Here is a 72,089-nt window from a genome sequence, read left to right on the forward strand (position 1 = left end):
CACTGTGTAAAACAGATAGCTAGCGGGAACCTGCTGTGTGGCATAGGGAGCTCTGCTTGGTGTAGTGTGATGACCTAGGTGGGTGGAATGGTGGGTGAGGTGTGGGAGGAGGTTCAGAAGGGAGGGGATGTATGATAGCTGATTCACTTCATTGTACAGCAGAAACTCACATACTGTTGTAAAGCAGCTGTGTGCATGAGTGCTCAGTCATGTCTGACTCTCTGTGACCTCATAGACTGTAGCCCATCAGGCTCCTCTGTCCATAGGATTCTCCAGGAAGGAATACTGGAGTGGGTTGCCATGCCCTCCTCCAGGGGATCTTCCTGACCCAGGGACTGAGCCCTTGTCTCCTGAATCCCCTAGATCGCAAGCACATCCTTTACCCACTGAGCCACCTAACTATATCCCAATAAAATAAAAGACCCTCTCTCCAAGTAAGGTCATGTTCTGAGGTCCTGGGAGTTAGGACTCCAGTATATCTTTTATTGAAGGGCACAGTTCAACCCATAGCAGACACAGTTGCTGTGCTTTATTCATGCAGTTGGTATTTCTAATGTGACTATCAGACATACACAGCACAATCCTAATGCAACTAAAGAGATGCAATAATATGTGTGTGTGTGTGTGTGTGTGTGTTTGCATGTGTATAGAGAGAGAGATGCAATTGTATATATATATATATATATATATATATATATATATACACACAGAGAGAGACATATACACATATATTTACATATATATATAAAATAAAAGATGATATTTTGTCTTCTCAGAGTTGCGAGAGACAGCCCATAGAAGGCATTTACTATTATTAGGGCTTCCCTGATGGCTCAGGGAGTAAAGAATCTGCCTGTACTGCCAGAGACCAGGGTTTGATCCCTGGGTCAGGAAAAGCCCCTGGAGAAGGGAATGGCAACCCATTCTTACTATTATTAGGAAGATGTGGATAGTTCAGTCACTCAGTCGTGTCTGACTCTTTGTGAGCCCATGGACTGCAGCACATCAGGTTTCCCTGTCCATTACCAGCTCCCAGAGCTTATTCAAACTAATGTCCATCAAGTCAGTGATCGCATCCAACCATCTCATCCTCTGTTATCCTCTTCTCCTCCCACCTTCAATCTTTCTAAGCATCAGAGTCTTTTCCAGTGAGTCACTTCTTCACATCAGGTGGCCAAAGTATTGGAGTTTCAACTTCAGCATTAGTCCTTCCAATGAATATTCATAACTGATTTCATTTAGGATACACTGTTTGGATCTTCTTGCAGTCCAAGGGACTCTTAAGAGTCTTCTCCAAAACCATAGTTCAAAAGCATCAATTCTTCGGTGCTCACCTTTCGTAGTCCAACTCTAACATCCATACATGACTACTGGAAAAACCATAACTTTGACTAGGCAGAACTTTGTTGGCAAAGTAATGTCTCTGCTTTTTAATATGCTCTCTAAGTTCGTCATAGCTTTTCTTCCAAGGAGCAAGCATCTTTTAATTTCATGGCTGCAGTCACCATCTGCAGTGATTTTTGAGCCTCCCAAAATAAAGTCTGTCACTGTTTCAATTGTTTCCACATCTATTTGCCATGAAGTGATGGGACCAGATGTCATGATCTTCGTTTTCTGAATGTTGAGTTTTAAGCCAACTTTTTCACTCTTTCATGAGGCTCTTTCACTCATCAAGAGGCTCTTTAGTTCTTCTTCATTTTCTGCCATAAGGGTGGTGTCATCTGCATATCTGAGGTTATTGATATTTCTCCCGGCAATCTTGATTCCAGCTTGTGCTTCACCCAGCCCAGCATTTCACATGATGTACTCTGAATATAAGTTAAATAAGTGGGGTGACAATACACAGCCTTGACGTGCTCTTTCCCAATTTGGAACCAGACTGTTGTTCCATGACCAGTTCTAACCATTGCTTCTTACCTTGCATACAGAAATGCAAAAAGGCAAAATGGTTGTCTGAGGAGGCCTTAGAAATAGCTGAGAAAAGAAGAGAAGCTAAAGGCAAAGGAGAAAAGGAAAGCCATACCCATCTGAATGCAGTTCCAAAGAATAGCAAGGAGAGATAAGAAAGGCTTTCTCAGTGATCAATGAAAAGAAATAGAGGAAAACATAGAATGGCAAAGACTAGAGATCTCTTCAAGAAAACCAGAGATACCAAGGAAACATTTCATGCAAAGTTGAGCACAATAAAGGACAGAAATGGTATGGACCTAATAGAAGCAGAAGATATTAAGAAGAAGCAGCAAGAATACACAGAAGAACTATACAAAAAAGATCTTCATGACCCAAATAACCATGATGGTGTGAACACTCACCTAGAGCCAGACATCCTGGAGTGTGAAATCAAGTGGGCTTTAGGAAACATCACTACAAACCAAGCTAGTGGAGGTGATGGAATTCCAGTTGAGCTATTTCAAATCCTAAAAGATAATGCTGCGAAAGTGCTGCACTCAATATGCCAGCAAATTTGGAGAACTCAGCACTGGCCACAGAACTGGAAAAGGTCAGTTTTCATTCCAATCTCAAAGAAAGGCAATGCCAAAGAATGCTCAAACTACCGCACAATTGCACTCATCTCACATGCTAGCAAAGTAATGCTCAAAATTAGAAGGGTGTGGATGATCAAATTCCCCATGAATGATACTATAAGAGTGCAAGGGTGAAATTTGGAGGAGAGACAGAGTCTGTAACTGATACCCCACTGAGATCTATCTCACAGCTACCATTAGCCTTGAGCAGAACGCTCTGGTGCCTGTGCGTCTCCACCACACTTGGCTGCTTGACCCTCGGGCTCTACCATGGACCTTGCTTGAGTCGCTGAACTCAAACTCAGCTCTAGGACAACTTGCAGAGCCTTCGCACAAACTGCAGTGACTTGGTCTTCAGTCTGACCTATACACTGCCTCCTGCACCATAGATAAGTCTCTACACCTAACCACACATCCCCAGATGTGATCCATGATCCTATTCCCAGCCATTCATGAAGTCTTAGAAATGGGAGTGCTCAGGCAAGAGTATGCAGATGAGATGAAGTTCTGAGTGGGTCCTAAAGATTATAGAAGATCCCCTAAGAAACAGAGGATGGAAAAGAGGGTACCCACTGGAGAGGGCAGTTAGTGAGCACTCAGAAGTAGGGCTTTCCATATGCAGGAGGCATGGGAAAGTGTGTTTAGCTGGCTGACAGGAAGGCTTTGTTTGGGGTCAGAGTGAGGGGTAAGTTTAGAAGGACCCACCCAACTCCTGGAGGGTGAAATTTGATCTTACCTTCCTTTGACTTCTCTGCCTCAGTGTTCTCCCTCCTCCCCATGCTCCCCATATACACCCCACAATAGCGACTAGAGACAACTTTGTGTATGATCAGTCTTAGTAACAAGAGCCATCACTGATGCTCAAGCCAAATGAGGATGCCATTTGACAGTAACCACTCTGCCCCACTCACCACGTCCCTATGGGTGACTGGAGAGGGGCTTCCAGAAACCTGGAAAAGCATCATCTGTTCTTCTGTTAGATATTGTGATGCCTGTGTAGCAGAATGCCAAAATGAGACTCCCCGCCTCATTTGCACCTGACATACCCATCTGATATAGAAGAGAATGAAAGTGAGCTGGACACCCAGATGCTGCTTTATCTCTAGTGCCATGACTTGTCATCCATGTAGGCATCTACTGTCAGTCTCTAGGGGACACCTTGCACCTTATTGCCTCTAAACACAAAACAAAAAGAGCAGAGCAGAGTGATTATGAGCTCAGACCCCACACCAGATGGCCAAATCCAGGCCCACTTCTTGCCAGTGGTGGGATTCTTAGTAACCATCTATGTCTTTGTTTCTGCATCTGTAAAATGGAGACTGATTATATATATACCTGGTGAATTAGCAGATGGAAATCTCTATAACAGCGTGGAAGCACGTAAGAAGCACTATGTAAATATTAGCTCTCATTAACATCAGTTGCAGGAGCGTGCAAACTATATACAACTTAGTGCAGGTCTGAAAATCCCTGCTGTCTGTGAAAGAAGAAAATCTAGGATTTGTCATGGGGACAGCCAAGATAAGAACCCCAACATTAAGAACTTTCAGATTCCAGGGGTAAATCAGTGAGCAGTCAACTTCTCCAGTCATCAAATCTCCTTTTCTTCTTTCGGCCTCTGAGTTCACTCAAATCTCTTCTTAAAAAAAATTTAAAGTCATCAGGGTGCATAGCAGATAGGAAGGTAGCTGTTTTACTGTCAACACCCGAGCATCACCTTTATCCTTAGATATGTGTGTGTGCTTAGCTGCTCAGTCGTGTCCAACTCCTTGTGACCCCATGGACTGTGGCCCACCATGGGGATTCTCCAGGCAAGAATACTGGAATGGTTTGCCATGCTGTCCTCCAGGGGATCTTCCCAACCCAGGGATTGAACCCAGGTCTCCTGCATTGCAAGCAGATTATCTGCCATCCGAGCCACCAGGGAAACCCCATCCTTAGATATCACACACATCTACTGATAGAAAATATTTGCATACCTGTGCATGTATTCTGTTTATTATACAAATAGAAGTATACAACTGCACATACATATGCGTGTACCCTATGTTGGGTGTGTTTCTTAATACTGCTGTCATTTGTCCAGACTGTGTCTCTTGCCCTCCTAAATGATGCTTTAAAAAAGGACCAACAAACTATAATTAATTCTGTAGAGAGCTTAACATAGTCTAGAATTACCAATCACCTAGATCTTAAATCAAGCTCTAGAAAAAAGGGTGTTGAGATAATGTATGCCACATTCAAAACATGTAAATAGAAGCTCACCAATAAAACTTTATTTTAAAAATCCAGAAGATGAAATGGGGGTACTTTAGGAACTGTTTTCTTAGGGACAAAGGAAGTCAGAGCCTGACGTGGCAGCACAGTGGGCTGAGTTTGAGGGAAAGGGCATAGCTTTAACCTCCTCTCCAATCTGTTTGGCCCTTGGCATCCCATTTCTTTTCAACACCACTGCCGACCTGAGAAAAAGATCTTGGCTTAAGTTGCATGTGAAAATGAATTTGTAGGTCTCAACCCGGCTCTTGTGACTGAGTGTAGCACTGCATAATTTGACAGGTTTGGGCCTGATTGACAGTGAGAAGCAGCCTGCAGGATCTCACAGGTCAGGAGAGAAAAGGGGCTGGCCCCAGAGCCCTGGAGCATGCTGGGTAGCAGCCTGCACTTGACCAAGTTCTTCCTACAGATGAAACAGCACAAGTCCAATAAGCTTGTCTGAGAGGCTGTGGGTCATCCATAGAAATGAAGGAGAGAGAACACTCCAGCAGGTCAAAGTGAAATCTTTCAACCTGAGCAAACTCAAGCCTAGGAGGGATCCCCCAGGGAAGAAAAGCCCATGGAAATATGGACCTTCACCTGCTGCCTGTTCACAGGCAGGAACCCCTGAGCTTTCTGACAACCCCAAAGATTCCTTCAGCACCAGCCCATCTTCATTCTAATTTGAGCTGCCTGTGCAGCCCCATCCATACTTTTTCTAATCCTGTCATTCACCTTCAAAGGCCTAGTGATTTTTAGGGTAGATGGAATTTTGGGGCAGGCGTCCTAGACTCTGAGGTTTCCAAAGTCTTTATCATTTGACGGATACCACATGCCCAATTGGCAGATGCCATTTGGTACCTGTCCCCTCAATTTGGTCATCCATCATCACCTCCACCATGACTGTGTGCTCTGAGAGAAGCATACCTTTAGCTCAAGAGTAAACTTTGACTACTCTGAGCCACTCTTGTTATTACTATTCTCCTGGCCAGCTATTTGGGGGGAGGATGTGGCACCCAGTCCTGAGCAGTGGGACATGAGAGGCAGTCTTCTGGGAATAACTGACTAGGAAGGAGTTCCCAGACAGACACACAGGAGGAGAATCTCTCACCATTCTGTTGGATGTTGTCATGTCTATGTAACATGGATGTTAAGACAACCCCTCCCTCATCTGTACCTGAGACAGATTGGTATAAAGACCACATATACCCTGAAGGTGATCTGAAGACCCTTCGTGTGGCACTTCCAAAGGACCTTATAAAAAAATAGGTCTACTGGGGTAAGAGTATGAAGGAAAGGAGTGTTTCCGCCCTCCGGAGGAAATGGGGAGCAGTTCAACTGCTTCACTTATGCTGGAGTGGCTGGGCTTCCCCCACCACCCCTGCATTCGGGAGAACACATGGAGTCAGCTTTGCCTCTTGATTTTAGAGGGCATGAGAAGGACTGGCTGGCACTCGCAGAGTTTGTCAGGGTGAAAGATGGACTAGCCATGGGTCATGCAGAGGAGAGGCAACACTTCATGATCACGGGGTCACACAGAGGGGCAGAGGGACCAGAGGTGAGCCTTAGTCCACTGGGGCTGAGGAGGGATTCATGACTGACTGTCCATAAGAGAGATGCAGTCACCAAAGAAAACGACATAAGAATGATGGGAATTTCCTATGAGCCCACAGAAGTATCACAGGCGAGTGAGATTTAAATAGCCCTAAGAAATAAATGCAAGTAATAGATATACAACTAGATAGATAAATAGATATGATACCTTTCCTGAGCCTCTACTACTCCCTTGGAGCCTATTCTCCTGATTAGCAAGTAGGGAAGGAGGTAAACACACCTCTTTCCCAGTAGTGAACCAAGAGGGGGTGTGGGAACAGCCCACAGGAACAGGCAATTAAGGGGTTCATTGTCTTTGAAGAATTTTACAACAATAATAACACTGACTTAAAGTTGGTGTGTTCTCCATTATCACCAAGCATCAGCAACTCTCACCAGTGCTATGGGGCAGACCACTGCCACCACATCGCCCTCCTTGCTACCCCACCTTCCTTACTCACAAGACTCCTGTCACGTGAAACAATAGTTTCCCTCATCATATAAGCCATTTGGAGTCTTTTTCCTGTTATTTAAAGGAAAAGACACTGAGCTAGACATGAGACAAAGCAAGGTAGCCGTCCAGGAGTTCAGAATTTCATTAAGCGAGGTGTGGGGTGGACAGGAGTGTTTAGTCAAGCCCTGGTACCAACCAAGTGTATGGACAGGAAACACATTTGGAACTGTTAATCCTACAAAGCAGAGAGTTGTTGGAGGACAAGAAAAGTCTTTTCCCATTTATATGCACATTGTAGTTATTTTACCTGAATGTCTCAGTGTAGAAAATAAAACACAATTTCTGAACTCAGAATGGACTTGAGACCACATTAAATAATTCAGAAACAAGACAAATGGGTGGCACGTCTTTGTGCTGCACACACTGCTTTTTACTTCCTTCTCCTTGTCCCTCTCCCAACATCTCACCAATTCTGTTCACTGTCAAGTAAGCTGGTGACCATTCAACAAACCCCTATGGAGAATCTAGTGGACTCCTGGCACTGCACTAAACACTAGGTCAGATATCTAGATAAAAGAGTTTTCCAGAAGCTCCTGCGGAGGAGGAAATGGAGCTTCAAAACTGCTAAGTGGGACTCAGAGCAAGTTTGGTCCAGCTCACAATCTTTCCACTTGGCTACTCAGCTTCTAAGAAGCACAGAATTGAGCTCTTAGCCAAAAACCTATGCAATCTGGGAAAAAATGGGAAAAAAAGACAAATATACAAGTGATAGGTATTTCTTAGTCCTTCTAGAAGTTAAAGAAACTAGATACTACAAGAGAAGATAAGCATAGCTGTTAACAGAAACACTTATGTTTTGTCCCTGGGCAAACACTTCTGGAGGCATTTGTATGTTAAGGCCTACTTCCGTATTAGAGCTTAATTTTAGTAAATCGTATCAATATATAAAGGCCATTGATTCTCTTATGGGTCCCATTTACAATAAACTCTGAAAACAGACATCTCCTTTAGGATCTAATGGTTTTTTCTTCCAATGTTGTTTTTATTTTGATAGGAACAAATTCTTGCAAAAAAGTTTGTAAACAGTGGAGAAGATGAGATGTTTTCAGGCAGGTATCTCTCCTGGTGTCTCCCAGTTTATTCCTAAGTGTACCCCATGCATTCCTTTATCATAGGACAGCAAATGCTTAAATAATATAGTAAACCATTTTGTATTTTTCTGGAGAGAGTAGATGAGTGAAATGGGAGTGGTATAACTTTACATTTATTTTATACCTAATTTTAGGCTGATTTCAGAATGTAAATCACCCAGGATTTTTAGCTGTCCTCCTTTCCTTGACTGAGAGCATTTGTATTAAGAGAAAAACATGGTTGGGTTTGAAATTATCATTTCATTGACTAGCATTAGTTTAGAAATAAAGATTTGGTAGGAAGATAGAAGAAGCCATTTTCTATTATCTAAGCTATTTTCATTTTTCTGTTTTCCATCATATATTTATATGTTCAAGAGTTGTCTGTACTTAAAACAATCTTTACCCATTCTATTTAAAAGACAGATCTGTGTTGACCTGCACTACCCTACACAAAATAAAAAAATCTCAGAATTTGGAAGGATCATAGGAAGATTTCCCAGATTCTAAATAAATGCCTTGGTATCTTTTCCAAATACCTCCAATCTTTGCTTCAAAACTTTCAGTAAATAAGGTAGCCTTTTGGAGGTAAGAACAAAATTGCCTTAATAATGAGAACTAACAAAATTTTGGGTGGTGTTTGCTTTTGTACTCTAGGGATTGGACCCACTCTGCCCACTTTGTCTAAAAGTGATGGACTTTTAGATAGATAGGTCTTCTTATAAATCTTTTTCCCAAGATAAACATGTTCACTTCCCCCTCTGCCATGATTCTGTCTTGGCCCACAAAACGAGAATTTTTGCTTTCTAGAAGTATTAAGAATTGTTTTGCTTGTTCCCTGTCCCCTCTATCTTCTTCTCAAAGAGCTGAGTAGAGCCTTATCTGGTATGGGAGATTGATACAAGTCCTGAACTTGGGAGGCTGAGCCCCTGGTGACCATCTTTTCTGCAAACATGCTAGAGAGACGGTATTCACCCCTGTTCCTCCTTCCATGTCATAAGAAGACCTGAATCAGAGCCCATGCTGCCTTACAGAGGCATGGCTGAAGGACCTTCTCCATTCTTGCTCTCTGTCAACTAAGATATGATATCTGTATAAAGTGCAGGTACAGGCAGATCCAGATGCTCCTTGATGTGAGCTCGTTCACTGTTTGCTCCATCAGTTCAGTCCTTGCAAGCAGAGCTCTCAAAATCCATTGCTGCAGTTCCAACCCATCTCCATGAATAGTTTTTTGCCAGCAATAAAAACGACAGTTCAAGCTCCTCTGTTTGTATTTTTCAACTTCCGAATTAGAAAGGAGAAAGGATGCAATTCACTTACAGAAGGACAAAATCCAGCATATTACTTTATACTGCATCAATTATCATTTTTAGTCTTTTGAACATTCTCCAGTTTGTCAGTCTTATCAGTCCTGAATATTCATTGGAAGTACTGATGTTGAAGCTGAAACTCCAATACTTTGGGCACCTGATGCAAAGAGCTGACTCATTTAAAAAGACCCTGATGCTGGGAAAGATTGAAGCTGGGAGGAGAAGGGGATGACAGATGATGAGATGGTTGGATGGCATCACTGACTCAATGGGCATGAGTTTGAGTAAGCTCCATGAGTTGGTGATGGACAGGGAGGCCTGGCGTGCTGTAGTCCATGGGGTCGCAAAGAGTCGGACACGACTGAATGACTGAACTGAACTGAACTATCAAAATCAGATTTCCCAGAACTGAACAGAGTATAATCAAGTGTGTATCCCCAGCATAGAAAGTTCCCTGTGTCCTAGACACTGAAGCTTGCTGAATACTTGGGCCATAGACACCTTAACTACAGATCCTGAGTACTTTATACAGACATCATATTTTACCTGATCAGAGTCAGAAAACCGAGAAAATTGCTCCGCCAGAAACCCAAGGAGTTACCCCAAACTTCCCCTCTACCCCATATGGCACTTTCAAATAGGCCCCTTTTCAATCAGGAAGGCCAGGCATCAGCAGGGACTTTGATTCTCCACTATAGAGACCTCCAGATAGGAAGGCTGTGAATAAGATCATCTGTTACTAAAAACTGCACAAGGGAAAGAGCAGACCCTGACACTGCCTCACCTCCATTCTTTCCAGTTCCAGATGACTGGAGGAAGGAGTTTCACTTAGTTTTCAGACTGCAGGGAAATGGCACTTTGGGGATGTTTTCTGGGCTCACTGTACCCAGGGCAGTCATCTGTATCCAGGAAGCTGATCTTTTCAGTTACTCACTTGATGAAAACATATTTTGTGGAATACCTCCTCCACCAAGTAGATCCCTTTAATGAAACAAACAAACAAACAAAAATGTGTATGAGGTCAAAGGGAAGGAATGGCTCCCTGTGATCAAGGAAAACTCTGTGACTTCTAAAATCCCCAGGCTTGAGCACCCTCACAGGCGGGGCGGTGGGTGGGGAGTCTCTCACCTGACTTTGAGATTCCTGCCTCCATCATCTCTACCCCAGGAAAGTTGTTCGTATCTGGCCTCCCTGCTGCTGCCACAGTCAGCTGCAGAGAGGGGCCCCTTTACATAGTTGCCCTGGTTTGATTCCCCCTAAAGCAGATCTGGGACCAAAGACTTGGATGCCGTTCATTCATTTGGGAGGTGATCCCGGGGAGAGTATATGAGGGCTGGGGGAGATGAGAAGAGCCAATAAAGAGAGTGTTAATGTGTGAGTTGCTTTTGAGGATACCTTGGACTCAAGCCTAGAGAATACCCTCTAGAGAGTTGGGAAACACACCTCTGAATTCACCCACCAGTCTGAAGAGCCTGGGATATTTCTCCACTGTCTCCCTTCCTCCGTGGATAGAGGGCTAACCCCTCAAGGAGGTACATCCACTGGCCATCCAGGTTGTACCTAGTTGAATGGAGCAAGCTCTCTTAACGTTAGAGAAAGGCTTTAGCAGCGAGAAAGGATGACACAGGAGGCTGTCAGCATGCTAGACACTGTCTACTCCAGGATCTGGTCTCGCAGATTCAGGTGGAGCATCCAAGCCATCTGCTCTAACACCTCAACAGCTCAAGTGTAAGGGGAACAACCCTTTTAACTTTTCATTAGCCCAGATGAAAGGGACTACTATTTAAAAACCTAACCCTTCCAAATGTTCTGTGCTGTGTGCTCAGTCGCTCAGTCGTGCCCAACTCTGTGCAACTGTAGTCCACCAGGCTTCTCTGTCCTTGGGTATTCTCCAGGGAAGAATACTGAAGTGGATTGTCATGCCTTCTTCTAAGGGACTTGCCCAACCCAGGGATCGAACCCAGGTCTCCCACATTGCAGGCAGATTCTTTACTGTCTGAGCCACCAGGAAAGCCCAAGAATACTGGAGTGGGTAGTCTATCCCTTCTCCAGGGGATTGTTCCGACCCAGGAATTGAATCAGGGTCTCCTGCAATGCAGGAGGATTCTTTACCAGTTGAGCTACCAGGAAATATTTAATGAGAAAAAAAGGAAAGAAAAGCAGATAATATAAGGAAACACGCCAGACAAGTCTTGAAATGCTTTTGCTGATCCCCAGCAACTGCACACTGTCTCCATGGATGGCACATTTTTACAGAGCCTTGCCAAACTGCCTACTGCCCTCTAAACACCAGCATCTGTCCCCTACTGTGGATGCACCTTACCTCCTGCCACCTGGGAATGTTCTATCAGGTTCTTGGCAGCTTTATTTTCAAGGTCAAAAGGATCACAGCAGCCTTCTTCCTTTGGTAGTTTTCTAGTCAGAGAGTTATGTTGTGCATAGTTTTCCCTGCAACAGTTTATAAAAGTATAAGTCATTAACATCATGATCTCCAGTGCTGAACCCCCTGAGTTTGAATGCTGGCTCTTGACATGTTGTGTGACCTTGGGTGAGTTTGCTTAATTGCAAACCTCAGTTTCTTCATCTATAAAGCAGAGATAATGAGAGTCCAGCCCATAGGCTTCTGAGAATTTAATGACTTAATATAGAGACAATGACTAGCACATAAAAGCACTGTACAAATGTTGGTTATTATTGTTATTATTATTAGACTAGAGTTTACATACAGGGAATTAGCATAATGAAGTGACCTTCCACAACAGACCCACTCTGTAAAGCAACAACTATTCAGTAGCCACATCTGCAACAAAGATCAGTACACTGTGTACATAGCAAGAAGATCTTTCTAAGGGCAAGAGCATTACCTAGGCTGGAGTGAGTTGCTAGGATTCCCTCTTCCTTCTTTAACATGTATGAATTTGGCCAAGTCTAGCAGAATCTTTTTTTTAAAAACTTTTTATTTTGTATCAGGGTATAGCCAATTAACAGTGTTGTGATAGCATCAGGTGAATAGCAAAGGTACTCAGCCATCTGTGTACATGGATCCATTCTTCCCCAATAGAAGAATCTTTTCTGGCCTTTTCTAACACCCATAAGTTGGAAAGTAGATACTTGCCAGGTACAGGACTATACTGGCCATAGACAGAAATACCCATCTTTGAACATAGCTATCTCCTCTGTGGCTTCAGGTAGCCCAAACTAGAACCTTTCTTTGAAGCTTCTCAAGGAGAGTGCTGTGAGGTCATTATTAAACACTTTCCTGGTTAGACCATGTCTTTTTCCATTCTGTCCGTTTTACAGAAGTTTGTGAGTGTCTGCCTTAGAAAAAATATAAATGCACTCAACTTCAATGTTTTGGCTACTTGCAAGTCTGAATGAAATGGTTTCTGGATGGTATAAGAGCTTCATCTTTTTCTGTGTCCCTTACATAGATAACTGAATAGTTAATTTATACTCGGCTAAGAATCCATCCCTTATCGTCTTTTCTCTCTGGACTTCTGTTTCTGGGAAATTACCGTAAAGGCCTAAGGAGTTGCTTCAAGTTGACAGTGAGGTCCCAAACCTTGGGTCATTCTGTGCAGATGCCACCAAAGGGAGCCAACTGTGAGAATAGGACACCTCAAATTTGCATCAGCCTAAGTCCAGCCTTCTCTGTCCTGCCTCCTCTTAATTACAAAGCACAAATCACTCCACCTCCTCTGGTACAGAACAACTTGACCTCTACCACCCCCTGGTGGATCATCAGAGTATGCTAGGTGAGTCCCTCCCTTTTGAAATCGCCACATGGGCCCAACAGACTTACAGAATCAAAGACTGCCTCTCACAAGCCTTCCACATTCTCATTCAATGTACTGATTATTTAGAGCTGAAAAATAATTTGCCCCCAAATGGTGCTAGCACCTTTTGCCTTTGTATTCCAACTTATTCTATTATACAGACGTGGTGTTCTTTATTGTAATTGCCTGGTTACTTGTCTGTTTCCCCAAATAGACTGTAAACAGTAGAAACCCGATTGCGCTAAATGGTTTTCTTGAGGCCACATAATCAGAAGAGAATCCCAGTATCGAGATCAGGTTTCTCTATGCATGGCCCGCTGTGCTGTTCATTTGCAGCTCTGTTTTGTGTTCTGAAATAGTTTTTTCTCAGAAGGAGCATTGAGAGAGTGGTGTACCAGGGCTCTGAAGACAGAAATTCTGCTCAGGTGAGCTCAGTCACTCACCTAGTCAAGGTCCCTGAACAAGAATGGTGGTGTCTTCAGATGATGGCTGAGGTCCCTGTCCAAATCTAAATGTCCTACTTGAAAGGACTCTCATGAATTAACAGTTCAGAGAGAGAGAGAGTTATCCATCCATTCCACAAATATACATTTATTTAACAAATATTTAATTCAGCATCTACTGCATGCCTGGCTGGATGCCAGGTATGCAGGTAAACAAAAAATGCAGCTCCCTTGCCCACTGACAATTTATGTCTTGATTTTAGTGGGTTCACTGGCCAACATCTCTTACTAATGAGCATGGATAAACAGAGTGATGGATCTGTCATCAGCATAATATCTTTGGAAGAATTCCCTCATGGTTGTGCATGTGTGTGTGTGTCTATGTGTGTTGGGGTAGGTGGGAGAGGGAATGCTGGTGAAAACTGCCACATTCAAAATCACTGTCTCAAATTCCTGAAACCAGCAAACACAAATCAACAACAACAAGACAGGTTGGGTACGTCCAACACAGGTGTCTCCTCCCTGACAATGTACTGTTTCAAAAATCAAGCCAGTTGTTGCGTGCTCCTGCCTAGATGCCAATAGGAGTGCCCCATTAGTGCCAATTTGTTTTTTGTAACACAGACACCTGTCACCAAAGAGCTTGACAAAAAATAACCAACTTAGTCACTGTGGATGCAAACTGGGCTGAAGCTAATCACCTCGAGGTAAACAGGAAGCCTTCAAATCCCACTGCAAACCCTCCCAGGGACCCAGCCCCTCTGCCTGTGGACAAACCTATGGTGTATTTCTGACTGATGGCAAGACACCAATAGGCAATTGATTTTTTTTTTTCCTCTAAATGCAAGTTATCAGCCTTTCCTTCCAGTCAGCTGCAGGCTCCCCCCTGGCAGTTCAAGACTCATAGCAATAATGGATTATCTTTTCTTTTAATAGCAAACCACCTTCCGCTGAGATGGAATGAAAGTTGCTGGAGAATGAGAATAGATTTCACCAAGAAGTCCTTTAACACTCTTTAGGAAACACCTCTAGTTCAAGTATTTAAAAAAAAAAAAAAAAGAAAGAAAGAAAAAGCCCTCAAAAACTAACCAGGTTTCTGCTGTGTGACTCAACCAGCCACCAGGAATGTGCTGGTTGCATCTGAATCAGCCCCGCATGACAATCACTTTCAAACTCTTTCCACCTCATGCTGGTGGATCTGTTCCCTGGATGTGCAATTGTAGGGGGCAGATGCCTTCCAAGGAGTTCTCAGACCCAGATTAAGAACATGTAATGCATGGACTGAGGAGCCTGATGGGCTACAGTCCATAGGGTCGCAAAGAATTGGACACGAGTGAGTGCGCACACACCACACCAATGTATAATAAGCAAATGAACAAGCAAGACATTTTCCCAAAAGCACCCAGGCAGGAGACTCAGTATGGCCTATCCTTTGATAGAGGACCCATCTAGCCCACTGCATTATGGGGAGCAGAGAAGCCTCGAGTCTGAACCTGCCCCAGAAGGGGTTTCTTTTCTCCTCACGATGCTGTGCACTAAATGGCAGATTTCGTAACCTTCATTGTAAGGCGCCTCTCATTATGAGAAAGCAAGCACAGAGCCTGGCTTCTAACTGGAGTGTTTATAATGAAAATGGATTATATCCATCCTGTTTGCTAAGCAATTATCCCAAGGCAGGGATTGAGTCCAGATTCCTTGCCTCGCTGCCTGAGTGGCAGGCCATGAATAGATCGACAGGTATTTGCATGCAGGGTCTCTGACCTGGAGAAAATGTCAGGAGATTGAGAGCCTTCAGAGAGAGCTGCAGATGCATATTCTTTTGAAACGTGGCTGGGTTTTGCAGTCTATTCTTGGAAAAGGCAAAGAAAGGGGGAAAGAGTTTGAATTTGCTGTCGCTGTTTAAAGCTATCCTCCTGAGTCAAAGTGAGACCGTTTTGCTTTGCCCACCTTAAGTTTTTCATTAACTGGAAGTGACTCTGGCTCTTACCTTCTCAAGGAGATGAAATGAGTTTTATAGAGTCGATGGCAAGTGGTGCCTTCCCTGGATGTTTTATAAAACCCAGATCTGATCCTCTTAAGATAGGCACTTTTTTATGAGAGAAGGCATTTCTCAGATGCTCTGGATCTAAATTTTCTTCTCCTCCTCTTTGGCTTGCTCAGCTCCTGCCAGGTGCCGACCGACTTCCTCTTTCTGATGCTGCTGTATTGTTTCAGGGCTGTGCTTCCAGGAGGAAAGGAACCCTGCACTAGTGCACGCAGGACTTTGGGATCCTTCTGAGCAAGGATCTGCCAACATCTGTCATCTCTGGTCTCCCTTCACCCACCCTCTTCCTCCTTTATGATGAACTTGCATGCTGAGATGCATACTGAGAGATGGCAGTAAAAAAAAAAAAAAAAAAAAAAAAATATGCACAAGGACCAGAGGGTGAAATCTTAGAAGATAGAGGAGACTAACAGAGGCATTGCATCCCTACAGTGGGGTAGGGCTGCTCAGCCCCTAACACCAGTTTCACAAGAAATTACAGTTGCCTGGGGAATGTGTGCACATCTTTGGTGTATCTATACAGTGGAATACTACTCAGCAATATAAAGGACTAAACTACTGACAGACACAGTAACATTAAAGACTCTAATTCATTATTCTAAGCCAAGGAATTTAGACACCAAAAGCTCTGTGCTGTACGATCCCATACCAGAAAACTCTAGGGACCAAAATCTGGTCGAGTTTCCAGATCTAGGAATAGAGGGAGATGCTGACCTAACAGGTTGATTCACCATCCCCATTTACTTGGGACTGTCCTACTTATATAGCCCAGAAAGCCTTCATCCCTGGTAATCACTCAGTCCCAGGCAAATCAGAACAGTTGGTCACCCTAGATCTTGACAAAGAGATAAAAGGGAAATTGCAGAGTGGTGTTGGGGCGCGGAGGGAGTTGGGAGGAGGAACTACAGTTTTAAAAACTCCCTTAACTATGCACTTACTGGTAAATTTTACTCTATGTAAATTATACCTTAATAAAAGGCTAGAAAAAAAAGTCTCCTCCTCTTCCCCTGTCAATTCTTGAGAGAGTGAGCTCTCTACACACAAGGGTTTTGTGTCTCCCATGTGGTTTCCCATCTCCCAGCATCTAGCATTGCATCTGCTGTGGTGTAATTTGCTCAAAGATTGCATCCTGCTGTTTCTTCTCAGATGCTACCTGTCGTATCACCACTGATAGATTCTTTGTAAACAATCTAGAGTCTCTAAACATGGCATTTTCTCCATAGAAATACAGAGAGTTAAAGTTTTCTCTATTTCCTTTGGGTTGTGATTTGATAGCCAGGCTCTTAATATGAGACAGATCTATTAGGCAGTGGTTTCTAAATACAATAGGCATAGCAAATTCCTGAAATGCTTGTTAAAAATACATATATAAGTTCCTAGAACTATATCTAGACCTACCAAATCTGAAGTTCCAGAAAAATAGCCTAGAAATCTGTCTAGTTCACAAGTACGTGTGATCAAGCCTGGAAAGCTGAAAGACAGAAAACCTGGTGTTGGGAAGCCTCAGTACCAGCCTTCAGGTCTGGTCACATCCTCTTCCCTGGATCCCATGTCATCCCCCTGCCAGAGTCTGCTGATGAATCACTCACTCATTAGTTCCATTTGACAAATATTTATTGAGCACCTACTCTGTGCTACGGCTGCAGTGGTAAAAATAAAGCAAACAAGTAAACACAATACGTTCAACCACTGATGGATGTTGTGAAGGAAACACACAGGGTGGCATGACAGTGCCTGGACCACGTGCTTCTTACATAGAACAGTCAGGAAGGACGTGATCTTCGTGGATGCTGGCTCTGCCCTCAGGCAGATTTCTTGTGGGGAGCATAGTTAGAAAGCCACTGACATATGTTCAAGTCCCCGTCTTGCCATAAGCAGCTGCCATGGACCAGACTCAGTATCCTCATCTGTAAAACGAGGGGGTAGATCTAGATGTTGATCTCCAAAGAAGCTTCTCAGCCTGACAGTCTATGTTTCTGGAGTTTATTGTTGTAATCAAATAAGGCAAATCTGATACATATTTAATGATATACATAATTGTTATTGTGCTGCATGATAATTAGCTATCAATGGTAAGCAGTTCACACAAATGGCTGTAATTAGCATTTTCTTATACACAAGCCAACCCAAGCTTTTGGTGTTTCTCACTTCTTGCTTTATTACTCTGTAATTAGCATCAGGGTCCTCTGTCCTTCTATACTACATGTCCTTCAGTGAGAACCCATGTCCTTTTCTCTCACACACCCACACGGTGATATTGACAGTGTAAACTATCAGGTGGTTTATTGTGTCACTCAGTCATGTCCAACTCTTTGCGACCCCATGGGCTGCAGCACACCAGGCTTCCGTGTCCTTCACCATCTCCCAGAGTTTGCTCAAACTCATGTCCATTGAGTTGGTGATGCCATCCAACCATCTCATTCTCTGCCGCCCTCTTTCCTCTTGCCCTCAACCTTTCCTAGCATCAGAATCTTTTCCAATGAATTGGCTCTTTGCATCAGTTGGCCAAAGGATTGGAGCTTCAGCATCAGTCCTTCCAGTGAATTTTAAGTGTTGATTTCCTTTAGGATTGACGGGTTTGATCTCCTTGCAGATCAAGGGACTCTCCAAGAGTCTTCTTCAGCACAACAGTTTGAAAGTATTCAACCTTCTTTAGGGTCCAACTCTCACATCCATACATGACTACTGGAAAAGCCAGAAAGCCATAACTTTGATTAGATGGATCTTTGTCAGCAAAGTAATATCTCTGCTTTTTAATATGCTTTCTAAGTGCATCATAGCTTTTCTTCCAAGGAGCAAGTGTCTTAATTTCATGGCTGCAACCACCATCCACAGTGATTTTGGAGTCCAAGAAATAAAGTCTGTCACTGTTTCCATTTTTTTCCCTATCTATTTGCCATAAAGTAATGGGACTGGATGCCATGATCTTAGATTTTTGAATGTTGAGTTTTAAGCCAGCTTTTTCACTCTCTTTCACATTCACCAAGAAGCTCTTTAGTTTCTCTTTGCTTTCTGCAGTGAGGGTGATATCATCTGCATATCTGAGATTGTTGATATTTCCCCCCGCAATCTTGAATCCAGCTTGTGCTTCGTCCAGCCCAGCGTTTTGCATGATGTACTCTATGTACTCTGCATGGAAGTTTGTCCATCCTGAGACTGCTGTATTACTGCTTTCCTTCCATCATCAAAGAGCTATTCATGTAACAGCTGCTCTTGGCTCCTTCATCTGCTGTGTTGGGTGGTAGAAGGACTAAGGACCAGAAGAAACCACAAAAATTCAGAGCATCGGAGTTTTTTGGAAAGGATAGAAAAACCAGCAGAGAAAACACTACGTGATGATGAACTCAGATCTTCTGAGATTCTGGGAGTATCAGGGAAAGTGTGAGTTTGTTTGGGCTGCCAAAACAAAATATCACAGACTAGCTGGTTTAAACAACAGAAATGTATTTTCTCACGGTTCTGGAGGCTGGAAGTCAAAGGTCAATCAGCGGGTTTGGTTTCTTCTGAGGCCCCTCTTAGCTTGCAGATGCTCCGCCTTCTCTCTGTCCTTCTGTGGTCTTTCCTCTGTGTGTGCACATTTCTAGTGTTGCTCTCTTTGTGGAAATTCCTTTTCTTATAAGGACATCAGTCAGATTGATTGAAGGCCTATTCTAGAGACCTCATTTTAATTTAATGTTTTATTGATAAATGCCTCCCTCCCCCAAACACTGGTACATTCTGAGGTACCTGGGATTAGGACATCAGTATACAAATTGGGAATTAGAGGTGGGGACACAATTCAGCAATAACTGAAGGGAAACTGTGAAGGAAAACTAACTTTCCAGATAACAGGAGTTAAAAAACTAAGAAGAACCAAGAATTCAGTCTTTCCTTCAGGTCTGGCAATTCCCAGAGCTTCTTTTGTAAGACTCCTCTGCCACAAAGGCCATGCCCCCAGCTGATGACTAGAGCCTAATTCACGTTTCAGAAAATCTCCCTTTCCACAAGCAAGAATGGAAGTCTTAAATGATCTCAAAATAATACAAATGAGTCTATATAGAAAACAAACAGACTCACAGACACAGAAAACAAATTTATAGTTACCAAAGGGGAACGGTTAGGAGGGAGGGATAAATTAGGAGTATAGGATTAAAGGATACAAACTACTATGCATAAAAAAGATAAGTAGCAAGGCTTTACTGTACAGCGCTGGGAATATATTCAATATCTTATAATAACTTGTAATAGAAAGTAATCTTAAAATGTACACATGTATGTATGTGTGTGTGTTAGTCACTCCATCATGTCTGAGTCTTTGCAACCCCATGGACTGCAGCCCACCAGGCTCCTCTGTCCATGGAATTCTCCAGGCAAGAATACTGGAGTGGGTTGCCATGCTCTTCTCCAACACGTGTGTGTGTGTGTGTGTGTGTGTGTGTGTGTGTGTATAACTGAATCATTGTGTATAACTAACACAATATTGTGAATCTTGTTAAAATACTTCAATTTTTAAAATATTTTTTAAAAATCACAATTTAAAAACAGATATAAATACTTGGGAAAGTGAGCCTTTGGGGTGAGCAGGAATCCCTGGCAGCATGAGAACGTCCTTGCCTGTTTTCATAAAGAGAGGGCAGAAAGCTAGGGGTGAACATGGCTGACTCTGCCATTGGTTGCACCGCCCCATCAATCTTTGGTGCCAGCCAGCTCATGGCTAGGTAGATAGGATGGAAAGCAGTGGCCCCAGGAGGCCAGGGATCTCATGTTCCTCCCATACTCTATGCATTTGCATCTGGGCCCCTGCCTCCTCAGGGGTAACCTATGATGCTAAGTGTGAGATCTGAAAACAGAGACTCTAGAATGAGAACTTCTAGCAAAGCCTTTGAAACAAGGCAGCAATGGAGGAAAGCCCCAGATCTCCCAAGACAGTTTTCAAAGGGCCACGAGCATCAACCTACGCCCTTAACAGGTCGCATGAATCTGCTTCACTCTCCCTGACCCTTCCCACAACGTAATAGACACGAGGGCACTTTGTCATGAACAGAAACAGAAATATAAGCAAAGCCGTTTCAGAAACAGAATCGGGAAAGTATGAATATGTAATGCTAGGAAAGGATTTCACTTTAATTTGGTGTCTTAATATTATAGGCTTTTTTCTCTCTTCTTTTCTTTAAATCCTTGATCTAAAAACAGGAGACCTGGGTTTCAGTTTTCCTGCTCTATTGCCATGTCAATGAACTGGTCATGTACCCTCTGTGAGCGTGGTTTCTGATCCTTAGCTTAAAGGAATTGGAAAGCTTGTGCTCTGAGATCCCACTGGGACATTTTCTTCTGCAAATATATGTTGACAAAACAAGAACTGATCCAAATAATTAACAGAGATAAGCTTAGTTACTGTTGTACAGTTTTGGTCAGATATCTCAGTTAACTTATATGTACTGAAGTCTCATATTCTGATGAAACTTGTGATTACTCATCTATGAAATGGGGATATATTTGTCTCTCTAGGTTTTCCACAGATGAAATTAAATAAAGGGTGTAAATTAGACGATGGCTCATGCACAGCAGAGGCTGAGTAAGTGTTAGTTCTTTTCTTGTTAACCCTGGTAATCCCCTTCGTGCCTGGTTTGGTTGATGTGCAGTAAACATTTTGCAGTTTGTGAAAGCAGCCTGGAGATTCCACTCTGGTAAGAACCTAATGCAAATACAGACCAAAGGGACTAAGATGTGCCCATAAGGTAGTGATGAAGTTGTCTATACTTTCTGCCATGACACAAGATATATATATATATGCCTAAGCACACTTACTCAGGATTTCCATAAACTCAAACTCCACCTGTCATTTAAAAAATATTTTTGGCAGGACCTGGTGAGCTACAGTGATGCAGATGGCCTGGGAAGGGTCACGCCCTGGAAAAGATAGCCCAGGTGTTTATCAGTAATATTTGAAGTCTGCCTGTGTTCAAAGGGGCAGATACGAGGGTATGATCAGCAGCAGCATAATCATTGTTGAGTCCTTGAGGACTTTATTAGTTATTCATTTTATCATCACAACTCTTCCAAGTGTATTGATAGTCCCAGTTTTTCTAATAAATGACTTAATGTTGTAAGAGTTTAAGTATCTTGTTCAAGGTCATAGAGTTAGTGAACAGAACAGGAGGTCCTGAATTTGAATGTTCAGCTCCTTTTCTCCAAAGTTCTTGTATGCTCTGCTTCAGTGTTGGGCAGTCCAGGAGCAGGCAGACTTTTAGAAATAGACACTGGCATTCGGGATATTGGTCAGTTGGTACTGTGCAATCAAGGTGCTAATCTAGGGTCAAGACCAGACTCCAGAGTTGGATGAGGAGCAGGTAAAAAACAAGAGTGTCCCTGGACAGATTACTAAGGCAGGATCTCAGACCACATCCCCTGACAAAGGCAAGGTAGAGTTCCCCTCCACAACAGGGCATAGAAAGAATCTAGGGACAAGAAAGAACCTTATTGTGAGAGTTAAGATAAAAGAAAGAATCTGAAGCAAATAAGTGGCCTGAATGAGTCAATGCTCAAACGTATTGAGCAGAATCTCCTCTTACACTGACAGCAATATCTCCTAGAACCCACATGGAGCTGAAATTATCAAAGGATGAGAAAAGTAGACATAGGTGAAAGGTTCCTTACTAGGAATAGAGAAACATTCCAAAAGAATACAATTCTGGTTCACTGGAAGTTTGGGCGATCAGACCTCGTGTGTCTTCAAAGGATTTGAGAGATGAATTTTGATTCCCTCTGTTGTACCTTAATAATCCCAAGAAATAAGAGATGTGTTCCCTTCTTTGCATTAAAGAGGGCTTTCCTAAGAGCTTCAGAGAACCTTGTTTCTTGGCATAATACATAACTTAAACTGAACCTTCTTAATGCCCATCTCAACATGGTTCTACAAAAACTGACATTCAAATAAGCATTGAAGAGTAATTTAAATATTTAGTGAAATCCATCAAAAGCACCAAAGAAGTATATGAAATTTTGTGGCATGAAAAGATCCTAAATATCTTCACCTGTCTTTCTCCTCTCCTACTTGTTACTGTTGCAGCTTACTTCCTTCCAAATATTTTTTCTCTAACCCTAATCCTAACCCTAACCCTTCCTCCCAAAAGAATCCCCACCCATGGTGGATGGCAGAAAGGAGAGAGCTGTAAACAATATGCAGCATTTAATATTTTGTCCTCATCACAGAAGTTCCAGGTGAATTGTGAACAGAAAGCCAACCAGTGCTAGAACCACTAGCTATTATTTAATCACCTGGTTTTACTCTGTTCCATTTTGCCTTCAAAGTATCTACCTCGATTTCCACCAAATAAATATACTCATTTATTTGATCAACTGAACATCTAGTAAAGTCTTGATTTTGCACAGTGCACAGTGAAGTGAGAGATACATGACAGAAGCCCTGCTCTCAAAGAACCTAGATTTAAATAGGAATGACAGAACATACCCCAAATCACTACAGTAAATTGTATTAAGTGATTGGCCCATAAAATGTGGATTAAGATTCAGGATCTTCTGGAGGATTAACTAAAACCAATCACACAGTATACTTAACTGATTACTCCTACTTCTGTTCTTAAGATATACATGGAGTCCTCTTGTTCTTTTTCTTTTCATATTTTCTAAACATATTTCTCCAGTGATATCATCTTAAAGGAAAATGAAATTAGGTCAAAATGGACTTAAGTCCAGACCTGAAGGAAAAAAATGCACTGAAGACTAAGAACTATGTTTGTGAAAGAATGAACCATCTGACTAATAGCCTGGGGAAGATACCTAAGAACCTTTAAGAATTTTATATTATCAGTGTGTCTCTCTGATCTTGTCTCCATAATGACTAGCACCAAGATAATTTCTAGAAAATAATATGATCATATCTCATTTAAAATGTCTTACTGCTTTTGAGATTTCCCCTTGTCCTCTGGTTTTGTCCAAATGCCTTGACATGACTCAGTAGAAAAATGAACTTTAGTAGAAAAATGAACCTCCTATCTCTCTAGCTACATATTGTGTGACTCATCATTTCCAGCATATTATCTGCTTCAGTCCTTCTTAATCATTTGCAGAAACAAGTAACGTCTATATCCTGAGCTCACCCCATTCGTGTCTTTATTGCCTTGGAATGTAATCGCCTTTTCCCAAGTTATTCGCCTCCCAGACAATAAGCACCATGCAAAAGTGAACTAGTTCTACCATAGTCATCACTGATCCCTCAGAGCCTATCTCAGTGTCAGAAAGTAGTAAATATTTCATGAATACTGCTTGAGTGCATAACTTAAAAGCATAAGGGAATCATGACTTGTCTTGAGTTGGGTTCCTTGGACACATATTCTGAGGTGAAGATTTTCAAGCAGGAGGTTTATTGGGAGTAGCTGTAGTGGGGCCTTCCAGTGGGAGACATCAAAATGTAATGTAATATGGATCCCATAAGAAGTTCTGAAACTGAAATAATCCTTCGGCATTTTCCCTTCTAAAGGCAGAAGGACCAGATCTTTGTACCTAATTATCAAAAGCCAGCTGCCTCCAAGGAGGAAGTGTCACCTTGGGTGATTCATCCCCTTTGGATAAGGGCAATTCCTATAAAAGGATTCAGCTGTGAGTCCTCAGCCTCTTGCTCTCCAAGCACCTGAAACAATGAGAGCCCTGGTCTTAGACAGGAATTTAAACCATGACCTGCAGTGTCTGCTACATTTCCCTTTCACCTGCAGCACAAGGCATGCATGCTTCAACTCCCTAAACTCTGAAAGTGTCCCTCTGCCCTGAAACTCATCTAATCACAACCTCTGCTGCTCAACTGCTGGTGGAGTGAGCACCCGTACCACTACCAATCGCATTCATTTATCCACTCAATGAGTCTTTGTAGAGCATCTACTACATGCCAGGGATTATTCAAAGCATAGAGCATTCATCAGTACATAAAACAGACAAAAAGACCCTATTTTCTTTGAGCTTTCATTCTAGAGAGAGAAAATTAGAAAAGTACGAAGTGGAGCTGAGTGTCATAAATACTATGGAAAAAGTAAAGCAGAGATGGAAAACAGGGAGTGCCAAGATTTGGGGGAGGATGAGTATCTTAATAGTAAACAGTCAGGTAAGGTCTCACTAAGAAAGTCACATGTGAGCAAAGCCGTTTAGCTAGTGGAGGAAAAGCTATGCAGGTGGAGAGAGTAACAAGTGCAAAGAACCTGGAGTGAGAGCGAACCTGAATGTGAGGAAAGAACCAGAAAGCTAATGTTCCTGGGAAAGAGTAGAGAGTTAGATCCCAGTGGGAAATGAGGTCAGAGAGAAATGGGAGGACAGGCAGGTCATAGGTCATTGTAATGACTTTGTCCTATACTGTCCATGAGCTGGGAGGCCATGGAAATTTTGGGTATAAGGGTAAGAAGATATGACTTACATTTTAAAGGATCACTATGATTGTTGTTGGAAATAAGTATTAACATATGGGGAAAGGGAAGGTGCAGGAAGCCAGTTAAGAAGCTATTAACATATTCCAAATGCCAAATAGTGGGAACTTGGGCCAAGGCAATAACAATAGAGATGTTGAGAAGTGGTTAGATTCTGGAAATATGTTGAAGGGAGAGCTGGATGGGATACAGGTTATGAGAGGAGTCAAGGATTTGAGTCTTAACAACTAAAAGAATAGGGTCGCCATTTACTGAGATGAGCAAAAGAATCTCAGTGAGGGCAACAACTTTGGGGGAAGATGTTTAGTTCAGTGTTGGCCATGTTAAGTTTAGAGATGCCTGTTGGACATCCAAATGGAGATGTTGAATATATGTGATATGCTGGCGAAAGTCCCAGACTATAAATAAAAATGATGAGAGCCATCAGCACACAAATGATCTTTAAAACCATGGGACAAGAAGCGATCACCAAAAGAATGAGTATAGAGAGGAGAGGAGAGGAGAGGATGATTTTAAAGACGGAGCCCTAGGGCATCACCCAAATGGCATTGTGATGCATAGCCTCCTGCCTCATTCTCACTGTGTACCATGAGAACCTGCATTTGGATAGAAATGCATCTTCCACCATACCCAGCATGGCTAAAAGAACTTGGGCTTGAGAATGGGATATACCGATGTTGGAATATAGTCTCTGATATTCACTATGGTAATTGAATTTTTGGTTCTAATTCTTCACTTGCCTGTATTAGTATTATATATCCACCCCTTTGCCATGGTCCTATGGTGAGATATATGTCTTCTACTCTTGGGCTTGGTCTTGTGCCTTGCTTTTTCCAGTGAGTTTTAGTGGTTGTGACATATGCAGAGGCTTGAAATGTGCTTGTATGGTTGGAATTGCTCTGCCATTGGCATGAGAAGAAATAATTTGGGTACCTTGAACCTCCTGGAGAAGGGCATGGCAACCCACTCCATATTCTTGCCTGGAGAATCCCATGGACAGAGGAGCCTGGTGGGTTACAGTCCCTAGGGTTGCACAGTCTGACATGACTAAAGCAACTTAGCATGCATGCACCATGAACCTCAAGCTTGGGAGTCAGAATGAGATGCGTGTGGCAAAGCCACCCAGCCTCCTCATAGGCAAGTAAGAAATATGCTTATTGTTGTAAGCCAATGTGATTTTATACTTGCTTGTTATGCAGAAATATCTGACTGATACAGTCCTCACCTGTTAGTTGTAGAGTTTTCTATACAGCTATAGTTTCTTTGCCCATAAAGGATTGAATATGTCCGCTCTTACTGAGTTGTACTGAAATTGAAGTGAAATAATGTACAGTCCTGACACAGGGCCCCAAGGATATTGATTAACTTATCCTTTGCCCCCTCCAGAGCTGATGGTCAACTTTTCCTTGCTAGCATCAGTTCTAAGAGCAGTAAGATTTTTGTCAAAAAACAGTCACCCCTGCCAAATGAAAGGGGTGGGTGTCCAAGTTGATTTGTCAGTTGCCTTCATCATTTAGAATTGTAACACAAGCTACAGCAATATAATTTCTTAGGTTCCCTGATAAACAACTAGAGCCATAAATGCCAGCAAATCTAGTTCCATTGTTTCTTCATGGGATCCCCTATCTTTAGAAATACCAATATAAGCCTGTTTCAGCAGTGCACTTAGCATACCCCGTGTCCCTTGAGAAATAACTGGCTTTTGTTTATGATGAGCCAGAATGCATGCACACGTGCACACACTATGCAGTACACACTGCCCTTCATCACCTTAGGCTTTTGTTCATCAAAATAATAGAAAGTAGTGGCATAAAGCCATTCTCTGAGAAATAATTCATTACAAACAAAATCATCCAAATGCCAGTTCTTCTGCTCACAGTGACCTTCAACAAGTGAGCCCCCAAAGACTCACCTGCAGCATTCAGGGAGGCAGTAATACAACATCAACTCCAACAATGCTTATTGCCTCTCTGGCTTTCCCTCGCCTTGGCCAATCCTTTTTATGCCTTTGCTTTCTGAGGCTGACCTTTAATCCTTATAATCAGAATGTAAACAGTTCAACAGCTCAAGTAGCTTTCTTTGAGGATGTGGTGTTGGGCTGGGTAACACTTCACCAAACACCCCCATCTTTTCAGGTAAAGCTCGAAGAGAAAGTTGGACCAAGGCTTTTTTGCGTATCTGGGACATCTAGTCTATGGAAAAATTAATCAACTATAGGGGAATAAAGAGCTTCTTGCAGGTATGACTTCCAGTTTGCAGAAAGAGGACGTATGATGAATATCCATTTCTTTATTTTCTTAAACTCACATAGCATGGCAAGAAGTTGAGTCCAGTCATCATTGGAATTCATCTTAGGATTAGGCTGAGGTCTTAAGGACTCACAAAAGGCCAAGATATCTAAATCGGTCCATGCTGGGTACCACCCGAATGCCTCCTTTCCCAGTCTACATCCTGCTGAAACTCTTGATCTCAGCTGCCACACATATGTGATGCCTTAGAGTCTTTGCCAAGGGCTGGAACCCCAGTGCCTGGGTTCTAGCCTTTCACGGTACACTCGGCTGCCTACTCAGAGGCCTTGTAGCTTGCTCTGGGATTGGCCACAAAGAGGACATGAGTCCTGGATTCCTCCCATGTAACTCTTGCTGCTCCTTCTGACTCAGTCTGACCTCTGACCTCAATGAAGTTTGACCTTTCCCTTTCCAATTATCCTCAAAGACTGCCTGTCTCCTCTAGCTGCTCTAAGAGCATTTAGTATCTCCCCAACACGTTTTACTTAAATAAATAAATAAATGACAGAAAAGGGCGAAGTCCTGCAAGACCCTTCTCCTCTTGGCAGAAAATTCCATATGCAGGTTGGCTTGAGAATAGGGGAAGGAGAATAGAAATCAACATCTCAGAATATCACCCTGCCCAGGTTGATTGTTTTATTTTATCTAGAACATTTGATTCCTTAAAGGAAAAACTAGAGTGGGTGGCTGAGCTGTGGACATATGGAAGTGGAGAAGAAAAACTGGATATAGAACCTGCCTCCTAAATGTAATGTTAGAAATTGCCTTAGCCTGGGTTTTCCAGAAAGCAGAGCCCAAGCAAAGGCTTGTGCAGACAACCGCTAAGAAGGGCACTTCGGGGAAGCTTGAGTGAGGGGCGAGGAGAAGGGTGTAGGGCAGCGGGAGGGCCAGGAGGAGCCACTGTTGAGCTGCCCACCTGAGTGGACTCGGTCTCAGCAGCTCATCCCTGAAGAGGCTAGATAAACTCCGTCTCAGCATCTTCCGTCTTGGAGCGGAGAGAAGAGGAAAAGCATTCACCGCTTCCCATTGACCAAAACTCACCCCTTGGGGTGTAAGTCCTCCACAGTTCCAGCTGTGCACATCTGGTGCCAAGCACGAGACTGCAGGGTCCACATCTGGACCTTAGTGGAGAGGCCCTGGTCCTGGAACCCAGAGGCTCTCAGGGGACACCTCTGTGGAGTTAGCTGGAAGCCACAGAGCTGCTCACCTCAGAGGCATCTGGAACCTGAAACAGATGAGGCCAAGACTACCTGAGGGATTGCTGAAGGTGTCAGTATAGTGATGTGTGAGGGTATGCCAAAAGGAACTGAGTTTTAACATATGAAGATAGCTTTATACCATATATACATGTATTTTTATATGTTATAAATAATACAATATATAATATTCATAAATGATATATAAATAATATGTCTGACTATATAAAATGACATATTTAGAATGAACCCCAAAATATAATAAAATGGGCTTCCCAGTTGGCTCAGTAGTAAAGAATCCACCTGCAAAGCAGGAGAAGCAGGCTCAATTCTTGGGTTGGGAAGATCCTCTGGAGAAGGAAATGGCAACCCACTCCAGTATTCTTGCCTGGAAAATACCATGGACAGAGGAGCCATACACTACTTTCTAAATCTAAACTGACATTGTCTTTACCAAAGTTGCCATTTATTTATTCATTCATTTAGGGTTTTTTTTAAAATTTTTATTGGAGTACAGTTGATATACAATGTGTTAGCTTCAGGTGTACAAGAAAGTGATTCAGTCACATATGTATGTGTGCAACATATATATTTGCTTTTTCAAATTATTTTCCATGGTAAATTATTACAAGATATTGACTATAGGTCCTTGTGCTATACAGTAGGACTTTGTTGTTTTTTATGTTTAGCAGTTTGTATGTGCTAATCCCAAACCCCTAATTAATACCCCCTCTTTCCCCTTTGGTAACCATAAATTTATTTTCTATGTCTGTTAGTCTGTTTCTATTTTGTAAATAAGTTCATTTGTAACATCTTTTTAGATTACACATGTAAGTGATAGTGCATGATATTTGTCTTTCTGTATCTGAATGACTTCATTTTAGTATGATAATCTCTAGGTTCATCATTCATTAATTTGTATTTGTTGGATTTCCACTCAAGCAGTGAACAAAACAAGTCAAGTCCCTGTTCAAGGATGATGCCATCAGAAAAAATATTTGTGAAACTTACAAAATTACCTTAAAGGTCAGCATTGAATTCTTTTAGTATTTTTAACCATTTAAAATCTTTCTTTTGGTAATTCCATTTGACTTCTTGTGAATTGCCAGAAGCAAAAATATTCAGATCAAGAAAAGGTGGGAAGTCAACAGGAGTTGTAAAGGTATTAGTCAAAACAGAGATGCCAATACCAAAATATATATATATATATATATATATATATATGTATATATGATGGGTTCCTTGTAGGATTAGGAAATAAGACATGTCTAGAAAATGCAAAAATTATTAAATGGAGTATGTGCATTTTATTGATTTTATTTTATTTTTTGGCTGTACTGGGTGTTTATTGCTTTGCATGGGTTTTCCCTAGCTACTGTGACCAGAGTCTACCCTTGGATTCAGTGTGGGCTTCTCACTGTGGTGACTTCCCTTGTTGCAGAGTTTGGACTGTATTCCGAGGGCTTCAGTAGTTGCAATGTGTGGGCTTGATTGCTCCTCAGCATGTGGGATCCTCCCAGACCAGGGATCGAACCCATGTCCTCTGCCTTGGCAGGCAGACTCTTAACCACCGAACCACCAGAGAAATCTCCCTTTTTTTGTGCATTTTAGAAAGTAGCATTTACTTATATTTCCTAAGACTCACCTCTTCTTAATGTGAGAAGCACTACTTCAGAGAGAGAGTGAGATGAGTGCTAAGTTTCTTTCTTTGTTATCTTCCCTCTTATTCTAGGACATATCAGGAAGCTATGACAATCCTAAAAATGCTGACATTTTTCTCACTTAAGAATTATGATAGAAATAAAAGAAACTTCTTTCTCAAGAAGTATACAAGCAACTTTATAGTCTCCTTCTAAAATGGAAAATAGCTTGAATTGGAGACTCCAGATGACAGTTTATTATCTTTGCCAAAAAAATTTTTTACAGAGATAATTCACCAAAAACCTCCAAAATGTTCTAAAATTTGAAGTGAAGTATAATAACAACTTTAAAAATTATATCCAGTATATTTTATGCTAACCAGTCATTCTGTTGGTCTTTTCCACAATATCAGTATGCACTTTCAACAGTGTATTTGAGAATCTTGAAAATTATGTGCTCTTATTCTACAAAAGTGGAAATGAGGGCCCAGCGAGAAGATAAATCTTAGCTAATGTGCCTCCATTAATTAGTGACCATGGGTGGTCTGTAGCGCAAGGGTTCAACTCCTGCTCCAGGGGTTTTCGTTATATACAGTCCCTCACAGAGGGGAACATCAAAATAACTTAAGTATATTTTACCTATTTACATACAAAGCCAACTCAGTTTCATGGAACAATTTAGCTCTTTCTGAAGTTTGCTTATGCCTGTTATCTCATGGCTCAGGCAAACAAACAAACAAAAAGTCCATTTAACCAGTCTTTTTAGAGAACAACTTACTGATCATAAATTTTCACTCAGCATACCATTAGGGACCTCACCTCCAACCCTTACACTACCCACCACTCCAATAGATTCCTGAAATGGAGTATTCAAATCAGAAATATTATACCAAATATGTTTTTCACCATCTCATTACATATATGGATATATTAATATTTTATATTAAAAATAGAACATGCTCTTTTGAACCTTTGTTCACCCATTTCTTCAACAAATATGAAGACCTTACTTAATGTGTAATGCTCCATTGTAATCACAATATCAAAAGCATCTCTCCAAGTGATAAAATATAGTTCTGCAATATTTCACATAGTTGCATGATATGATATTGCATGATTTAATTTTAACAAAGTGCTATTATTGAAGCATAATGATGCTGATAATCCACCATTCCATGTCTTCCTGAAGATGAAGGCATCTCTGAGAATTCTTGTCTTCTAGGTCAAAATGCTCTAACCCTCTTTGTTTTATATCCTTTAACTTTCTTTGACCAACTCATGAAGAAGGGTATGAAACAGAAATGAGACCTCACCTTTTCTAAGTGAGGAAACAGAAGCATTCATTATTTCTTCAGTTGATCATTCAACCAGAGTCCATCAAGTCCCTCTGTCAGGTCAAGTCCTGTGATAGAGCAAGCAGTAGAGAGATGAATGAATTCTTTACTACAGAGTATCACAATTGGAAGACCACCGTTGCTGAATTTAGACAATTCTCCAGCTGAACCAGAGCAAAGGTTAAGCTAACTTTACCAATGTCTAGTCCAGAATGTAACTCTGATTTGTGTGTTTTCTCCTGTACAGATCTCTTGTTCAGTTTTAGGATTTGTATTGGTCATCCACTGCTGCATAACAGATTACCCTAAGACTTAGCATCTTAAAGCATCAAACATTTAACATCTCACAGTCTCTTGAGTGTCAGGTATGTAGGAAAAACTTAGCTGGCAATCCAGGCTGAGTCTCTACAGTTAGGGCTGCATCATACACAGGATTGTTGGGGTTGGAAATCCCAGTTCCAGGCAGGCTCACTCACATGACTGTGGGTAAGGTGTCCCATTTCCTTGCCAGCTGTTGACAGGAGGCCTCCACGGCTTGCCACATGGACCTCTGCACAGGGCTATGAGCTGGCAGCACTGCATGTTACCTGTTCTCTGCCATCCAGAGGACAAGCTCCTACTTTGGGAGAATGAATGGAAGTACGATGCATGAGACAGGGTGCTCAGGGCTGGTGCACTGGAATGACCCAGAGGGATGGGATGAGGGGGGAGGTGGGAGGGGGGTTCAGGATGGGGAACACATGTACACCCATGGCTGATTCATATCAATGTTTGGCAAAAAAAACACTACAATATTGTAAAGTAATTAGCATCCAACTAAAATAAATAAATTTTAAAAATAAATAAATAAATTCACCAACTTACAAATACCTAGTCAGAAATCTTGAATATGCTATGTATGCCTCTTTGTTTCATAAAGAATGGCAAACTATGAATAAAAAGTAAAAAAAAAAAAAAAAAAAGAATGGAAGTAAACCAGCAGTGCTGGGAAGGCTAGTGGTCCTTCAGTGATGTAACCCTGAGGAGTGAGACTGTCTCCTGTGGAAGAGCTCTATGAGGGGCTAGCCACATGGTACCTGAGACTTGAGGCAGAGAACAGAGATCAGAGATGGCCAGGGGCTGGCTCTAACAGAGCCTGAAGCTCTGGATCCAGTCATGCCTGAAGACCAGGATGTATCAGTATGAATGAGATGACTGAGTGTCTAATCAGTTTGAGTTAGTTTTCTTTCTTGTTTTCTCTTTATGTGAACTCAGGTCCACAAAATTGGATTAATCATGGTCGTTGGTTCATGACAACTGTTAGTTCAAGCATAATCGTCTTTCAGTTGTTTTAGTAGTATAATGAATACTCACAGTTCTTCACCCCAAGCGAGAATTACAATGCAATGTCAGTGTTGCGTGTTGAATTGTGTCCTCCTACAGCTCATCTGTTGAAGTCCCGGCCCTCAGTTCCTCAGAATGTGATCTTACTTGTAAATAGGATCGTTCCAGATATAATTAGTTAAGATGAGGTCATTAGGGTGGGCTCTAATGCAAAATGACTAGGGTCCATTTACAAAGGGGAAATACATAGAGAGAAGACACCCATCTAGCAGAGAAGGGAAGAAGAGTGGACAGTTCTTTTCTCACAGTGCTCATAAACACTAACATTGATTTTGGATTTCCTGTCTCTAGAACTGTGAGACAGTAGATTTCTGTTTCTTAAGCCACCTCATTTGTGGTACTTGATGAAGCAGCTGTGGCAAACTGATACAGTCAATCACTTGTATTTACTGATCTGCTGATCTCTATTCTGCTGTCCTACCTTCCCTTTGGAATTAACATCTTCTGAACTCTGTGTGTATAGACACATATATATAACGGAGCCACTGAACTAGAGACAGCAGCTACCTGCCCCCACAATTCACATTATGCAAGAAAAATAAGCATTTATATATTTAAGTCACTCTCATGGTTTCTGGTACTTGTGGTCAAAATCATTACAGATATATAGAGAAATGAGCTGGATTTTCCAGTGAAGTGCATGCAAAAGGATCTGAGGGTTGCATTTTGGAGCTCCACTTGTAGAGGAGAAAAGATTTATACATTCAAATCATTAAATACAGAGTCCAGTGTCTTAACTGGTTATACATAGGTAAACTGAGGCTCTGGGGAAGGAAATGGCAACCCACTCCAGTATTCTTGCCAGGAGAATCCCACAGACAGAGCAGTCTGGCAGGCTACAGTCCATAGGGTCACAAAGAGGTGGACACGACTGAAGCGACTTAGCACAGACTGAGGTTCAGTGAAGGGAAGTGATATGTCCATGGTTCTATATCTGAGAGAGACCAGCCTTGGGTAAAGAACTAATATGCGCACACATATTTTTTTTTTCCGATCGAAACTGGTAAATACAGACTTCTCCCAAACTGGTAAATACAGACTTCTCCCAATTCCCAGCTCTATAACTTCGATGGTGTTATTCTCCCCTTAGCTTTCAATTCACCAGACTTAGTTTTATCTCAATCTGCCTTCCACTTAGCCAAGAGCATCTCCCACAACCACAAGTTATATATCACTTTCATTTCTCTTTCCTGTCATGAAGCAATACTGACATTCTTGGATGAGAACCCTGTGAAACAGCTGTTTCCATTAAGTGCTTCTCAGGTATTTGGAGAAAATTCTAACTGCTGATGATGGCTAGATACTATGTATGTGCTCCGACTCCCTGTTCTATTCTTTTCTTTTCCTTTTATATTACAAACAGCCATCATCCCACAAGCAAGCTTACACTATTCTGGAGAGTATGTTCATGGAAATAATCTGCTGAGGAAGATGACCAAGAAAAGGCACGTGGTTAAAAAAAAAAATCTAATCACTGAAAGGATATATCTGGAATGCTCAGCTTTGTTAATGGGAGAAAAAGCACCATCCCTTTCTACACAGACCATATATATATGTTTTTTTCTAATTAAGTTCCCATTCAGTAGCCTCAACAAAGCTGCATTCTGTTGTCTCTTAACTCGGTCCCCAAAGTGCCGGCGAAAACTTTATGCTACTTAATTGCCACAGCAAAAGTGATGGAAATCATTAATAGCTCTGATAATGCAGGCATTACGATTTGGATTACTGCTTTGGGATATTTTTTCTAATGAAACAATGGTTTAGTAAGCTGCAGCTATTCAGTACATCACAAAGAACAAATTTCTACATGTGGACACTTGTTGGTGCCTGCACTGGGAAAAGAATTGGCAACAAGTTATGCCTCAAAAGTCTACACTATGAATTAGGGTCAATATATGCAAATATACCTTTAAAAGGGAATGGTTCCAAGCCAGTATGACTAAACTATTAGGGGGATAAAGATTTTATCAAGAGAGGGGATGAACTGAAATGGAAGCATAAACCCAAAGAATAACACTGACAAGTGTAGAATTGTCTAACAAGATGTGACCAGGAGGAGGAGTCTTATCCAATGGGCCTTGGAAGGCAAATGCATGAAAAGAGGTGAAGACATCAAGATAATTTACCCTGTGCCATTTATATTCACTACCTTCTCTTTTTCTGATTTGATCCTCAGCAGCCAATTTCTTTTTCTTTCAACTGGAATATAGTTGGCTTACAATGTTGTGTTAATTTCTACCATATAGCAAAGTGATTGAGTTATATAAATATGTGCATTCTGTTTTATATCCTTTTCCATTATGGTTTGTCACCAGATATTGAATATAGTTCTCTGTGCCATCCAGCCATACCTTGTTGTTTATCCATTCTATATGTACTAGTTTGCATCTGCTAATCCCAAATTCCCTCTCCATCCCTCTCCCTCCTCCCTCCCCCTCCGCAGCCCCAGATTTGCTCTTTATGTCTCTGAGTCCTCAAAGCCAACTTCGTGATAATGTGACTGCCCGTGGAGGTCTTCAAACATGAGGAAAATGTGCCAATGTAAATACTATAGTCCACATGACAGGAACATTTCCAAATACAAGTTAATAAGGAAGGATTCTAATTTTCTGGGTTAGTATATCGGTTTCTGCCAGCAGGGTGAGGGCGAGTCTTCCTCCTGAAAATACACCCACTTTCAGTGGAAGGAAACCCCGTTTATGGACCCGAGAGGCTGAAGACGGTGGCAAACTCAACATGGTGACGTCATCGTGGAAGGCGTCTTCCGGTGGCTATGCCCACCCCTTGTTAGTTGTCATTTAGGTCTGTCTTCAACAGAATTGGGTGAGGGTGAACCAAGTTCATGGAGGTGAATCCTGGGGCTCCTGTCTTCTCATGCTCAAGTCTTGCAGGACTCGCATTCCTATATCAGAATGACACATTTACAGACATTAGGATCAGCCTAGAGCTTGAGATGAACATCTATTTCATCCTCTTATTTCAGTTAAGCAATCAGTAGGTTTTCACCCAATACCCACCGAAAAGGTCATCAAGAATTCCTTGAAGAAAGAGGTCATTTTTTTTTTTTTCATTTCAGTTCCAAGTGGCCATGTCAGAAAAGTTCTATGAAAGTACGAAAGACAGCAACTTGAGGGTCTTCTGCTGAAGCCAACCACTCCACCTTTAGTGTATCAAAAGAAGTGTGGGACTGGTCAGCATTTGAAAATGGGTTCCTCAGTGCTGTGTGCACTGAGGGATGAGAAAAGGCGATGAAGGAGGCAAGGTGGCACAGAGATAGGACTGTCGTGTAGGAGTTTGAGTGCCTGACCTTGAGTAGGGCACGACTCCACTAAGGCATGACTTCCATCCTCTCTCTTCACATTACTCCTCTCCTTTGTCAAAAACCCAGTTTGTAGACCTGAGAGGCTGAAGACTGTGGCAAACTCAACATGGTAGCAGAGCATAAAACTATATGAGATTGAAAATCCCCTCTGGGGCTAGCAAGGGAGGAAAATACCGCCTAGAGAGAGCATCTGACTTTGGACCCTTCTGCAACCTAACTCCTCAAATTCCCCAGGATGTTTGCAAGTGAGTCCTGAGATGGTCGAGCATCTGATTGGACCAGACCTCCCTAATTCGTATCCCAGCCATTCCTTAATGCCAAAGTAAAATTTCCACTTACATCTGTGGGAAGGAAGGCACTGGCTAATTTCTGTCATTCGCAGACTATACATACTGTCTCCTGATACTTGCCTTAAGTTGAGAAAAATCTCACCTCTAGCTAAAGATGTCTTCAATGTTTTCATTCTCAGGTGTTGCTATTTGTGCTTGTCACTCACTAAGGATGCAGAGACTTCAAGCAACTTCATGATCACTAAATAGCACAGATCTATGGATGCCAGTGGCAGCTGGGTACAGACCTGAAGAAACAGCAGAAGTGCTGTGAAAGGGAAAGCAAACTGAGACACAGTCAACCTGGGAGGTTAGGATGGACCAGGAAGCTTCAACAGGGAACTTGAGAAGAGATACCACAGGACGGAACCTATGGAGTTAAGTACCTACTCCCCAGGTCATGCCTGCAGGGCTCACCAGCAAAGTTAATAGCAACATTTTCTGTTGCAGTCATGTTGCAAGATACATACCAGCACCAAACAGCAGATCTGACATCTGAGAAGCTTTGTGGGCAGAGAAATACCTACCGTTTACTAACTTTTCCTACTCTATCTGAGCAAATGCCAAATTAAGCCAAGTCCAGGAATCAGTTAGTCTTTCAGCAAAGCTATACATTAGGAATTTATTTCCTTCTTAGCACTCAGAAAATAAAAGAAGGCATTGAAAAGGAGGCCTTGCATGAGACACCCATGACCCTGAGGTACATTGGACTTGACTGAGACAAATGCTGCCCTGAATTTGCAGAACATCATATGCATAGATACACAAACATATGTGCATGTATATGAAGAAGATAACATGTGTTTAAAGAGAAAACTATTCCCCTGCATGGAGAGAAATAATTTCTCAGCATGAAAAGCAAACACCACGATGGTGAGAGTCCCTTGCAGACACAAAGCTGCTACACTTATTCTTATAAGGATGAGACAATAAGTACAACTACCTACCATATTTTAAATAAAAAATGATTAAGATGACTGGAGGTTGGAGTTTTCTGGGATGATGCACACACACATTCAATGGGCCATCTGGTCAGTGGTTGCTTTCTGGTCCAAGCTGACTGCACCTAAGCCGAGGGCAAGTCCTTTTACAGATTTTTCTACTGTTTCATGTTATATTGAATAAGGGCCCACAATGACAAGAGCATAGTAATAATGTGGAATGGGATATAATGATAGCCTTACAGATTGAAGTGGGGTGGCTTTCATTTTGGAAAGGATGGTTACTACCCATCAGATTCAAAGTGGATGTGGCAGATGGAAGAAAAGGGAATAGGTTCCTTGCCTGCAGGGGTCCGATGAATGGACAGAGCTGCCTTGCCAACAAACTGAATGACCCCAGATGACTTGGCAGGCCTCTGTCAGAATAATCACTAAGAGTGAGTGAAAAAAAAAATAGTACAGATTTTAATTTGGGGGGAAAATTTTATATCTAATGAGTCTGAAAAAATAAGTGATTAGGCTGTGGATATTAGCCCTTTTGTATGCATTACTTTAAAAGAAATATACAATGAAACATTATCAGTGCTTCCTATGCAGATATTTTAAGGGAAAAAAATGTTTCCTTCTGTCATCCTGAACTTGAGGAAGGAAAGTCCCACTCTGGAAACTTTAGTTTGGGAGGATTTTGTTAATTTTTTATTTTATTTCGTTAATTGGCATATAGTTGATTTACAATATCATGTTAGTTTCAGGTGTATATCACAGTGATTCAGACATACTGCACAGGAATATGAATATGAAAAAATATGTATGTATGTATTCAAGCTCAAGCGTGCATTCTCAGTCATGTCTGACTTTTTCGACCCCACAGACTGTAGCCCACCAGGCTCCTCTGTCCATGGGATTTCCCAGGCAAGAATACTGGAGTAGGTTGCCATTTCCTCCTCCAAGGGATCTTGCCGACCTAGGGATCAAACCCATGTCTCTGTGTATCCTGCATTGCAGGAAGAGGTCCTTGTTGGTTATCTGTTTTATGTATAGTAAAATAGTAGTGTGTGTCTGTTAATCTCAATGTTCTCATTTATTCCTCTCCCTATATGGGTTTTCCTGGTAGCTCAGTGGTAAAGAATCTGCCTGCAATGCAGGAGGTGTGGATTAAGATCCCCTGGAGGAGGAAGTGTCAACCCACTCCAGTAATCTTGTTCAGAATATCCCATGGGGGGGTCACAAAAGAATTAGACATGTCTGAGCTACTGAACAACGACAACTATTTTAATATGGCCATGTCAGTGCATAGTCTTGCTGTTTGTAAAGTACATATTTGGACTTTGCCTATCTCTAATTACATGATATGAACTATTATGATCCTTATTTAATTTTTTTTCTAACTTAACAAATGACAGCTCTGGAACTTAGTACTGTCAGAGGTCTATCAAAAATACCTCCTGCATTGACTACACTCTTTTTGCCTTAATGAAAACTCTGTATTTTGGATGGCTGTCTCTAAGTGTGATCCTCAGCTAGGAAAAAACATGTATGAATGTAAAAACACTTTTAGAAGTTTCCTTCTGGGAGGGATGCATTCTATTCTTCAAAGATACCTAGTATTTTATAGCTTGAAGCACTGTAAATCACCTAATCCAACTTCTCCTTTCTATAGATGAAGATGAAGCCCAGCTAAAATACGTATAAATAGGAATATCATGAGGCTACCCTTTTTCTCCAGTGCAGTGTTCTTTAAAATAATGTCTTGTATCAAAGTGATACCTGATCCTTAAAATAGTATAGGAGAGTTACTAATAAAAAACAATATAACCCCTATTTTGTCCCAGCCCAACCCCAATTCTGCCACACAGAAGATCATTTTCCTAAATGCTTAACTCTAAATAACATACTAGTAACTGGATTCCTTGATTCCTTGACTTTAGAAATTATTCATTGACTTTTCATTAAGAAAGCTATGGAATTAGCTCACTTCAGCTGCCCTTTTTATACTTCAAACTTTTATACTATTTTACTATTTTTCTAGTAGCATTTTATAGCACTAAATGATACATTGGAACATCTCATGTCTTATTTCATCAATATTCTAGCTTTTCTTGACCCTTTACATGTAAAATGAGAATGTCCCTGCCCAAATTTCTATCCTTCCAAACCCTGATTGCTGTCCTCAGATCCTTATTCTGTTCTATAACCATAATTATAGATGTCTTTCATATTTTCAGTGAAGTTTTAGAGATGAAATATGCAAACAATGTTTATTATTTGCTCATGTAGAGCCAAGTATGTTCTGGGATTACATTTCCGTTCCGTGTGAATCTAAGGAAATGCCCACTATACCACACAAAGAAGGATGATCCTGGAATCTAGGTCAAATAAAATCTCTTATTCTGCATCAAAGTCTCAAAATCATTTTATTTATTTATTTATTTTCAAAATCATTTGAGTTTGCTTTGTGTTTTCACCATGGCTTTCCCATTAGACTGTTTTTTCTGGAGTTAATAATCACATTTTCTTTTTCAATGAAGAAATACATGCTTTCTCTGTCATATTCCTTAGACTTTTCTTTCTAATGCTTGGCAATGACTCCATTCTTTTTCTTGAAGGTTCTCTTAGAGCTTGTTGACTTCTTATATAGAACAGATCAATTGCTTTCAAGGCCTATTGAAATGTCTTTCAGACTATGATATCATTTCATTGGACTCTATCATTCAGTTCCCAGGCCAAAAAAAAAAAAAAAGCAACCAGAAACCACTCTAGATAATTAAATCAGAGAAAAATGAATTTCATCTTGAGGTAGTTCATTACTAAAGTGTTGGAAAGAGAGAAAGGGTAAAAGGAAAAAGGTGGTTTTACCCAGAGACAGTAACTGCAATTAAGCCACCACCAGTGTTGCAGAACACCGGAGCCCACACTCTCCTCTGCCCCCGAGAAACGCATAGCCTCCAACACCTTGGTGCTCTAGGAATATATACTCTACAGATGCTGTTGAAAATTCTACCAGCGTGGCTGGTACAGTCGTGTTAAAGCTACTGAAGTCACTGCCAAAATACAAGGCCTTCTGTCTTTCTCCTCTCTTCTAAGGGCATGCACAATTCTCTCACTGGATGAAACAAATTAGAACACAGCTAACAATGGAGTCTCAGAAAGGTAGTCTTCAGGCTCAGGCCCAGGATCACAGAGGAGAGTCAGAAGGTCAGAGTGTAGCTGAGAGCCAGCAAACAAAATCTGGAACAGACTTTGGATTAGTTTGTGGCTTACATCTTCCGTGTTTTGGTGTAAAAGCTTCTAATTTCTCAGTAAATTCTTCAGAAAGTAAACATTCTGTGTGTTGTGAGTTGGAAAATGCTTGTATTCTGTTTTTGTATTTGATTGGTAGTCTGGTTAAGTACAAAATTCTATGTTTGAAATTGTTTTCATTTAAAATTGGGAGACATCACTCCATTGTCTTCTAGAATCATGTACTCCTCTTAAGAAGTATGTTATTCTTCATTGCAGGGTTTTTTGCCATTTTTTTTTTCCCCTGAATAAAACAGTTTCTCAAAACCAATTCTTCCTCAAACTATGTTTTAAGTGTATTCTCGAGACAGATCTGCCATCACCCTGGGACTAAATCTCTCGACTGGATTATTGCAATAGCCTCCTAACTGCAGTTTCCACTCTTGAATCCACTTCCCAAAAATATATTACCCACAGAACAACCAAAATTATCCTTTTAAAATAGAAACCAGTTAATGTCATCCTTCTAATTAGTATAGTTCAATGGTTCCCTCTGTCAATTAGTTTTTGCTGCATAACAAATTACTCCAGAACTCAGTGGCCTGAAACAACAAATATTTGGATTTCTCTTGTAGTTTTGTGGGTTAGTGAGCAGTGCTTCTGGCCTGGTTGAGTCTGAACCTGGATGGTCAGAAATGATCTCACTCAGATGTCTGGCTGTTGGTAAACCAGTTGACCTAGATGGGGAGGGACAGCACCCAAGTTGAATTAGTGTATCATTGCCTCGTGTGGCGTTGCACCTTCTAGTGGGCTTCCAGCTTGCCATCTTCCCAGGGCAGTCCTGGGGTCTTGGGGTTCCCTAGGCATTGAGAGAGAGCAGGCATCAATGCACAAATGCTCTTCAGGTTTCTGCTGGCATCACAATTACTAATGTCCCATCACCTAAAGCACATCACTTGGTGAGAGTTTCACTTCATACAATCATTGTGGTCCTTGTAGATCTACAGAATCATGTTGAAGTCAAATGCAGTCAAGCATCATTCTGTCAATACGTGGATACTTCCTCTACTAGAGATTATTTCAGACAATTCTAATTTTCACTACTTCAATCACCCATTACTGTCTATAGTAAGTGCTAAAGCTGAAGATATACATATGGCTAAGACATAGTCTCTGGTTTTAGGATGCCCCTGGAGTGAGGCAGCTGCATGTAAGCAATCTGTGATTAAGATAATTAAAGGAACCTACCTGAATTGAAAAAGACAAATGAGCAAACAGAGAGTGCTCATTGTGTCACATTTGACGAAAACTGGCAAGCTCACACTTAGACAAATACTGGCAAAAATTCTGAATTTTAACAATAAAGTGGAAAAACCCTCTAAGTATGAGGAAAATTAACAAAAAGAATCATCAAAGAAGAAAAATACCAGATTGGCCTAAAATTTCTCTAAGCGTTATATACAGAATTCATGGGAGTGGCATGTATAGTTTTGGAAAATTGCAATCTAAGAATTTTTCCCAAATTGTCTTTAAAAAGTCCTCAGATTTAAAAGGGCCTTTCTTTTAAAAAATTACTTTATTATGTGTGCTACTTAATGGAGAAATGAAATCAGAGTAGGAAATCTAGAATGAAGAATTCAAGTTATAAAAAGACTTGAAGGTCATACCTTTCTATTTAGCCTATAAACTCAAGATCCATTTGAATGATATTGATATATTGTTAGGTGAATACTAGAGCCTGGAGCAAGGATGTGGCCTGTATTTTGCTGTTATTTATTTTTACTTCCACTCTTTTCTAGGGAAGAAGAAATGTTTTCTCTAGCCGTATTCTTCCTGCCAACCTTCAGAGGGCATATCTTAACATAAAACAACCTGTACAGCCCATCCAAAGTGGTTAAGTCATTTATATGGTTTAGACACTGCCAAGATGATTAACGAACAATTTTCGCCCTGTTGTACTAAAGCAGAATTGTGCTCATTCAGTCATTCATCCATTTATTCATGTATCAATTTACCCAACAAGATAGTTATTTAGTGCCTCTATTTACCTGTCACTGTGTTACTTGCCAAGAGTGAATGGTGAAAATAACAGACAATTCTTTGCTTTATAGCATGTATGAATATGAGTAAGATAATAATCTTAAAGTTCATTTTTATTGCTAATGATTTAATCAGCTATAGAGTTTACTTTTTTAATATATTTATTTTTAATTGAAGGATAATCACTTTATAATATTGTGTTGGTTTCTGCTATGCATCAACATGAGTCAGCCATAGGTATACATATTACACATACTTAGAGCAGGAAATGGCAACCCACTCCAATATTCTTACCTAGAGAATTCCATGGACAGAGGAGCCTGGCAGGTTACAGTCCATGGGATCACAAAGAGTTGGACACAGCTGAGCGGCTGACCACACATACATATTAGAGTTTACATTCTAAAAATATATACTGAATAACCTGAGCAATTAGAGATTTGGATTGGGAAATATTTTCTATCACCAAAGCTCTCTTAATATTTCTACCTAAGACCTATGAATATTTTTATGCAAAAATAAATGCATATAAAAAATAGCAGTAAGAAAACACATTAAAATATTAAAAGTGGTTAGCTCTGGGAGTAGGAAAAAACAGGGTTTTTATTCTTTCTTTTACTTTCTGAATTCACTAAATAATCTATATTCAAGCATATAATTACCTTTATAGTATGTCAGTAAAGGTAAATCTAGTCCCTGGTACAGAAAAAAGTAAAATCGGTGGCTGTCACAAGAAAAGTTGTTTCTTGTTCTTATCATGGTCTGGTAAGGTTGCTCCTGAAGAAGTAAGTTTTTTTTCCAGGTGTGATTCAGAGGCCCAGATCCTTTCCATTTTGTGTCTCTGCCATCTTCAATGTGAGGTTTATCCTAGGAGATGTGCCCATGCTCACATTCCAGAAAGAGAAAAGATGACTCCCTGGGAGGATTGTATGGGTCCTGCCTTGGAGTCACATATTTCACTTTCTCCTACATCCCCATTGGCCAGATCTCAGTCACTTAGCCATACCTAGTTGCAAAGGAAGCTGGGAAGTATAATCTAGTTGTGTACCCAGTGTGAAGGAAAAGATGTGCTAGTGAACACATCAGAGTCTTAGCCACAATCAGCTCTTCCATTTGATTCTCATTCTCACACGTAGAGCACACTCGTTCCTATAGCAGCAACTTTGAGAGACAACTCAAAGTCCCAGTCAGCCACTGTAGCCATCTCACAGCTCTGCACCTCTGAAATAGGCACAGTCCGTGCCATCTGGCTAGATGTGACTCCTGTGGTCCAGCAGTCCTTGAATTAAAAAGACAAGTCATCTCCTATATCTCATCCCAACACACCCACTCAATGGTGGGACAGGGAGAGGATTAAAACAGTCAGCACTCCCATGGACACAATGAAGGAATGGGGACAGTGCCACTGATTTTGCTTTCTGGGAGCAACTGTCTTACCCATTGTTGCTGACTTCTGGTTCTGCCTTCTGAAAATTCCTTATTATTCGTTTTTAAAGATGCTACTGATGAAAAAAAAAAATGCTCCTTCAGGGCTATACAGTTTTCACTGCACACTTCAAACTGGTATAAATGTCATTGCCTGAAGGCTTTTTAAATCCTCAGATAGAGGGATTTTTTTCAGTCCAGGTTTGTGGTTTTGTTGGCAGTTGCCATGCCCTAGAAGACATAGTCAGCTTCTGATCTATTTCTTCCATTCAATTTAATGTATTTGTAACCACACCCAAAATTCTCTCCTAATCATGATTTTCAGACCTGATTTATTTATTTATTTAATCACCACCACCCCTTCTTCCTCTCTGATTTTAGTGATGACTTTCTTGAAGCTGTCTAGAATTATGTACGGGTGGGAAGTCCACACCCTCAAGCTGACCTTTGCCACAGGGCTGAGTTTTATTGGGCCTTTGTTACATAAATCCTTTTCCATGCTTATCTCTTACTACTTGGCATCTAGGAGCAGCAGCTTTTCCAACCTTTAGCGTCATTAGTTTCTGGACTCTAATCTGTTTTATCCTGTGTGAAAAGTGCTCAATTTCATTCTGAAGTTATCGCATTTTTTTAAATTATAGTAAGATATTCGTAACAAAATTTATGATCTTGTCCATTTATAAATGTATCATTCAGTGGCATTAACTTCATTTATATGAACATCATCATCATCTATCCACAGAACTCTCTTAATCTGTCCCAGCTGAAACCCTGTACCTATTAAAAATGAATCCCCCATTCCTCCTTGCCCCGTGCATGCACTGCATGCACTGCATCCTCTGTCCGTGGGGATGCTGCAGGCAAGAATACTGGAGTGGGTTGCCATGCGCTCCTCCAAGTGATCTTCCCAACCCCGGATCAAACCTGTGTCTCTTACGTCTCTCACACCGGCAGGCAGTTCTTTGCCAGCTGGGCCAGTCCCTGACAACCACCATTCACTTTCTGTCTCTATGAATTTGGCAACTTTAGGCTGTGTGGAATTCTTTTTTACATATGCGGTCTTTCTGTAACTACCTTCTTTCACTTAGCATAATGTCTTCAAGGTCCATCCATGTTGTAACATGTCTTAGAATTTCCTTCTTTTAAGGCTGTATAATATCCCACTGTGCATATATACCACTTTTTGTCTGTTGACCCATGGTTATCTCTTCTTGCAATAATTTGCTAAAAGTAGAAAATAAAAGCCAACATACCCCATTACACTGATTCCTGCCAACCTCTTCTCTTCAAGCTGAAGTTTTAGTAGCTCATAGTTTGTTCCTGCAAGTCATCACAGACAACAGTTTTCCCAAGTGTTTTATTGCTGCATAATATCTGTTCTTTTTCAGCCTTCAGTATCAGTCACCTCACTGCTCCTCCATAACCGCCACATCAGTGTCCATGTTTTAAATGCCATTATGATAGCATCCCACTTAATGATACTACTTACATCATTTCTTACAATAATTCTAATAGATAAGCCCTCAACTACTGGTATCTGTCTTAATTTGGGTTCTTCCAAAAGCAGAAGCCATCAAGGACCTGAGTGCAGGCAGTTTATTTGGAAAGTGATCCCAGGAAGCAAAAATGAAAGAATTAAGAGATAGAGACCAGCAAGAATGAAAATTCAATATGAAATGTGTTATCAAGTCACTGCTGTGGGCTCAGTTCTACAAGAATTGTATACAGAATGCCTCCTATAACTGTCTTCCTGAAGGGTGGAGACCAGAGCATTTACTGACCTTCTCCTGTCCCCATTGGTTGAGGGTTGCCACTCAGGATATTAATACTCCTGCTTTTCCATGATGCATTTGCTTGCATGCAGGCCAAGTAGATTCCTGCAGGGTCAGAGAAATCCCCTGGACAAAATGTAGAAAGATGCTCAGTATATATTTGAAGTGAGTTATAGTCAACACAAGTATGTCCATGTGTTTATAGAACTCTTCACCTCAGGGGCAGCAGAGATCATGGGCCTAGGAGATGCAAGAATGTGATACATGGCAGCAGAAATATATGAGTTTGGGCTCACAAACATCTCAGCCAAATTCATGTGTCCCCATTAGCCCTCCTCCAAACAGCAGGACCCAGGCATCTGCCATACTGTAGCTCTGCCATCTTCAGCACATGATCGCCAAGGTCACCATGGATTTTTTTTTAATTTAACATGGACAAGAAGGAAAGAAGCCTGGAAGTTTGCCCATGGAAAGTTTTTATGGTCTAGACCTGGAAGGGACATCTAACATGTCCATCTATATAACCCATTGAACAGAAGTAAGTCACCTGACTACATCTCCCTACAAAGGAGTCTGGGAAACAGTCTGTTTTCAGTTTCAGAGGGACTAGAAAATGGTTTTAGTAAACCCATAGAAGCCTCTATCATAGAAAGTAAGACTGTATTTAGTTTTCATCTAAGGCAATATATATTAAACATGTTAAGCCTAATTTACCAATTAGTTAAGACTAATTTACCTAATTTGCTAATGAAGCAGGGCAAAGGCTAACAGAGTTTTGCCAAGAAAACGCACTGGTCATAGCAAACACCCTCTTCCAACAACACAAGAGAATACTCTACACATGGACATCACCAGATGGCCAATGCCAAAACCAAATTGATTATATTCTTGGCAGCCAAAGATGGAGAAGCTCTATACAGTCAGCAAAAACAAGACTAGGAGCTGACTGTGTCTCAGATTATGAACTCCTTATTGCCAAATTCAGACGTAAATGGAAAAAAGTAGGGAGAACTGCTAGACCATTCAGGTATGACCTACATCAAATCTCTGTGACTATACAGTGGAAGTGACAAATAGATTCAAGGGATTAGATCTGATAGACAGAGTTCTGAAGAACTACAGACAGAGGTCCATGACATTGTACAGGAGGCAGTGATCAAGACCATCCCCAAGAAAAAGAAATGCAAAAAGGCAAAATCGTTATCTGAGGAAGCCTTACAAATAGCTGAGAAAAGAAGAGAAGAGAAAGGCAAAGGAGAAAAGGAAAGATATGCTCATGAATGCAGAGTTCCAAAGAATAGCAAGGAGAGATAAGAAAGCCTTCCTCAGTGATCGATGCAAAGAAATAGAGAAAAATAATAGAATGGGGAAGACTGGAAATGTCTTCAAGAAAATTAGAGATACCAAGGGAACATTTCATGCTAAAATGGGCACAATAAAGGACAGAAATAATGTGGACCTAACCAAAGCAGAAGATATTAAGAAGAGGTGGCAAGAATACACAGAAAAACTATACAAAAAAGATCTTCACAACCCAGATAATCACGATGGTATGATCCCTCACACTCACCTGGAGCCAGACATCCTGGAATACGAAGTCAAGTGGGCCTTAGGAAGCATCACTACAAAAAAAGCTAGTGGAGGTGATGGAATTCCAGTTGACCTATTTCAAATCCTAAAAGATGATGATATGCAAGTGCTGCACTCAATATGCCAGCAAATTTGGAAAACTCACCAGTGGCCTCAGGACTGGAAAAGGTCATTTTTCATTCCAATCCTAAAGAAAGGCAATGCCAATGAATGCTCAAACTACCACATAATTGCACTTATCTCACAGGCTAGCAAAGTAATGTTCAAAATTCTTCAAGCCAGGCTTCAACCGTACATGAACTGTGAACTTCCAGATGTTCAAGCTGCTTTTAGAAAAGGCAGAGGAACCAGGGATCAAATTGCCAACATCCATTGGATCATCGGAAAAGCAAGAGAGTTCCAGGAAAACATCTGCTTTATTGACTATGCCAAAGTATTTGACTGTGTGGATCACAACAAACTGGAAAATTCTTCAAGAGATGGGAATACCAGAGTATCTGACCTGCCTTTTGAGAAATCCATATGCAGTTCAGGAAGCAACAGTTAGAACTGGACATGGAACAACAAACTGGTTCCAAATAGGAAAAGGAGTACGTTGAGGCTGTATATTGTCACCCTGCTTATTTAACTTTTATGCAGAGTACATCATAAGAAATACTGGACTGGATGAAGCACAAGCTGGAATCAAGATTGCCGGGAGAAATATCAATAACCTCAGATATGCAGATGACACCACCCTTATGGCAGAAAGTGAAGAAGAACTAAAGAGCCTCTTGATGAAAGTGAAAGAGGAGAGTGAAAAAGTTGGTTTAAAACTCAACATTCAGAAAACTGAGATCATGGCATCTGGCCCCATCACTTATGGCCAATAGATGGGGAATAGTGGAAACAGTGTCAGACTTTATTTTTCTGGGCTCCAAAATCACTGAGGATGGTGACTGTAGGCATGAAATTAAAGGCACTTACTCCTTGGAAGAAAAGTTAATGACCAACCTATACAGCATATTGAAAAGCAGAGACATTACTTTTCCAACAAAGGTCCATCTAGTCAAAGCTATAGCTTTTCCAGTGGTCATGTATGGATGTGAGAGTTGGACTATAAAGAAAGTTGAGTGCTGAAGAATTGATGCTTTTGAACTGTGGTGTTGGAGAAGACTCCCGAGAGTCCCTTGGATAGCATAGAGATCAAACCAGCCCATCCTAAAGGAAATCAGTCCTGAATATCATTGGAAGGACTGACGCTGAAGTTGAAACTCCCAATACTTTGGCCACCTGATGAGAAGAACTGACACATTGGAAAAGACACTGATGCTGAGAAAGATTGAAGGTGGGAGGAGAAGAGGACAACACAGGATGAGATGGTTGGGTGGCATCACCATCTCAATGGACATGAGTTTGAACAAGCTCTGGGAGCTGGTGATGGACAGGGAGGCCAGGCATGCTGCAGTCCACCGGGTCACAAAGAGTCAGACACGACTGAGCAAGTGAACTGAACTGAACCCTTTGACATAGAAATTGCACTTCTACAGGTCCTTCTCTCATGGATATTCTCCATTAGATTCTCTGGATCTATTGTCTGCCCTTCTTTTCTTCATCATAGGCTCCCTAGTATTCTGACTTCTATTTGGATTTGGCCACTGGAAAGCTTCAGCATGTGGTCAGAGAACTGGAGGAAAGAAAAGTGGGAGCATATAGTTCCCTGGCAAGGCCACATGTTAGGAGTGGCTGAGTTTCTCCAGTGCAGGTCACAGCTCGTGTTGCGGGGCCATCTCCCATGGCTCCAGACACCTCCGCAGCTTCAGCTCTACTTCAGTCTCTGAGTTACAGTTACTGCTGCCTCTCTTTGCTCCTTTGTACCTGATGCAGTGACAGCTCCCGGCTATTCACCAGGTCTTGATAGACCCCCCCCCCCAATGCTGCTCCACTTGTCTAAACAGTCCTCAGTTACCCCATTTAAGTTTGTCTTCTTTTTCCTTTCCAAGCCCCAACTAATACACCATCCTAGAAAAATAATCCTTGCAAATAAGGAACATACAAAGATGTTCAGCACAGCCATATTTAGAAAAGTCAAAGCTCTGAAACTGAGTGTCTAATAATTAGAAAGAGTTGAATACATTACAATAAATGTATGGTAGAAAAAATATACTAACATGAGTTTTTGGTGTATTTTTCTGTCTTCAACTTCAAGAACCCTGCCCAAATCCCAGGAAAGTACTGCTCTAGTCTTTTCTTCCTGTTCTCCCTCCCTCATCCTCAAATATTTTTCACCAGGATGAATTACTGAATTGAGGATGGGGGCCCCACATCTACAGTTTTGGAGGAAATAGCTTGATTTACATTGAAAGAAAGGAAGGAGAAAAAATATACCAGTGAGGGGAATATATGGGACCAAAAAGGGGGGACAGAAGATGTGAGGAGATGAATGGGTAAAGAAGAACTTTGCCATATGTGTTTCTTTTTGTAAACACTCTTCCAAAAGAAACCTGCAATAAATATCTTTGTCATTTATAATACTCTCTGAAACTCCGGAGATCCCTGTTTCTTTCCAACTTATTGATTGCTCTCTACGTGCTCCTGTGCAAAGTGAGTTGCCTGTCTTATTTCATGTGTTTGAAGCATGTCCATATTCAAGATGAGGAAACTGAAGCACAGAAAGCTTAGCTGAGTTTTTTATGCCATCCCTAGGTGTTCAGGAACTTTTGTCCCTCTGATGAAATATTACATAGAAATTGTGTTTTAAAAATTCTAAAAATCTGAAACCTGTAGTTTTACCTTTTAACATTGTTCCATTCTGTACTTGCAAAACTAGCCTATCTAAAAATCCGAAGGCCTTTGTGGTGGGAGGAAGAGAGAGAGAGAATAAAGAATGAAAGGGAGTATAATCAATAATCAGAGCATTCATAGATTTTATTTAACAAATATTTATTGGACTGAGGAAACACCAGTGAACAAAACAAAATCCCTGCATCTGGAGAACCAACACTCTAATGGGAGAGTGAAGGCAACACAAAAAGTTCCGTGAAAAGTAACAGGAAGTAGCAGGACAGAATACTATGAGGAGTAAAGCTTGGAGAGAGTAAGTGAAGGGGGCTGGTTTAGATCTAGGGAAAGTGTCTCTGCGAAGTAGGATTTAAACAGAGATCTAAGGAGGCCACATGTGAGAGAGGAAGGTGATGAAGGTTAGGCCATGCTACTATCTGGGGGAAGAACAGTTCAGCAAAGAAAACAGCAAGCCCATGACTCTGGAGCAAGAGCACTTGAGATGTGGCAAATGGAAGGATTTTCTTCTTTTTTAAGGCTTGATTTTTATATGTGTACGTGTGTGTGTGTGTGTAATATTAAGAGTATCAATGCTATTATTGTGAAACATCAGCCACTTATTGATTGTTCACTTTTCTAAAAAACACAATTGATAATAAAATAAACATACCCAGTATATATTGCATTTTGTTTGTTCATTTATCTATTAATAGGCACTTATGTTGCTTCCATATCTTGGTTACTGTGAATAACACTGCAATAAACAAGACAGTGTAGATATCTCTTTGAAATAATGATTTTATTTCCCTTGGATATGTACCTAGAAGTGGGATAACTGTATCATATGTTAGTTCTATTTTTAATTTTTTGAGGAACCTCCATACTGTTTCTCATAGAGGCAGTGCCAATTTACATTTCCACCAGCAGTGCACAAGGGTTCCCTTCTCTCTACATCCTCAGCAACAATTATTATCCTTTGACTTTTTGATAATATTCATCCTGACAGGTGTGAGGTGATATCTCATTATGGTCTTGATTTGCATTTCCTTGATAATTAGTGATGTTGAGCATCTTTTCATCTAACAAATTCTGTTAGCCATTTGTATGTCCTCTTTGAAAAAATGTCTACACAAGTCCTTTGCCTATTTTTTAATCTGGTTATTTGGTTGGGTTTTTTTGCTATTGATTTCTATTACTTCCTTGTATATTTTGGATATTAACCCCTTATAAGATATTCACAACACCATGGATGAACCTTGAGGTCATTACGCCAAGTGAAATAAGCCACAGAAAGACAAATATCACATGATCTTACTTATATGTGAAATCTAAAACAAACTCATAGGAACAGAGAGGAGAATGGTAGTTGTCAGAGGCTGGGGCAATGGGGTGAAAGGAGAGAGATTGACCAGAGGGCATAAACTTTTAGTTACAAAATGAATAATTGTATATACCTAATATAGAGTATGGCTTCCCTGATGGCTCAGATGGTAAAGAATCTGCCTGCAATTCGGAAGACCCAGGTTCAATCCCTGAGTCAGGAAGATCCCCAGAGGAGGAAATGGCAACCCACTTCAGGATTCTTACCTGGCAAATTCCATGGACGGACTATAGGCCACAGTCCATGGGGTCACAAAGAGTCAGACATGACTGAGCGACTAACACACACAGTATAGAATATAGGGAAGCCCTGGTGTCTCAGCAGTAAAGAATCCACCTGAAATGCAGGAGATGCTGGTTCAATCCTTGGGTGGAGAAGATCCCCTGGAGAAAGAAATGGCAACCCACTCCAGGATGCTTGCCTGGGAAACCCCATGGACAGAGGAGCCTGGCAGTTATAGTCCAGAGGGTCACAAGAGTTGAACACGCCTTAGCAGCTAAACCACCACCAACAACATAGAGTATGGTGACTATAATTAATAATAATGTATACTTGAAATTTGCTAAGAGAATAGATCTCAAGTGTTCTCACCACACACACACAATAACTAAAGGAGGTGATATATATATGTTAATTAGTTTGATCAGGTAAGCATTTTACAGTGTATATGTATATCAAAAAAATCACATTGTATACCTTAAATATATTACAATTTGTAATTGTAAAAAAAAAAAAAAGCAAAGCAAGAGTATGCAGGGCAGACTTGATAAGTATCAAGAGGGCAGGCTTGCTCGAGCTCAGTGAATGAGGGAGAGAGTGACACAAAGTGATCAGAGGAACAGCAGGGGTCATGTTTATGGTGTTGGAAGCCACTGTAGGAACCTTAGATTGTATTCCACTGCAATGGGATGCCATTGGGTGGTTTTGGACAGGGGATTGTCTGATATTCACATTTTTCAAATGGTTCATTCCGGCTACTCTGGAGAGTACTTTTGGTTTTCTTTGTTTCTCTACTTTAATAATAAGCAAATCTTAGTTTTACAAGCAATAAGATAAAGCACAGTTGATAAAGACAAAAGGCAATTATATTAGTTATATATATAGCTGTGTAACATATTACCACAAGACTCAGTAACCGAAAACCACAGATGTTTATTATCTCAGTTTCTGAGGGTCAGGAATCCCAGAGCAGCCCAGATGAATGCCTCTGGCTGGTGCCTCTGGCTCAGGGTACCCACATGGCGGGGACCACAGTCAGTGGGCGGCAGGTGCAGTCACGTCAGGCTCACCTGGGGGAGATCTGCCTCCGAGCTGTCTCACGTCCTCCCTGGCTCTTGACCAGAGACATCAGTTCTTCACCAAAAGAGTCACTTTCTTTCCCCAGATCCCATCACTTCTGCCGTGGTCTAGTCTTTAAGAGTCACTCAGTCCAGCCCACATGGGGAGGAGTTCCCCAAGGGCATGAATACTGGGAAGCAGGAGATAAGGAGACCATCATGGAGGTGCTGTTACAGTAGCCACTGTCTCCAGGCTCCTTACTTTATAGAAGCAGAAGCCCATCTGGATGTCGGTCTGGATCCTACCACTCACCTTGAGGCCTCTGCAGGGTGGTTGTGGTGATGCTTCTGAAAGGGCTTTGAAAACTGTCCAGCACAGGAAAACGGAAGGGCTTATTTTGCTTTTTTCATGGGTAGCCACTCCAGATTTGTCCTGTATTCTTCATCTGCTGTATTAATGATTTGTCTTTCATTGTGGGTTATGTACTTTTTTTTTCCTAGAGTGAAAATCTTCCAGTTTGAACAGAGAAGTGGCAATAGGGAGGAAGAACATTGAGTGTTAACTCGTCCAAGTTCAGGACAGGCTTTCTATTTAACTTCATACCTCCCAGTAACAGAAACTCTGACCGCCCAGTTTCAAAGATCTGGGTATTCCTTACAGATGAGACCAGCAGAAGGGGAGGGTCAAAGAAAAGCAGGATGTTAGATACATTTGCCTTTGATATGTGTTTTATTTCATATTTATCCAAGTTTGATTATAAACTTTTTGAAGGCAGAGACTTTATTAGTCTCTAAACTCTGTATTCAGGTTGTTGCTGTTGTTTAGTTGCTAAGTCATGTCCGACTCTTTTGTGACTTCTTGGACAGTAGCCCACCAGGTTTCTCTGCTCATGGGATTTCCCAGGCAAGAGTACTGGAGTGGGTTGCCATGTCCTTCTCCAGAGGATCTTCCTGTCCCAGGGATCAAACCTGTATCTCCTGATTGGCAGATGGATTCTTTGCCACTGAGCCAACTGGGAAGCCCCCTATATCCAGCCTATGTGTGTGTGAGTGCTCGGTCATGTCTGACCCTTTGCAGCCCTGCGGACTGTAGCCTGCCAGGCTCCTCTGTTGTTGGGATTGTCCAGGCACGAATACTGAAGTGGGTAGCCATTTCCTACTCCAGTGGGTCTTCCCACCTCAGGGATTGAACTCTAGTCTCCTGTGTCTCCAAACTGGCAGGAAGATGCTTTACCACTGTGCCACCTAGAAATCCTTACATTCAAGATTCACCATTAAATAATTTTCTGAAGAAAATCCTCCTCCACTGAAGGCAACTCAGCTTTAAAAACAGAAGTTACGAAGTCAACCTTAAAATTCATCCTTGCCTAAATTGTGTCGTGCCACTCCATGAAAACAATTCCTCAGAACAGAGCCTTTGTTTCAGGATTCAAAGGCTGGACACTTTTCTGACATCTTCATGTTTGCCTTTTCCACCTCTGGATTCCCTGTCTCTTTCTGTGTATTCCTCCCACCCCAGGTGACTGCTCCTTCATTTTCAGCCTCTTCTTAAAATACTGCTACTTACTCTTAGACCTGTTTTTTATTGTATTTCTCTAAGACAGATACTCATTCATACTCAAGTATTAATTTACTCTAGTATTTGCACAGATCCTGTATCTCCCCTCCTCTAATTACAGTATGGAAGACTTTTTTTATTTTTCCTAGTTAGAGGAATTCTTAGATAGCCAGCAAGTCGCCATAGGGAGTGTGAAAAAAAAAAGGAGAGCCCCAAATCAGAGGAGATCTACTTGTTTGAACCTAAAACTGAGCAAGATTTAGTCTTTTTAGGGTGAATGGATTAGGAGGGAAGTGTCAGAATGGACAGCCCATTATCTAAATCTCTTGTGAATACATTAGCATTAATTAATACATACATGAATATGTTTTACATTAATTTGTGTTGTTGAAATATATGTGAGCCGACCATCTGCCGAAGGGCATGTGGGAAGCATTCCCAGAATTCTCTCAGTAGCTCTGAACTGGAGTGCTCACCCCTGTGTTCTCTGTCCTTGTTTAGACAAGAGATGTTTCAACTCTTCAAACAATTAGGTGAAGACTTGTTTATAGGGAAGACGGCTAAGACAAGAAAATGATAGTGTCAGCGGCTGTTCTATTTAAGTCAGAGGCGAATGCTGTACACCAAATGTTTGGTGCCTACTCCAGGCTTAGCATGTGCAGCTATGACCTTAACTGGCAAAGCTAGGAGGAGGAGAAGCTGCAGTTATTGATTGATTCTGTAGGCTCAGATGCTTGACACACATTATTTCATTGAGTCCTCCACACCGGCCCTGAATTAGATCATTTCTACAGAGGAGAAATGCGAGGCCCAGAGAGCTTAGTATGTCCAAGGTCATAGAACCAGGGTTAGAGTACAGGTATGTCTCCTCCAGGCTCTGCTTTTGGAGAAAGCCTATCAACTCCAGCATAAAGAGACCCTGAGGTTGAAAAGGCCACGTCCTCAGAAGTCATTTCTTGGAGTAAGAGAGGGAGGCAAAAAACAGGCAGAGGCTGGGAAGAAGACAAGACAGGAAGGGGCCAGAGGGGGAAAAGCAGAAGACCGGAAATAAAAAATAGAGGGGGAAAGAAGCAAGCTTCAGGAAAGGAGTAGGGAGAAGTGACTACAGAACAGGAGTGAAATCGACTGTGTTTCAAGACAGAAACAATAAAAAACAATGTTCTTATTACTGAACAATAGAAAATGCAGTTGTTATTTTCTACCTATCAAAAGAAGTAATGACTACAGGTGGGAAAAGAAGGAGGTGATGTTTGTTAAATGTCTTCTGTCAGGGCTTCGGCTAATACATGGATTTGGGGAAAGTCAGAAAAAGACATCTTCTCTTGCTGGAGGTAGCTGCATGGGCACCGGCTTGCTGAGTTGGTTCTGTCTTCAGGGCCCCCTCATTCTCTCATGTGGGGAACAGCCTACAGAAATGTGCAGGCTGGCTCCACCTGTTGTGTGCTAGAGCTTTGACATGCATTATCACATTATTGTATACTACAATTATTCCCATATTGTGGGTCAGGAACCTGAGGCCCAGAGGAATAAATATCATACCATACAGACCAAACACATACACATGCACACACACATACACCTCCAAATATCCCAAAGTCACCCAGAAAGTGAATTCACTAAAATTATGTAATTGCAAGTAATTTGGAAAATCAATAAATAATCAGGTAATCTATGAGCTGACTTAAAAACCCTGAAATTGTGTGAGCTTCGGGTTAGGACTGATGAGGGAATGGACTGATTTTCCTACAATTACTTTGCATACATCTTCCTCTGTGTGCCGGGTTCACCATCACACATTAGCAGTTGCCAAAGGCCCAGCTGTAACCACACAGCCGAAAGCACGTCTCCTAGTAGTTCCCACTGTGTGAGAAGAAAACCTGTTTTCCAGGAGCTCCTAGCAAATGTATTCGCCTCCTTTCTAACTGGTTCATATTAGATCACATTTTATTGTTAAACCTGTGATCATGGACAGGGGTAGGGTTATGGTGGTAACATAAGCCTGATCTACATACCTAATACGTAGAAACTGATGGAGCATCAGTTTCACCAAAAGGTATAAATTCTAAGAAATTATATACCAGTATGAAAATCAGTCATTACCAAAAGGAGGAATGGGTACTTGGACGGGCACCCATGTGTAAGAAGGAAGGGATACTTGGAAGGGCATCATGTGTCCACCATAGTAAGTGTAGTAGATCTTACATTATCACTTAATTATTTTCACCGCTTCTGTCTCTCCATGGGAGAAGTCTACCTTCTGGTCTTCACTGAACCTGGGCTTAAGGATGTGACTTAACCTTCCTTGCCCTTGACTTCAAGTTTTGTCATGTGACTTGCTTTGGCCAATGGAATGTTAGCAGATATGACCTGAGCACAGTTGGATCTGTCCTCTTGCACTCCACCATCACCATATGAACATAAACCTGGTAGAGGTAGTCCCCTCGTACAAGAAGAAAACAGACATATGGACCAGACCTGGGCATAACCCATAGCTTGAAGGCCAGCCCAGAGAGGAGGACCAGCCTAAGTCAGCTGATACCTAGCTGATCTAGGCCTATGAGCAAAAAAGAACAATTATGTCAAGCTGCTGATTCTCAGAGTATTTTTGTATGCAGCATCACGGTGACAAGGAGTGACCAATCTGGTTACTGAGTCCAGTCTGGCGATGTTCTTTGCTTACGTGACAGCATAGAGCATGGCTCCATCCATTTTTTTTCCCTTTTCCTGACTGCGGTCGAGCCTGGATCTCAGCTGAAAATGAAGGCTGCGGCTTTATTCTCTATTTTCGGCCTCACAAAAACATCTGAGAGTCGGCAGCAGCTTTTGAAGGTCCTTCTAGAGAGCTAGCTGGCTATCACACCACGTTAGCTGGTCAGCTTCATAAGGCGGAACCACGCAGCAGCCATCGCTTCCAAACCCTGCCAAGTGGAACCTTGCAGTATTGAAATGGCTGCACCTCAAACCGTCATGTGATTTCTGTATCAGAGGAACTTTAGGAACAGATGGTGAGCACAGACGACAGTGACGGTTGTACTCTGCATACGGGGCAAAGGGGAACGAGCGAGCAAGGGGGTGAGAATCCAGCAAATTCTGGAGGAAGGCTTGTGGAGGGGGGAGAGAATTGCTAGGAGCATGTCTTCTGCCTGCAAACCACAGGTTGTAAGAAGTTGGGAAAGAAAAACCCCCAATAGGCAGTGACAGGGGGATGAGCTTTATGAAAAGAGAGGTTTTGCTTCTAAAGCAAAAGGATTCAAGGTTTCAGCAGTTAAACACACACACACACACACACACACACACACACACACACACACACACCAGAAAAACAGGCAGCAAAATTAATCAGTTCACCTGAACTTGACCTTTAGGCTGGTGGATTTGTTGCTTGAGGACATATGGCAACATCAGAAGAGTTGAAGATGGAGCGAATGTACAGGAACTGGGCTCCAATAAATAGCCCCATCCACCCCACATCTACCACACCACCAGCTCCCCCCGAAACCCCCTTGAGTTTTGAAAGATGGGGCGGGGGGTGGTTTCTGTGGACGTCTCAGATGGCTGATCCCCTAATTCTATCATGAAATGTATTTCCCCTGGAGCTGGTATTTATCGCGGAATCCTGGCACGGCTCCTGAAATGTTGCATCTGCACCGCTACACTGAGGTTCCTTGTAGTTCATTAATATGCAAGAGGGGCTGTGAAATCCTCCCTGTTCTGACAGGAGTTCTTCCATGCCTTTCTGGAATGCTTCATCTCTGAAGTGGTCTGGCACTGAGACTTTGCTTGTCTTCTTTTAATCAGCTCCATCTTGTCACTACATAAAGAGTTAAACAAAAAAAAGAAGAAGAAGAAGCTTTCTGAAAATCTTGGGAAGATGCAGGGCATCTTTCTTTCCTTTCTTATTTTTTTGTCATCCCCCACCCCCCTCCATGAACACATCAAAGTAAGGAGTGACATGCAATGCCCCGGAGCTCTTAGCAACATGCTTTTAGGTTTGGAAAATTTCATTTTCTACCTTATGATGATTACATGAGGAAAGATGAAATGCTGGCTTTGAGGTTTATTTGGGAAAGAGATGTAATAAATGTTGTGGCTTCCCACTGAATGGAACAAATCCATTCTGGTCATGGGGGGATATTAAAAATTGCATGTTGTGTGTGCATGTACACAGTCTATGTGACTTCAGTGGCATTTGTGGCCCTAGATGCTGAGCCAGGAAACCTTGTGTGGCTTCTTTCAGAAAAATGCTGAATAAAGTTTTTCATTTTACCCAGCTCTGAATGCATTCGATTCCAAACGAAAATGAGTTCCCACCCTGTTTGAGCTATAGCAATTGACTTCAGACCAATCCCCCACCCCCACTGACACACACACACACACACATGACCATAGGATACATATAGATTAACAGTTGACAGAGTCCCCTTAGCTGAAACCCAAAAGTGTGCCAGCCTGTGGAAGGATTGATCTAATGTCCCTTTTACAGAAAGTTGGTTTTTTCAAACACTGGAGTAGGGCTGAGGACAGTCATGTTTTTCTCTGTCTGTCATGTTTTTTTTTTTTTTTTTTGTCCCTGTGTTTTTGCTCTTGCCTGGGGAACTTCTCTATTAGCTAGGAGTTGAATAGAAAATGATAAGCTCCTCTTGCCCAGGAAACAGAGCCAGCAAGGCAGGGAAATATCCTCATGGTTTTAGCCCTGTGATCCTTAGTAGGAAAGGATGCTAGAAAGAAATCGAGTATTCACCAAGTAAACCATTTTCCCGCACACAGAAACATGCAGTCTCAGGCTCTATTCAGAGCTCTCACATCACACATGCCGCTCTTTGTTCAGCTCACAGCTGGACCACACAGGTTGTAAGATGCACAGGATTTGCACAAGCTTCGCCCATCAGCTCTGGCAGGCCACCCTCCATATAGAGTCGATCAGCAGCCGCCTCCAGGGTCAGTTCTTCAGCCTCTCTTGATCACAGTACTCATTTGGGTTTGGAGCAGAATTACGAAATTTTTGCTTTGGCTGCAGAAAGAGGAGAGACCCTGATCCCTTCTCATAAATAACCTAAACCCTGGCTGTTCAATGACAGTTCAAATCTCTGTTTACTCTCCCTCTTAAGGAAATAAGAAGTTGCTTGGATTGAATGCTTACTATGTGTTCTCAGATGGATTCCCTGTCCTTATTCTGATCAGCTCTATATTTAAAAGGAGAAGACAACTTGTAGACATTTTAAAATATTTAATTCTTAAGTTTTTGTTACTCCCCACACTCCATCTGGAGAAGGAAATGGCAACCCACTCCAGTATTCTTGCCTGGAAAATCCTACGGACAGAGGAGCCTGGCGGACTACAGTCCATGGTGTGGCAAAAGTGTTGGACATGACTTAGCAACTGAACAACAGCACTCCATCTGAGGCAGAAAGTACACTTCCTCCTCTGAGTCTGTACAGTTGCCCCAAGGGCACTGATGGAGCAGGAGCTCAGGTTCAAATCCAGGGCATCTGACTCCAGTGCCCAAGCCGCCAACCACCTTGCTATACCGCCCCCTGCTGGTGGAAAGTTCTTAGTGGGCGCCCCCGTGGTCTTCTGTTCCCCTCTAGGGCACAGGTACTCCAATTTCTGTTTACAAATTCATTTCCTTCACAAGCCTTTGGTGTCTTCTTAAGCAGTTATGTCCAGATATGCTCAATACATGTTTGTTGAATGACTTAAAAAATAAACCAGTAGGCACAGCACATCAGAGAATTTAATGAAGGGTGAATGGAGAGTAAGATTCAGGATGAGAAAAAGAATAAACACTCGTATGAAAACAAGAGATGAAAAGAGGCAGGGAGCTAGACTCTAGTGAGGAAAAGGAAAAAGATTTGAGGCTGATATAATGGCTTCCCCATGAATTTTGTGACCAAGGTTGGGAAAGTTACTGTAAAGGCAGGGAGAGTGTGTCCACCCAGTTGGAACATCTGTTGATCTTCTTGGTTTAGAAGAAAAGGCCATGGAATGGGCTATCTTTCTGTGTCTACTTCTCACTAGTTAAGCAAGTAAGGAGTAAATCATGGCAAGTTATTTGCCTTCTTTGGACTTCTATTTCTTAGTGGGTATTGTGAGAAAGTGGGATTAAAAGACTTCCTGTAACCTTGCAGAAAAAAAGCAGGGGCATTTAATTATATTACCAGGTGATTGCAAGCATTTTACAAATATGACAATATGAATAACAGTTATTGTTATCAGTAATGAAAAGAATGCAACAGTGAGTGCTTCTTATGAACCAGGCATTTAATATACATATGGCTGTCTACTTTTATGAAGGCAGAGATGCTGGATCCAGAAATTGCATAATGTGCTCAAGCTCACTCAGCTGATGAGTGGCTGACCTGGGATTTGAATTCAGACCAGTCTGACTCTGAAGCCCACAGGAAGGTACCTCAGGGACCTGATGTCACTAGATTGCTCCTTCGCAGATGTCACCGCAGAGGGAACCTGCCATCATTTTGGCTCAGAAGGCCTTACTGACTGCCCCTCTCCTGCGTACATTACTGGTCCACCCAATGCTGACAGTCCCCAGAGGAGAGCCCCGCAGGGGTCCCCCCAGACTGTCGCCCACAAACCACCGCTGCCTCCCCAGCAGCAGCGTGCCTGCTGGTGTCTTCAACCAGTAGCAGACGGAGGCAGAAGGAGCAAACCGTTCCCTAGAAACCAATCCTTCCCGCTCCTTTTCCCAGAGACCTTGAAGCCAAATCCCTGAGTTAATTCAGGGAAAGTGTCATGTGACTCCACCATCTCCAAGGCTGTCACTTGCCCATTCACTCACTGCTTACTGGCAAAAAATCCTTCTGTCTGGATGCCATCGAGTCGTTTTCCTTCAGTGTCTCTATCTACTCCATTCCAGATTTAAAATTTGCTTCCGTTATTGTATCAAAACAATCAATAGAAATTTGATACAAAATATAGGAGTTTTTAAATGAACCATCCTGTGCTCGTTACAGTTAAACAAACTCTTTAAAGACTACTAATGACCATAGTTCTTTAAAAATAGTTTAATCATCTACATATATGTATGTGGATGAATTCATAAATGTCATGTGTATATATGTGTATACCTGCATGGTAAATTAAGTGACAATATCTACAAGCAGATACATAGCTTAGTAGCACACACATACACACACACACACGATTTATCTTATTGGGTTTTTTTTTTTTTTGCATTTAGCAGGTTTTCTTTTTTTCTTTTAAATTAATTTATCTTAATTGGAGGATAATTACTGTACAATATTGTGATGATTTTTGCCATATATTGACATGAAAAGTCCTATCTAATTGGGTTTTTTAAAATATTTATTTATTTATTTGGCTGTGCCAGGTCTTAGTTGTGGCACATGGGATCTTTATTTGCGGTATGGTGGATCTAGTTCCCTGACCAGGGATCAAACCCAGGCCCCCTGCATTGGAATGAAGTCTTAGCCACTGGACCACCAGGGAATCCTTGTCTTGTTTTTTTTTTTTTGAGGGATGGAACCTGGGCCATTCACTTGCTTATTTGCTCTCAGATGAATTCCCTGCTCTTCTTCTACTCTACTATGTTTTAAAGAGGGTGATAACCTACACGTATTTTTAAATATTTATTTTTTAAATATTAAGATGTTCATGTGTGCCTTATACCTATGTTGTTACAGACGTTGAGCCTAGAACTACAACAACAAAAACTAGGGCTCTAATCTTGGGGTGTGAGGTTTAAAGGAGCTTTATCGTATTAACCGCATCCACAGCCAATCCTGGTACGTTTACCTTTAAAGTAAACATGTCTTCCCTGGTGGCTCAGATGGTAAAGCATCTGCCTGCGATGTGGAAGACCCAGGTTTGATCCCTGGGTGGGGAAGATCCCTTGGAGAAGGAAATGGCAACCCACTCTACTATTTCTTGCAAGGAGAATTCCATCGACAGAGGAGCCCGGCAGGCTACAGTCCATGGGGTCACAAAGAGTTGGACACGACTGAGCAACTAACACTTTCACTTTTTCAAAGTAAACATTATGTTTCTACCTATTAGACAAGTTTGAAAAGCATAACTAGTTTGCAGAACCAATGGGAGCCCACATTACATACATAGAGTCCAATCGGGCAAGTAGAACTCCCGGGTTCATTCAGTAAAGGAGATTTAATATGACAAAAGACAAAAGAAAAATATGTCTCTTTAAAAAGCCAAAGAAGCAAACAGACAACTGGAAATTGGAAACTGTAAGAAGACACTCTCATCCTGCAGCTAGGTAGACAAAGACAGGAAGCCACAGTGGTGGCTGCTCTCGGGCACCTGGGACCCACGGGAAGGGTGGCCTGGTGACCGCTGGAGCTCCAGAGGGGGCCAAAGATGCTACCGGAAGCAGAGAAAGAGAAGGGAGAAATACCCTTACTTCTCCCCTCCTCATATCCTCCAGTCAGGTGTCCAGCCAGGCCCTTCTACTGAACAAGCCTAAATAAAATCAAGAAGCCCAAAGGATGTATTTTACAAGGATTAGCGCTCTAAAGTACGGAGCAGGGCTGGCAAGTTGAGGCAGTGTAGACCTGAGCCAGTGGAAAATGACTGACCCTGATTTCATTGTTCAAAAACCAATTAAGACCTTTCTTAATAACTGAGGTCTGTATCTAGAACTCAATACGGGTGTATATGTGGCATAAGGACACTGTCTATATTTAGGTTGCTGTCCCTGTGATTTTTCAGTGCCTTCCTCAGGAGGAAGCATATTGAACTCAGGACTCAGCAAGCATGTGGCTGGCTTTGACTCATGAAATATGAGCAGAAGTAATCCACACTGCATCTGCCCCAAAGCTGTAAGAACCATCCAGCTTTCTTTCCCTCTGCTACAGACCTGTGATTCCCCAGATTAGATAACAAGCCATGTCATTTATTATCCAAGTTGGGACACTATTTATTATGCTTTTTTTCAAATTCAGAGTTGAACCCCATTGCTTTAAATGAAGAGGTGCTCCACCTGAAAAGATATCTGGAGTTTGAAGGAAAACATTGTGCATAGTCCATAATTATACAACTAACACACTGTCTAAAAAGAAGTTTGTCTCGTGTTTCCCATTGTCTTACGCAAATAGGAGAGTGTTCGATGGTGTGTTAACTGCAAAATGGTGAAGACCTCAGAATATAGACTCCTCAAGTTCATACAATTAACCCTAGCTTTGAGATGAGTAAACATTAACAGAACTTGGGTATTTCTTAGAAGTGATCTTAAAAATTAAAGAGAACAGTTCTGCTCATGTTACTCCCTTGCTTATAAACCTCCCCTGCCTCCCTTCCGTATGCAAGTTTCCCAGAAGATAAAAACCAGACTCCTTGGCTTGGCATAAAATCCGACCCCAATTTATCTGCCCAGCTCTTTCTGCCCAACACACCACATATTCCAGAAGCTTAACTTTTCAGTAGTATTAAGTTGTCACTGTCAAACTCCAAACCTTTTACATCCTACCCCCTCTATGCCTATAGTTTCCTCTCCACCCCAATTTCTCCATCCCTCTTTTGGTAAGATCCAAAGATGCCACAAAAAAAGAAAACTACAGGCCAATATCACTGATGAACATAGATGCAAAAATCCTTAACAAAATTCTAGCAAACGGAATCCAACAACATATTAAAAAGATCATACTGATGTATGGACCAAGTGGACTTTATCCCAGGAATGCAAGGATTCTTTAATATCTGCAAATCAATCAATGTAATACACCACATTAACAAATTGAAAGATAAAAACCATATGATTATCCCAATAGATGCAGAAAAAGCCTTTGACAAAATTCAACATCCATTTATGATAAAAACTCTCCAGAAAGCAGGAATAGAAGGAACATACCTCAACATAATAAAAGCTATATATGACAAACCCACAGCAAACATCCTCAATGGTGAAAAATTGAAAACATTTCCCCTAAAATCAGGAACAAGACAAGGGTGCCCACTCTCACCACTACTATTCAACATAGTTTTGGAAGTTTTGGCCACAGCAATCAGAGCAGAAAAAGAAATAAAAGGAATCCAGATAGGAAAAGAAGAAGTGAAACTCTCACTGTTTGCAGATGACATTATCCTCTACATGGGAAACCCTAAAGACTCTACCAGAAGATCCTGTTCACCTTTCAAATCCAGGCTCAAACGCCCCCTTCTGTGAAGGCGTCCTAAACGGACACTCTCCACGCTGCCCTCTGCAGTTCTTACCACATCTGCTGTTGGAATTCCTTTCTCTGCTTGATCATAGCTCCCCTGGGACTGTGTCCTCTTCATCTTTATACATCAAGCATCTATTATGGAGCCTAGTGCATTCTAGGTCCTCTCTCAACACCTGTTGAATAAATGAGAAAATAAATAAATGAAGAATTCCCTATTTACCTTCACCTGCTACTCAGAAATCAGGAGATTCTCTGGAATCTTTTATGAATTCCAGACACCTAGTGTCAAACTCCAGGTATTTGCATGCATGCTTAATTATGTCCAACTCTTTGAGGCCCCACAAACTGTGTAGACTGCCAGTTCTTCTTTGTCCATGGGATTCTCTAGGCAAGAATACTGGAGTGGGTTGCTATTTCCTTCTCCAGGAGGTTGTCCTGATCCAGGGATCCAATCCAGGTCTCCTGAAATGGCAGGCAGATTCTTTACTGTCAGACCCACCAGGGTAGCCCTCCAGGTAATTACCTATTGCTAATTACAGATACAGTACTTTCTGATGCTGCATAGAGTTGAGTTTGATGTGTTTCATTTTGAGTGCTTAGAGTCAATTAAATTTGGAGCTGAAAAGAATCAGAGATTGGCCAATGCCCTTCAGAGAAAGATGAGAAGTATCAGGCAAAAAAACATGGAGTTAGCAGTCCCACAACTAAACCAGTATTCTTTTTATTTTGTTTTACTTGAAACTGTGTTTAGGGGAAGGTTGATCATATCAATATTCACAAAAGAGGACATTATAAAGAGAAAGTGAAATGTTTGGAAAATTAGTCATACTTGATAGTAAATAAAGCAAATCAAGTTGTGGTAGTATCATTTTACACCTATGAAAGTTTTCTAAAATGATACAACCCAAGACTGCAATGGAATTAGATTCTTACATACTTCTGAAGGCATCATAAATTGGTACAATCTTTTTGGGATGTAATAAGGAAAAACAGAACAAGTTATAATGTTTACACTGTTTTGATTCTATCTAAAATACCAGGAATTTATTCTATGGAATAGTTTAGCAATACTGGAAAACTTTAAGTATTAATACTTAGTGCAACACTGCCTAGTGAGAACAACCTCAGTATTCAATAGGCTGGGATGGCATGTTAAAGCTATGGAAAATTTTGCTGTCATTAAACATTGTAATTATGCAGCTTACACATACACATGGAAAATATATAACACAAATTGGATATAGTAGAAATCAAAATAGTATGTGCAATAGAATAGCAACTTTATAAAAGCATTCTTACAGAAAGGCATCTGAAGGCAATTTTTATGAGTTGTGATAGGATAGGATTATGGTTTTTCTATTTTTATCCACCTTTTGTAATGTTGCTGTGACATATTTTTTCTAATAAGAAGCAGGTGGAAAGTAAATATACTCACCAGTGGGAATTGGAAGAATTCAAAGGGACTTGGTGAGGCAGGTGAATCGTGTGTGTGTTTGCACCTAGCATCCCTTACCTGCAGTGGTGGAAATGGAAAGTGAAGTCAGGAAGTGTGGCCTCTGTGGGAAATCTTTTCAATTTGCAGGAAATAGAAGATGAGGAGAAACTTGCAGAGGAAATCTCCCTTGATTTTGCTAAGAAGGGAGAGCACGATTTGATCAGTGCTGCCTTGGTATCTAAGCCAGAGTACAGGTGTCTGCTCGTCAAGTCAACCATTTCTCAAGACACTAGTAAGTGCCAGGCGCTAAGCCTTTGGAACGCCACATATTTAATTCAGTGACTCTCCATTATAATTCAGCCATGTGCTTCCTATCATGTTTTCTGTATGTCATGAGACCAGATTCTGGGACACAAGGCCTGTCTGCAACATCCTTCTGTGAGTCAAACCATTGGCCAGACTGGTACACTCAAGTCCTTACAGGGAGGTATCCTCATTACCCAAAGACGCTGGAAAGGAGCTCAAATCACTTGTCTGCCTGCCACAGACCAAACCCTCTATTAGGCCCTTCACGTATGTTATCTCAGCAAATCATAAGGTGAGATGGGTGTATAGCACAGCCCCTGTTCAAGCTCAAAGCTCGAACAGAAGGTCACAAGGTATTCCTCAGCAAAGCTTGAAGCTACCAGAGGCCTCAGGACATCCCTGCATTTGAACTTCCTAGTCTTTATTTTCAAAGAAGGAGCTAATGGCTTGCAGGGCAAAGCACTGCCTATGTAGGACTGTTTGACAGATGGCAAGATGTGCCATATCCTTGGCCCTGGTCACCCAAGACTAGGAGCATTGCTCCCCAATGTTTTGACAACCAAAACTGCCCTACACTTCCAAACCCTCCCTGGAGGGGGCTGCCTCTGCTTCAGAAACACTAAGCAATCCATATTCATTCCACCAATGTATGTTTATCAAGTGCATGGAGAAGTCCATGCCAGGCACTCTGCTGGCAGACAGGCATTCATTGGGGAAGAATGACATTTAAAGCGGTGCCATAAAGTGAGAGAAACGTGACAACAGACCCAGTGCTGTGAGCAGAGAGGAAAATGCATCTAACTGCCTCGAGCATCCAGGCCAAGTTTTGTGACCTGTCACCAGGATGGGACTCCAAGGAGAGTCCAGATCTGCTGTTCCAAGACCCCCATTCCTAGACTCCATCTGAATCTTAAGTATTATTTCATTTCAGGCTCCTTATTTATTTCCTTGAAGAATTAATTTCTTCCTTTGGAAAACGGAAATCATCCTAAGGTCTGTCCTGCCCACCTCGCTGAGTTGAATCAGGAGGAAGCCCTGCAGTGCACTGTGCACGTTAGTCTTATAGCAGGGCTTCGAATCTGGGCAGAATTTGTCTTCTTGGCTGGGAATCAGGCATGTCTGGAAATGTCCAGTGACTTGGTGAGGCAGGCAGCCAACTGGCATCTATTTTTAAGAAGTTGGTTACCTTGGATTTTCATCTGAGCCCTGTGAGGAGAGAAGTTGTTTGCAGAGATTGAAGAGACTGTTGTCATAAGGGGCTCTGTGAGACATAGGGCTCAAGGATGCTACTCAGGTAACCAGATTACAAAGTGAAAGGGACTTTCCTAGCAGTCTAGTGGTTAAGATTCCATCTTCCAATGCAGGAGGCACAGGTTCAAAACCTGGTGGAAACCTGGAACTAATATCCGACATGCTGTGAGACCCCCTCCACATCCCCCAAAAAAGTGAGGCCTGGAGCTGGGGTTGGGAAGGTGGGCAGGAAACCCTCACTCCATCTCTGCCCCATCTCTTCCCACAGCACATCCTTGCTCCATGAGGACTGCTGAGTCCCCAGTTCTGCCTTGGCCTGACTATGGATGCCAAGACCCCCACTGGCACCAGTAGCAGTAAGGAGATGCCTGCTTTTGAATGGTTTCACAGACAGGAGATGTCAGCCAGCGAAAGATGGGGCAGAAGATGACAAGGGAACTGACTGGTGGACACAGATGAGTTAACCCCCACATACCTTCAGCATATTCGCTGACATTTGACACCAAATGAGGGTATTAACCAAATCTGATTTATTGCTATTCATGTGACCTCATTGGTACCCATAGGCTGGGAAAACTCAGATTATGGTTATTTACCACAGTAATAGCACACGTCTCCCAGACAGCAGGAGAGGTAGCATCTGTCCAAAGGTCAGCTCCGGGCATGCACTGTCTGTCTCCCCAGACCTGAGGGAAGCCATGACCAGGAAGGTGTTGACATGGAAGCCTGCTGCCATGCAACCTGATTTTGGCGTTGCTCTTCCTCTCAGTAAACAGGGTACCAGAAAAAGCAATTTTCCCAAAGCCACCTCATCTGAGTAAAAGCGAAGTGACTGTGGGGTGTTTATTGAAAGTGGTGGTGCCTGGAAATCAGTACTTGACTCTTGGTATCATAAAGTTTTATGAACCCAGTCATTTCTGGTCAGCTCATAATACTAATGGGCTGAAGGGTGGAATTTCACTTCCTGGGGCCTCCCCAGGTATTAGAAGAGCTAATACTTGGTAGATTGCTCTCAGGCTGATTGGGCAATTAAAACAGTACCCCCCCCCCCCTTTCCCACTGTGAACTCACATATCCTACTGTGTCAGTCTGTATTTTCCCAAGGGGCTGAAAACAACATCTCCCATCTGCATGCTCCTTTTACAGTATAACTAGACATTCCTCCAACGGAGTGATGGGGTCCCTGACCCCTCCCCTTGAGTCTGGGTGAAACTTTTTGTGATTGGCTTAAAACATGAAGTGGAGCTATGTGACTTCTGAGGTCAGAGCACCAAATTACCATGCGCTTCTGCCCTCTTCTCTCAGAACCCAGCCCCCCGGTTCTGAAGAAGCCCAAGCAGGCTGTAGAGAGACTCCTGTGGAGAGAACCAAGGCTCCAGCTCCGAGTCCAGTGGAGCCTGCAGACAGTGGCCAGCACTGATTAGCCAGCCATATGAGTGAGGAATCCTGAGAGTGTGTCCTCCAGATTATGTCGTCACTGTTTCTTGAAGGCAGGAAGCTCCATCCCGGTTGCTCACAATAAGCTCCACCTTCCATCTGAGCTATTTTGTTTTATTATAACACTGGATTCTTTGCCTTCTAAATCCTTCTGGTTTTTGCTTTAGAGTTTGTCTCATCACCAAAGATTCAGTTTGGTTAGTTAATCCTGGCCCTTCTTGAGAGAAAATTGCAGAATTTGAGAAACACATTACTTTAATATCTATATTGCAAACAACTTTTAAGTATTATCAGAGCCATTCAGAGCTGGGCTTTTCTCTAGAAGTGCCACACTGTAGGACTAGAAGATGACCCCTTAAGCTGACCTGATGTGTTCTATTGGGGGAGATAGAGGAGGGATGGGTTTGTGTTTTTTTTTTAATCATTCACGTCCCCTTTTCTTTTCACCTTTTTTAATGTCATCCTCAGAAAGCTATGTCCTTGTCTTGCTCTTATTTAAAACAGAGACTCCTCTCATCAATTTTCCCAATTTTCACTTTGTAAAGTAGGACCAAAAAGGAAAAAAAAACAACTAAGGACCGCTGTTACATTAATTTCACTTCTTTTTACCTCATTTCAAAACCAAGTTATTCTTCCTGCGGCATTTCTACCAGCCATTTTCTTCTGCAACCTGTGGGTTTCCTGCAGAGAGGGGACAATGGGCAAGTTAAGTGAGAGAGATGATTTACAAGGCTTTTTTTCCTTTTGCTCTAATTTACAAGAAAATCGTCCTTGCATGGATGACAGGCTAAAGCCCACATCACTAAGGGATTCATTGTGATGGGGGAGAAAAGAATAAACAGAATAATATGTCATATTAGTAATGCCAAATATATTTGATGGTTATAGTTCACTTATGCCTTGCATATTAGTAAAATGCCTTTCTTTAACTGAAAGAATTTATTTCAGACAGCACTTCCATTCTTTTGTGCTAATTTGTATCTCTTTCAGCTAGGATTATGTTAGACTGCATAAAATAGAAAACCAAAATAAAAGAGGTCAGGAACCACAAAGTCCTATTCTTTCATGTAAAAGACAGCCAGAACTGAGCAGTCCAGGGCTGGTAGGACAGCACTACAAAGACACCAGGACTCAAGACTTCTTCCCTCTCTGCTTTATCATTCTTAGCACATAGTTTCCATCCTCAAGCTGACTGCTGGTGTGCCCGGCATCTTATCTGGGATCCTGGAAATCAAAGGAAGAAAACAGAATTGAAAATCCATAGGGCACCCATCTGAGTCCCTCCCTTTAAGAGGCATCCCTGGAAATTCCATACAATGGGCTGCTTACATCTCAATGGCCAGAATGTAATCACATGACCATCTGTAGCTTCAGAGAAAGCAGGGAAAACGTGAGCACCACAGCGTGTAGAGAGACCATTCCCTTCTCCAAGCTCCTCCAATATTTCTTCTACTCTACCTGATATAATACCCAAATATAGCTTTCTTCTATCATTCTGCTTCCAGGAGCAAGCAGAGTTCTCCACTAGAATTGCAAGCACCTTGGGATAACTTCCACATCCCTTTTACTGCACCCTTTATAGTTCCTGAGATAAGACTAGAACATGTTGCTACACGCCCAAACTGTAGAATTTCTGTTTCTCACTAAAGAGAATGAATTTTGGATTGATAACCAGCAGTCCAGATGTAATATAAAAAATGCATACTGTCTCATTCATCCTCTGTTACATTTCAGCTTTATATAGTTGAATAAATAGTTTTGGATCGCCTCCTCTGTTCCAGTTCCAAATCAAGCGCTATGAAGAGTGTCATAAACGTATGTCACATAGTAACTGCCTCCCCTCAAGGAGCTTACAACTTTATATGGAACTCTGCTTCCTCATGAAACACAGAGCAGAAGAGTGCCATCATCAGATCTTACAGCATACAGTGTGGATAAGAAGCTTTGGAGGAAAATGGAGAAAGGAGGAACCTCTAAAACCTGTGATGTTAAGGTTTTTCCAAAGAATATACCAATAGACCCTGCACTGGGAGCTGAAAAATACGCTGGACACATGTGATATCACCTTGGCTGTACCCCCTGATTAAGCTATTCTGGGTGTGTCTGTGAGTTGGGTTCTGCTGACTCAGTATTTGAATCAGTAGACTGAGTAAAGCAGATTGCCCTCCCCAATGTGGGCAGGCCTCATCCAATCCTTAGGAGGCCTGAATAGAACAAAAAGATTGAGTAAGAGAATTCTCTCTGCTTAACTGTCTTCAAGCTAGGACACTGGGCCTCTCCTGCCTTTGGGTTCAGACTCCAGCTGGAACTTACACCACTGCTCTCCTGGTTTTCAGGCCACTTGACTTGGACTGGAACTATCCTGTTAGTGCTTCTGAGTCTCCAGCTTGCTTACTATATAGATCTCGAAACTTCTCGGTCTTCATAATCACATTCTCTGAAGGATCCTGACTAATACAACAAGCATGCAACAAAACTTTTAGTACACTGAGTATCATTTAAGTCTTAAACCCAAGGACACACACAAGAATACAGAGATGAAAGTTACAGCTCTGTTCTTGAGTTAACATATGGACCACTTGTGGGGGAGAGGAGAGAAGACAGTCCGTGATGATACCTTGTGAGAGTACTACGATAGAAGGATGAACAGGGTGCTGGGGGAACTCTGGGAGAGAAAGGGAGGGAGTCTCTAGGTGACAGAGAATGTGTCTCAGAAAACTTCCCAAAGAAAGGGTGCAACCATGTGGGGGTGTGTCGGGTATACTTGATCAAATGCATCTCTTTTTTTGTCTGCACCGGGTCTTAGTTGCAGCACATGGAATGTGAAGTTGCAGCATGCAAACTCTGAATTTCTGCATGTGGGATCTAGTTCCCTGACCAGGGATCAAACCTGAGCCCCCTGCATTGGGAGTGCAGAGTCTTAGCCACTGGATCACCAGGGAAGTCCCAAGGAGCATGTTTTGGATTTTGTTTTGTTGGAGAGACTTGCATGTTTTTAAAGGCTGGGAAGAAAGTGCTGATAGAGATTGAAAGTGTTAGAAGGAGGGACAGTGGGTGATAGTGAAGACAGGAGGAGAAGGGATTCAGAGCTTGTGGGAAGAGCTGAGCCCACG

The sequence above is a fragment of the Odocoileus virginianus genome, chromosome 18, assembly GCF_023699985.2.
Source record: "Odocoileus virginianus isolate 20LAN1187 ecotype Illinois chromosome 18, Ovbor_1.2, whole genome shotgun sequence".
Taxonomy (NCBI): domain Eukaryota; kingdom Metazoa; phylum Chordata; class Mammalia; order Artiodactyla; family Cervidae; genus Odocoileus; species Odocoileus virginianus.